This window comes from Arachis stenosperma, chromosome 5 (genome assembly GCF_014773155.1).
Source record: "Arachis stenosperma cultivar V10309 chromosome 5, arast.V10309.gnm1.PFL2, whole genome shotgun sequence".
Lineage (NCBI taxonomy): Eukaryota > Viridiplantae > Streptophyta > Magnoliopsida > Fabales > Fabaceae > Arachis > Arachis stenosperma.
This window is the reverse complement of record NC_080381.1, coordinates 99,367,362-99,439,450: the sequence shown is the minus strand read 5'-3', so window position 1 is coordinate 99,439,450 and position 72,089 is coordinate 99,367,362. Positions and strand designations below refer to the sequence as shown.

General features: G+C 39.4%; 1 protein-coding gene and 3 non-coding genes across 4 annotated transcripts; 2 read left to right on the top strand and 2 right to left on the bottom strand.

The window, feature by feature from the left end:
- The first annotated feature begins 23,645 nt into the window (after positions 1–23,645).
- LOC130984883 (small nucleolar RNA R71) lies at positions 23,646–23,753 on the top strand. Its single transcript, XR_009088788.1, has one exon. It is a non-coding gene; the product is annotated as a small nucleolar RNA R71 (small nucleolar RNA).
- Positions 23,754–33,257: 9,504 nt separating this feature from the next.
- On the bottom strand, positions 33,258–33,361 carry LOC130984461 (small nucleolar RNA R71). Its single transcript, XR_009088397.1, has one exon. It is a non-coding gene; the product is annotated as a small nucleolar RNA R71 (small nucleolar RNA).
- Positions 33,362–56,238: 22,877 nt separating this feature from the next.
- LOC130980999 (uncharacterized) lies at positions 56,239–56,637 on the bottom strand. Its single transcript, XM_057904642.1, has one exon. It carries the CDS (start codon positions 56,635–56,637, stop codon positions 56,239–56,241), a length of 399 nt encoding a protein of 132 aa, XP_057760625.1.
- A 4,437-nt stretch (positions 56,638–61,074) lies between these two features.
- On the top strand, positions 61,075–61,182 carry LOC130983515 (small nucleolar RNA R71). The gene has a single exon (XR_009087500.1). It is a non-coding gene; the product is annotated as a small nucleolar RNA R71 (small nucleolar RNA).
- Positions 61,183–72,089: the final 10,907 nt, after the last annotated feature.

The window sequence follows — 72,089 nt, the reverse complement described above, 5'->3', positions numbered from 1 at the left end:
AAACAGTGATTGAGAATGTTCATGGATTTGGAGATGTTTATTTTTTGGAAAGATTAATCCATATGATTATCTATTTTAATGCATGCAAATATATTTTCACAAAAAATCATATATAATTGAATTCCAGTTCCTTAGTAATTCAATTTCTCTTTAATTAACTAATTGCCAATTCCTAGGTGTCGAGTGAAAATTCAAACTCATGGATACCGGCAAGTGCACCGGATCGTTCGAATAATACCACGATGAATAGATATCGTTCAACGAGGATTAAAGGATTGAACAAGCAAATATCATATTAAAAGCCTAATTAGATTAATAAAACCTTATTGATGAGGAGGGCAAGAGTGAGAGTTGTGAGGATCTTGAATGCTTGAATGCCATGGACAGTGAGTTTGAATGATAATTTGAGAGAAGACCGTGATGGTGAGAGTCAAGGGCTTCGAAGATGTTTATGCTCTTAGGAAAATCAAACCTTGTTTACTTATCTTGAAGTTTGCAAAGATTTTTCACGACAACACCTTTAGTAACTGATTTTCACTTCCTTGGCTCCTTAGTATCTTAAGCATTAATTAGTCGTCAATTAATTAATCAAGAGATTAAGTACAAAAATTGATTTTAGATTCAAATAAGATTGAAAGTAGTCCTTTGGTCGAATTATATATTACGTATTCAAGCTAGTCCTATCTATTTAAATCTAAAAAGAAAACATAATTTTCAAAAGTTGTTCTAATCCGATGTATTCAAAATTAGAGTGATTGAGAACCATGTATATGTCGCACACTAATTGAACTACTATTCCTAGCCAAATTCAAAGAGTCATGTGGAGGAGTTTTCAAACTTTAATTCAAATATCAAAATTTTCAATTATAATAAAAGAATTTGAAAGAGATTAGCATACCTTTCGATAATACTAAACCGAATGAAGAACATATAACTCAATCAGGAAATAGATCAATGCAAAACTTTAAAATAAATAAACATAGATTAATAACCCATAGAAAACATAAAAGAGCTCCTAACCCTTTGACAGAGGATTAGTTATCTATGGAAAAATGAAAGAAAAATAAGAAGAAGTGATTACGGAGGAGCTGGATGTCCCTCCTTGTGAACAAGGTTCATGTATTTATATCCTAATTCTAGAATTCAAATTTCAAACTAAACTAATCTTATCCTTCGGAGAGGAAGATAAGATAGCTATCCTAATCTTATCAAAAGATAAGCTAACTAATTACTGACTTATGAATTCAAATTCAAAATAATAATTCAAATTCTAAAGGAACCAAATCCCTTATGTTTCTAGAAAGAATTAATAACTAATTGATGAGCGGATATTTTATACGCTTTTTGGCATCATTTTCATATAGTTTTTAGTATGTTTGTTTAAGTTTTATTAAGTTTTCATAGGTTCTAGTGCAAAACTCACATTTTTGGATTCTACATTGAGTTTGTGTATTTTTATGCAATTTCAGGTATTTTCTGGCTTAAATTGAGGAGCTGGAGCTAAAGTCTGATTCAGAGGCAGACAAAGCACTGCAGATGCTGTTAGGATCTGACCTCCTTCCACTCAAAAAGAGCTTTTCTGGAGCTTCAGAAGTCCAAATAGAGCGTTCTCAATGAGTATGGAAAACTAACATCTAGTGCTTACCATAAATGTATAATAGTCCATACTTTGCTTCAGAATTGAAGGCCCAAAACTGGCGTTCAACGCCAGCCACCAACCTTATTCTGGCATCCAACGCCCAAGGGAGAAGAGGCCAGCGTCCAAATGCCCAAAAAGGACACCCTAGCCAGTGATCAACACCCTAGAGGCCTCCTAGCACGTGGATCTCAATCAAGCTAAGCCCAAACACTAACCAAGTGGGCCCCAAAAGTGGATCTTAGCACTAAAAGACTGTTTTACCCTTCTTATGTAATCCTTAGTCATTAGTCTAGTATTTATTTGAGAACTTTTATTCTTTTAGGGGATTTGAACATAGACCTTGAAAACTTTACACGTTTACATTGTATTTCTATCAGTTTGAGTTTCTAAACCTCCCAGGTTGAGGGGAGGAGCTCTGCTGAGTTTTATGGATTAATAAAGTATTACTATTTTATCTTCAATTCGTGTTTGATTCTCTATTCTAAGATGTATCTTCACTCTTCATCCTTATGAATGCATTGAACTGGCATAAGGTTATCTCATTCTACATGGGTTCAGAGTGAGTCTTTTATCGGACAATGATGAACCACTAGCTTGATTATACATCTCTTAGACGGCTAATCCACGACTTCATTGGGGATTTCTCGAGACATCAATTCAGACGAGGTATGGGGAGATTAGGGTATTTGTGGTAAAGGCTAGAACCAAAGGCGCAACATTCTCTAATCCAGAAGATTCGACCTTGTCTGTGGCATTTTGAGTAGGATCACTAAGGGTAATGGACTACAGGAGCTTTACCCTCAATCAGACTGGATCCGCACTAACCTTGGGGTTTAGATCTGGAGGAGCATTGGCGACTGATGCCTAGGCATCTTTGGCTAGTTTCACAAGCCATTTTCATTAGTTTTTACTTGGTTTCATGCATTTTCTTAGGCAATAAGCAAGCACTTGGATGAGTAATGTTTGCTTATCTTGATTCAATCAAACATTATTAATTACAAACATTTTTATGAGATTGATGCAAGAATTACTTGATGCAATGAAATGTGCATTATCTTGTGATTATTGCAAAGCTTTGATGCATTTGTTTGGTTGACGATTGGTAAGGAGAAGCAAAGGAGAGGCAGAGAAGAAGCAGAGGCTGTGGCATTAGTGGCCAAAGTTAGCCCACTAATGCCATGGTTAATGTTGGCTCTACAAGGGGAAGCTGGCATTAGTGGCCAAGTTAGCCCACTAATGCCAGTACTAACGTTGCCAAGGAAAAGAACCTGTCGTTAGTGGCCAAGTTAGCCCACAAACACTAGTGTTAATGCCATTCAAGAAGAGAGGCAACGTTAGTGGCCAAAGTTCGCTCACCAACGTGGGTCAAGGAAGAAGGAGGCAATGTTAGTAGCCTAAGTTAGCTCACTAACACTACCACTAATGTTGCTAAGGATGAAAGGTAGCATTGGTGGCCCAAGATAGCTCACCAATTTTACTACACAAGGAGAGGTGCCAACGTTAGTGTGCTAACGTTACCTCAAGTTAGCACACTAACGTCTTCGACAAATTCACAAGTTGGAGCTAGAGAATTTGCTAGTGTGCGTACGCACAAGAGAAAAATTTGCTTGTGTGCGTATGCACGATGCAGTATGCGTACACACAACAAGCAAAATGTTAATGGCCCCATTAGTGTGCTAACGCCAGTGGCAATGCTCTGGTAGACTTTGGAAGCAATGTTAGTGCTACCATTAGTGCACTAAAGGTGGTGTTAACGCCAGTTTGGAAGGAGAGTTATAGCTTTAGAAGGGCTGTTAACACCAATGACAACATCATTTCCAAGGTGCCTCATGCAAGTATGAGAACGTTAGTGAGTTAACACTAGGGCTAACTTCACAAAGAGCCACTTCTAACTTGCTTCAACTAAGGCCAAAGCCCACATCCAAGTACTTGAAGACTGCTTCGAGGAGTGTATATATGGAAGAGTTGTTGAACTCAACAAAGGAAGGCTGGGAAGCAGGGGACCTAATTGGGAAACCCTGAATCATTTTCTTCTTTTCATTCTTAGTTTTACTTTCATGTACTTTTCTGTTCTCTTTGAATTTTCTGAGGAATGATGAACTAAACCCCACATCATTAGGGGGACGAGCTTTATTGTAATTCAAATAAATGAATAAAATTCTTCTTCTTCTCAATCTGCTTATTGTAGCTAAGAGATAACTTCAGTGTTTAATTAATCTATTCACTTCGGAAGGGGATTTAGATCCATTGAATTTCTATGTGAGCCTTGGAAAAGGAATCATAGAAATTAGTTTGAATCTCTTTATCTCACAATTCTCTTGATCAATAAATTTTGGGTTTGAATGGAGATCTTAAGAACTTGTGTGGCTCATGGATAAGAGAATCGCACTTAACCTCTTCTCATGACAATTAGATCAAGAAATTGGCAAATTGATTGTATTAAGAGAAAGGGATAAGTATTGTTTTGGTCCCTCACTTTGAGGGTCAGAATCGAACTCGTCCCTGATCTAATTTTTGATTTAGAATCGTCCTTAACATTTTTTTCGTATTAAAATCATCCTTTTTAATAAAATTTTTAGTTTTATTCCAAAACTACCATTACTTTAATAAAATTTAAAAAATAAAAAAAATAAAACACACGTGGGAGGGGAGAGGGGAGACGGGGCGGGGGTGGGGTTGGGGTGGGGGGAGAGGAGGGGGAGGCGGGAAGGGGAGACCGGGGGTGGGGGTGGGGTTGGTGGTAGGGGGAGGGGGAAAGGGAGACAGGGAGGGGTAGGGGGACGGGGGAAGGGGAGACAGGGGGTGGGGGTGGCGGGAAGGGGAGATGGGGTGGGGATGGGGGTGGCGGGTGGCGGGAAGGGGAGACCAGGGGGTGAGGGAGGGGGGAAGGGGATACCCGGGGTGGGGTGGGGGTGGGGGTGGTGGGAAGTGAGAGGCGGGAAGGGGAGATGGGGAGGGGGAGAGGGGAAGGAGAGGAGGAGGGGGAGGGGGGAAAGGGAGACCGGGGGTGGGGGTGTGGTTAGGGGTGGGGGGGAGGGGAGGGGGAGGCAGGAAGGGGAGACCGGGTGTGGGGGTGGGGGAGGGGAAAGGGGAAAGGGGAAAGGAGGAGGGTATTTTTGTCCAAAAAAAATAAAAAGGACGATTTTAATACGAAAAAAACGTTAAGGACGATTCTAAATCGAAAATTAGATCAGGGACAGGTTCGATTTCGATCCTCAACGGAGAGACCAAAACAATACTTATCCCAAAGAGAAATTGAGTTGCCAAGGAATTGGGACTCAATTAATTACAATCCGCCATAGATCTACTTCATATGATTGAGAACAAAGTTGAGACCCATTTATTCATGATGGATTATGATATCTCCAACCCCTAATGAATCTCTCCCATTGTTATTCTTCACATTAATTGCTTTGAGTTTCTTGCTTTCTTTGATTCCTAGCTCCCAAAACCCATTTACATTTCATGCAATTTACCTTTCATTGTCATTTACATTCTTGCCTTTACTTTCTTGTCATTTAAGTTCAGATCTTTTACTTTTTTGCCATTTAAGTTTCAGTTCTTTTACTTTCTTGCCATTTAAGTTTCTGCCATTTACATTCAACAATTTAATTTCCAATAATTTACACTCTGTTAATTCAATTTCACTCAAATCAACTATTAGCTTGACTAGATAAATCACCTAAATAAAGTTGCTCAATCCATCAATCCTTGTGGGATCGACCTCACTCAAAAGTGAGTTATTAGTTGATGATTTGGTATACTTGCCGAAGGGATTTGTGTTGTGCAAATTCTCACACATCAAGTTTTTGGCGCTGTTGCCGGGGATTGATTCAGATTAACAATGGTTAATTGTGTGATAGTCTAGATTAGGCATTTTTCTTTGTTTTTGATTAAAGCATACTAACTGTTTGACACATTATGTCTACTAACTCTAACATCACTCTAGGGTGTTCTACTTTTCTTTTGGTTTGTCTTTGTGTTGTGTATGCTAGGGGGAAGAAGAGGTGCATCTACTTCCTTTGATTTGGGACCCAAAAGAACCTTCCTGAGACTTAGAAGAGAGGCAAGAGGGAAGGGAGTGATTGGAGAAGAAGAGTTAGGCGAGGATTTGGACCAAGTTAAGGAGAATGAGATACATGAGGAAGGGGTGGATAACAACCATGCCCAACCTGCCAAGAGGGTGCTAACCTCCTATACCAACCCTGATCCTAGGAACTGCGGGAGTAGCATTCTTACTCCCAATGTAAATGTCAACAACTTTGAGCTTAAACCTCAGCTCATTAATCTGGTTCAAAACAACTATCAGTATGGAAGAAGTGCTTCGGAGGACCTAAATCAACACTTATCCGTCTTTCTAAGGATATGTGACATTGTCAAAACTAATGGAGTACACCCTGACATCTACAAGCTACTGCTGTTTCCCTTCTCTCTAAGGGACAAAGCTACTCAATGGTTGGAGACCTTCCCAAAAGAGAGCATTGCAAACTGGGATGACTTGGTTAGCAAATTCTTGGCCAAGTTCTATCCCCCTCAAAGAATAATCAAACTCAAGACTGATGTGCAAACTTTCAGATAATTAAAGAGAGAGTCACTATATGAAGCTTGTGAGAGGTATAAGGAACTAATCAGAAGATGTCCTCCAGATATGTTTAGTGAATGGGTGAAGCTCCAGATCTTCTATGAGGGCCTCTCTATGAAAGCAAGAAAAGCATTGGATTACTCTTCAAGAGGGTCACCTCAAATGATAAAAACTTCACAGGAGGCACATGATCTCATAGATATGGTGGCTAACAATCAGTATTTTTACTCCTCGGAGAAACAAGCAAATCCAAAGAGAGTTGTCTATGAGCATGATGGTGTGAATGTGGTGTGCAAAATTGTGATCACTACTTTTCACAACTCAAATAATCCCTAGTAATGGCCCCAAGAACTTGGTGCTCAATACCATGGCATAAACACAACTTTGCACAACTAACCAGCAAGTGCACTGGGTCGTCCAAGTAATAAACCTTACGCGAGTAAGGGTCGATCCCACGGAGATTGTTGGTATGAAGCAAGCTATGGTCACCTTGTAAATCTTAGTCAGGCAGACTCAAATGGGTATAGTGATATACGAATAAAGCATAAAGATAAAGATAGAGGTACTTATGTAATTCATTGGTAGGAACTTCAGATAAGCGTATGAAGATGCCTTCCCTTCCGTCTCTCTGCTTTCCTACTGTCTTCATCCAATCCTTCTTACTCCTTTCCATGGCAAGCTTATGCAAGGGTTTCACCGTTGTCAGTGGCTACCTCCCATCCTCTCAGTGAAAACGTTCCTATGCTCTGTCACAGCATAGGTTAATCAGCTGTCGGTTCTCGGTCAGGCCGGAATAGAATCCAGTGATTCTTTTGCGTCTGTCACTAACGCCCCGCCTGCTAGGAGTTTGAAGCACGTCACAGTCATTCAATCATTGAATCCTACTCAGAATACCACAGACAAGGTTAGACCTTCTGGATTCTCTTGAATGCCGCCATCAGTTCTAGCCTATACCACGAAGACTCTGATCTCACGGAATGGCTGGCTCGTTTGTCAGGCGAGCACTCGGTTGTCAGGCGATCAACCATGCATCGTGTATCAGGAATCCAAGAGATATTCACCCAATCTAAGGTAGAACGGAGGTGGTTGTCAGTCACACGTTCATAGGTGAGAATGATGATGAGTGTCACGGATCATCACATTCATCAAGTTGAAGAACAAGTGATATCTTGGACAAAGAACAAGCGGAATTGAATAGAAGAACAATAGTAATTGCATTAATACTCGAGGTACAACAGAGCTCCACACCTTAATCTATGGTGTGTAGAAACTCCACCGTTGAAAATACATAAGAACAAGGTCTAGGCATGGCCGAATGGCCAGCCTCCCAATGATCTAAGATAGCATAAAATGAAGATAGCTACCAGATATATCAATACAATAGTAAAAGGTCCTACTTATAGAAAACTAGTAGCCTAGGGTGTACAGAGATGAGTAAATGACATAAAAATCCACTTCCGGGCCCACTTGGTGTGTGCTTGGGCTGAGCAATGAAGCAATTTCGTGTAGAGACTCTTCTTGGAGTTAAACACCAGCTTTTATGCCAGTTTGGGCGTTTAACTCCCATTTTGGTGCCAGTTCCGGCGTTTAACGCTGGAAATCCTGAGGGTGACTTTGAACGCCGGTTTGGGCCATCAAATCTTGGGCAAAGTATGGACTATCATATATTGCTGGAAAGCCCAGAATGTCTACTTTCCAACGCCTTTGAGAACGCGCTAATTGGGTTTCTGTAGCTCCAGAAAATCCACTTCGAGTGCAGGGAGGTCAGAATCCAACAGCATCTGCAGTCCTTTTCAGTCTCTGGATCAGATTTTTGCTCAGGTCCCTCAATTTCAGCCAGAAAATACCTAAAATCACAGAAAAACACACAAACTCATAGTAAAGTCCAGAAAAGTGAATTTTAACTAAAAACTAATAAAAAGTATACTAAAAACTAACTAAAACTACTAAAAACATACTAAAAACAATGCCAAAAAGCGTATAAATTATCCGCTCATCACAACACCAAACTTAAATTGTTGCTTGTCCCCAAGCAACTGAAAATCAAATAAGATAAAAAGAAGAGAATATACTATAGACTCCAAATTATCAATGAAACTTAGCTCCAAATTAGATGAGCGGGACTAGTAGCTTTTTGCCTCCGAACAGTTTTGGCATCTCACTTTATCCTTTGAAATTCAGAATGATTGGCTTCTTTAGGAACTCAGAATCCAGATAGTGTTATTGATTCTCCTAGTTAAGTATGATGATTCTTGAACACAGCTACTTATTGAGTCTTGGCCGTGGCCCAAAGTACTCTGTCTTCCAGTATTACCACCGGATACATACATGCCACAGACACATAATTGGGTGAACCTTTTCAGATTGTGACTCAGCTTTGCTAAAGTCCCCAATTAGAGGTGTCCAGGGTTCTTAAGCACACTCTTTTTGCCTTGGATCACAACTTTATTTCTTTCTTTTTCTTTTCTTTTTCTTTCTCCCGTTTTTTCGTTTTTCTCATTCTTTTTTTTTTGTATTCACTGCTTTTTCTTGCTTCAAGAATCATTTTTATGATTTTTCAGATCCTCAGTAACATGTCTCCTTTTTCATCATTCTTTCAAGAGCCAACATTTATGAACCACAAATTCAAAAGACATATGCACTGTTCAAGCATACATTCAGAAAACAAAAAGTATTGCCACCACATCAAACTAATTAAGCTAGTTTTAAAGATGAATTCGAAATCCTGTACTTCTTGTTCTTTTGTGATTAAAAACAGTTTTCATTTAAGAAAGGTGATGGATTCATAGGACATTCATAACTTTAGGGCATAGATACTAAGACACTAATGATCATAAGACACAAACATGGACAAACATAAGCATGAAAATTCGAAAAACAAGAAAATAAAGAACAAGGAGATTAAAGAACGGGTCCACCTCAGTGATGGCGGCTTGTTCTTCCTTTTGAAGGTCTTATGGAGTGCTTGAGCTCCTCAATGTCTCTTCCTTGTCTTTATTGCTCCTCTCTCATGATTCTTTGATCTTCTCTAATTTCATGGAGGAGAATGGAGTGTTCTTGGTGCTCCACCCTTAGTTGTCCCATGTTGGAACTCAATTCTCCTAGGGAGGTGTTCAGTTGCTCCCAATAGTCTTGTGGAGGAAAGTGCATCCCTTGAGGCATCTCAGGGATCTCATGATGAGAGGGGTCTCTTGTTTACTCCATCCTTTTCTTAGTGATGGGCTTGAGGTCATGCCTTCTCAGTTGAACTGGCTTCCCTCTTGAATCTCTCTTTCATTGAGCGCTCTCTTCATAAATGTCTATGAGGACTTGGTCCAACTTTTGATCAAAGTTGACCCTTCTTCATGGCCACAACTTCATAGAAGTGGTCTTGATGCATCCTTGAGATGAATCTCTCCATCTCCCATGACTCGGAGGAGGAGGCTTTTGCCTTCCCTTTCCTCTTTCTAGAGGTTTCTCCGGCCTTGGATGCCATAAATGGTTATGGAAAAACGAAAAGCAACACTTTTACCACACCAAACTTAAAAGGTTTGCTCGTCCTCGAGCAAAAGAAGAAAGAAGAGAGTAGAAGAAGAAGAAATGAGGAAGAAGGGAATGGCTTTTGTGTTCGGCCAAAGAGGGGGAGAAGTGGTGTTTAGGTTGTGTGAAAATGAAGGGGTGAAGAAGGGTTTATATAGGGGAGGGGGAAGGGTAAGGTTCGGTCAAGTGAGGGTGGGTTTGGGAGGGAAAGTGGTTTGAATTTGAATGGTGAGGTAGGTGGGGTTTTATGAAGGATGGATGTGAGTGGTGAAGAGAAAGAAGGGATTTGATAGGTGAAGGGTTTTTTTGGGGAAGAGGTATGGAGGTGATTGGTGAAGAAGAGAGAGGGTGGTGGGGTTGGTGGGGATCCTGTGGGGTCCACAGATCCTGAGGTGTCAAGGAAAAGTCATCCCTGCACCAAATGGCATGCAAAATCACGTTTTGAGCCAATTCTGGCGTTAAACGCCGGGCTGGTGCCCATTTCTGGCGTTTAACGCCAGGTTCTTGCCCTTTTCTGGCGTTTAACGCCAGTCTGGTGCCCCCTTTCTGGCGTTAAACGCCTAGAATGGTGCCAGACTGGGCGTTAAACGCCCACCTGCTAGCCTTACTGGCGTTTAAACGCCAGTAAGTTCTTCCTCCAGGGTGTGCTGTTTTTCTTCCTGTTTTTTCATTCTGTTTTTGCTTTTTCAATTGATTTTGTGACTTCTCATGATCATCAACCTACAAAATAAAATAAAATAACAAAGGAAAATATGTAAAATATAACATTGGGTTGCCTCCCAACAAGCGCTTTTTTAATGTCAGTAGCTTGACAAATGGCTCTCATGGAGCCTCACATTTTCTCAGAGCAATGTTGGAACCTCCCAACACCAAACTTAGAGTTTGAATGTGGGGGTTCAACACCAAACTTAGAGTTTGGTTGTGGCCTCCCAACACCAAACTTAGAGTTTGACTGTGGGGGCTCTGTTTGACTCTGATTTGAGAGAAGCTCTTCATGCTTCCTCTCCATGGTGACAGAGGGATATCCTTGAGCCTTAAACACAAAGGATTCTTCATTCACTTGAATGATTATTTTGCCTCTATCAACATCAATCACAGCCTTTGCTGTGGCTAGGAAGGGTCTGCCAAGGATGATGGTTTCATCCATGCACTTCCCAGTCTATAGGACTATGAAATCAGCAGGGATGTAATGGTCTTCAATCTTCACCAAAACATCCTCTACAAGTCCATGAGCTTGTTTCCTTGAATTGTCTGCCATCTCTAGTGAGATTCTTGCAGCTTGTACCTCAAAGATCCCTAGCTTCTCCATTACAGAGAGAGGCAAGAGGTTTACACTTGACCCTAAGTCACACAGAGCCTTCTTGAAGGTCATGGTGCCTATGGTACAAGGTATGGAGAACTTCCCAGGGTCCTGCCTCTTTTGAGGTAGTTTCTGCCTAGACAAGTCATCCAATTCTTTGGTGAGTGGTGCACGAAATTGCAATCACACTTTTGCAATCCCGCACAACTAACCAGCAAGTGCACTGGGTCGTCCAAGTAATACCTTGCGTGAGCAAGGGTCGATCCCACGGAGATTGTCGGCTTGAAGCAAGCTATGGTTATCTTGTAAATCTTAGTCAGGATATCAGAAATTATCAGGATTGATTGTAAAAAGCAAAAGAACATGAAATAAGTACTTGTTATGCAGTAATGGAGAATAGGTTGAGGTTTTGGAGATGCTCCATCTTCTGAATCTCTGCTTTCCTACTGTCTTCTTCATCAAACACGCAAGGCTCCTTCCATGGCAAGCTGTATGTAGGGTTTCACCGTTGTCAGTGGCTACCTCCCATCCTCATTGGAAATGTTCAACGCACCCTGTCACGGCACGGCTATCCATCTGTCGGTTCTCAATCAGGCCGGAATAGAATCCAGTGATTCTTTTGCGTCTGTCACTAACGCCCCGCCTTCAGGAGTTTGAAGCACATCACAGTCATTCAGTCATTGAATCCTACTCAGAATACCACAGACAAGGTTTAGACCTTCCGGATTCTCTTGAATGCCGCCATCAGTTCTAGCTTATACCACGAAGATTCTGGGTAAGGAATCCAAGAGATATCTACTCAATCTAAAATAGAACAGAGGTGGTTGTCAGGCACATGTTCATAGTTGAGAATGATGATGAGTGTCACGGATCATCACATTCATCCGGGTTAAGAACAAGTGATATCTTAGAATCGAAGCAAGCATGATTGAATAAGAAACAGTAGTAATTGCATTAATCCATCAAGACACAGCAGAGCTCCTCATCCCCAACCATGGGGTTTAGAGACTCATGCCGTGGAATGTACACAAAGAAACGTGTAAAAATGTCATGAGGTACAGGAACAATGTCAAAAGGTCCTATTAATAGTAAACTAGTATCCTAAGGTTTATAGAAATGAGTAAATGACAGAAAAATCCACTTTCGGGCCCACTTGGTGTGTGCTTGGACTGAGCAATGAAGCATTTTCGTGTAGAGACCTTTTCTGGAGTTAAACGCTAGCTTTCATGCCAGTTTGGGCGTTTAACTCCAAGTTTTATGCCAGTTCCGGCGTTTAACGCTGGAATTTCTGAGGCTGAATTGCTACGCCGATTTGGGCCATCAAATCTTGGGCAAAGTATGGACTATCATATATTGCTGGAAAGCCCAGGATGTCTACTTTCCAACGCCGTTGAGAGCGCGCCAATTGGGCTTCTGTAGCTCCAGCAAATTCACTTCGAGTGCAGGGAGGTCAGAATCCAACAGCATCTGCAGTCCTTTTCAGTCTCTGAATCAGATTTTTGCTCAGAACCTTCAATTTCAGTCAGAAAATACCTGAAATCACAGAAAAACACACAAACTCATAGTAAAGTCCAGAAAAGTGAATTTTAGCTGAAAACTAATAAAAATATACTAAAAACTAACTAAAAGATACTAAAAACATACTAAAAACAATGCCAAAAAGCGTATAAATTATCCGCTCATCACAACACCAAACTTAAATTGTTGCTTGTCCCCAAGCAACTGAAAATCAAAATAGGATAAAAAGAAGAGAATATACTATAGACTCCAAAATATCAAAGAAACATAGTTCCAATTAGATGAGCGGGACTAGTAGCTTTTTGCCTCCGAACAGTTTTGGCATCTCACTCTATCCTTTGGAGTTCAGAATGATTGGCATCTATGAGAACTCAGAACTCAGATAGTGTTATTGATTCTCCTAGTTAAGTATAATGATTCTTGAACATAGCTAGTGTATGAGTCTTGGCTGTGGCCCAAAGCACTCTGTCTTCCAGTATTACCACTGGATACATACATGCCACAGACACATAATTGGGTGAACCTTTTTAGATTGTGACTCAGCTTTGCTAGAGTCCCCAATTAGAGGTGTCCAGGGTTCTTAAGCACACTCTTTTTGCCTTGGTTCACAACCTTATTTCTTTCTTTTTCTTTTTCTCTTCTCTTTTTTTTTCAAACATTTTTTTTCACTGCTTTTTCTTGCTTCAAGAATCAATTTGATGATTTTTCAGATCCTCAATAACAGTTCTCTTTCTCCTCATTCTTTCAAGAGCCAACAATTTTAACATTCTTAAAACAACAAATTCAAGAGACATATGAACTGTTCAAGCATTCATTCAGAAAACAAAAAGTATTGTCACCACATCAGAGATAAATTTCGAAATCCTGTACTTCTTGTTCTTTTGTGATTAAAGCATTTTTCTTTTAAGAGAGGTGATGGATTCATAGGACATTCATAGCTTTTAAGGCATAAACTTTAAATTTTATTAATTATGAATTAAGAACAAGACTCAGGAAATAAATATAAGATGAAACTAAAAATAGAAAAACAAAAAAAAACGAAAAAAATAGGCTCCTAATGATAGAGGTTTTCACAGAGTTAGGACTCAACAACCTTGATTTTGAGAAGTGGATGCTCCCTCAGCTTGAGAGGAGAGCTTTTGGCGTTTCATCTCTTGGATTTCACGCCCCTGCTTCTCTTGTTCCTTCAGCAATTTGCAGAGCATGCAGTTCTGATTCTGCTGTTCTTCCTTCAGTTGCTCCATAGTCTCTTGCAACTTGGTGATAGATGCTTCTAGGCTGGCCCAGTAGCCAATTTCAGGGAATTCAGAGAGGAACTCCTGCGCGCTCCTTTTGATAGAGTTGTCTTGCATTTGTCCTTCCATTGACTTCTTGGTGATTGGGTGTTCAATGGGTATGAACTCATCTACTCCCATCTTCACCCCAGCCTCTTTACAGAGCAAGGAGATCAAGCTTGGGTAAGCCAGTTTGGCTTCAGTGGAATTCTTATTTGCAATTGTGTAGATCTCACAGGCAATCCCATGATGCACCTCCACTTCTTTTCCAAGCATAATGCAATGAATCATCACTGCTCTCTTGATAGTGACCTCAGAACGGTTGCTAGTGGGCAATATGGAACGCCCAATAAAGTCTAGCCAACCTCTTGCAATTGGTTTGAGGTCTCCCCTCTTGAGTTGGTTAGGGACACCCTTAGAATTGGTTATCCACTTAGTTCCAGGGAGGCATATGTCCTCTAGAACTTGATCCAACCCTTTATCTACTCTCACCATCCTCCTATTAAAGGAGTCAGGATCATCTTGCAGTTGAGGCAATTTGAAGATTTCTCTTATTTTGTCCAGATGAAAGTACATTACTTTCCCTCTGACCATGGTTCTGTAGGTATGGTAAGCGGTTCCAGTCATTCTCTGCTTATCTGTCAGCCACAGATTTGAGTAGAATTCCTGAACCATGTTCCTTCCAACCTTTATTTCAGGATTGGTTAGAACTTCCCATCCTCTGTTTCGAATTTGCTCTTGGATCCCCGGATATTCATCTACTTTCAGATCAAATTTAACTTCCGGGATCACTGACCTCAGACCCATTATCTTGTGATAATGGTCTTCATGTTCTTTGGTTAAGAACTTCTCTTGGTTCCAAAGATTCTTTGGATTATTCTCTTTCTTTCCTCTTAAATTGGTTTGTTTTCCCTTAGGAGCCATGATCTTGATGAATCTTGGCTTAGTGATCACGGAAAAGCACACCAAACTTAGAGGTTTGCTTGTCCTCAAGCAAAAGAAAAGAGAGAAGAGAGGGGGAGGAAGAGGAAATTCGAATGGTGTGGTGGAATGAGGGGGAACAAACGTGTATTTATAAGGGTGGGGAGAAGAAATTTCGAAAAATTAAGAATTTGAAAGAAAATTTGAGAAGATATGGAAAGGATTTGAGAAAAGGGTGAGTTTTTGAAGAAGATTTGGGATTAATTTGAAATAGATTTGAAGAATGGTTTTGATTTGTGAAGATTTGAAAGTGAATGATGAATGATTGAAGTGTGATTTTGTAGAAAAGTATGGGTGAGAAAAGGAAAGTTTGAAAAAAGTTGAATTGAAAACAAAATTGTGGTCCCCCCACCTTGCTGGCGTTAAACGCCCAGAATGGCACCCATTCTGGCGTTTAACGCCCATTTGCTGCCCCTTTTGGGCGTTTAACGCCCAGCCAGGTGCCCTGGCTAGCGTTAAATGCCAGAAATCCTTTGTCACTGGGCGTTTTTCCAAAATGCCCAGGATGCTGCACACCTGGCGTTAAACGCCCAGAATGGTGCCCATTCTGGCGTTTAACGCCCAAAATGGCACCATTCCTGGCGTTAAACGCCCAGAATGGTACCCATTCTGGCGTTTAACGCCCAAAATGCCCTTACTGGCGTTTTTTCGCCAGTAAGCTCATTTTCTCTGCTTTTTGAGCTGAATCCTTCTGTAACTCTGTGAATTCCTTCATTTTGATACTTGCCTCTGTAAGAACTAATCATATAACTTCCTAATGACTGGGTTGCCTCCCAGCAAGCGCTTCTTACTGTCTTTAGCTGGACCTTTACTGAGAATCACTCAAGTCTCAGTTTGAGCATTCCTGCTCAAAATTGCTCTCAAGATAATGCTTGATTCTCTGTCCATTAACAATGAACTTTTTGTCAGAATCAACATCTTGAAGCTCAACATATCCATATGGTGACACTCCTGTGATCACATACGGACCCCTCCACCGGGATTTGAGTTTTCCTGGGAACAATTTGAGCCTGGAGTTGAAGAGCAGAACTTTTTGTCCTGGCTCAAAGACTCTGGTTGACAATTTCTTGTCATGCCACTTCTTTGCCTTTTCCTTATAAATTTTTGCATTTTCAAAGGCATTGAGTCTGAACTCCTCTAGCTCATTTAACTGGAGCAATCTTTTTTCACCAGCTAACTGAGCATCCATGTTTAGGAATCTGGTTGCCCAGTAGGCTTTATGTTCCAGTTCCACAGGCAAATGACAGGCCTTCCCATACACCAATTGGTATGGAGAAGTTCCTATAGGAGTCTTGAATGCTGTTCTGTATGCCCACAGAGCATCATCCAAGCTCTTTGCCCAATCCTTTCTTCGGGCTATCACAATCCGTTCTAGGATTCTTTTTAGCTCTCTGTTAGAGACTTCAGCTTGCCCATTTGTCTGTGGATGATACGCAGTTGCCACTTATGGCTAATTCCATATCTAACCATAGCAGAGTATAGCTGTTTGTTGCAGAAATGAGAGCCCCCATCACTGATTAGTACTCTGGGAACACCAAATCTGCTGAAGATGTGTTTCTGGAGAAATTTGAGCACGGTCTTGGTATCATTAGTGGGTGTAGCAATTGCTTCTACCCACTTAGATACATAGTCTACTGCCACCAGAATGTAAGTGTTTGAGTATGATGGTGGGAATGGCCCCATGAAGTCAATCCCCCATACATCAAACAATTCTATCTCTAATATCCTTGTTGAGGCATGGCATATCCGTGAGGCAGGTTACCAGCTCTTTGGCAACTGTCACAGTTACGCACAAACTCTCGGGAATCTTTATAGAGAGTAGGCCAGTAGAAGCCACACTGGAGAACTTTAGTGGCTGTTCGCTCACTTCCAAAATGCCCTCCATACTGTGATCCATGGCAATGCCATAGGATCCTTTGTGCTTCTTCTCTGGGTACACATCTGCGGATCACTCCGTCAGCACATCTCTTAAAGGATATGGTTCATCCAGAGGTAGTACTTGGCATCTGAAATTAATTTCTTTCTTTGCACTCTGCTGTACTCCTTGGGTATGAACCTCACAGCTTTATAGTTTGCAATATCTGCGAACCATGGAGCTTCCTGAATGGCAAAGAGTTGCTCATCTGGGAAAGTCTCAGAGATCTCAGTAGAAGGGAGGGACGCCCCAGCTACTGGTTCTATTCGGGACAGATGATCAGCTACTTGGTTCTCTGTCCCTTTTCTGTCTTTTATTTCTATATCAAACTCTTGCAGAAGCAACACCCATCTTATAAGCCTGGGTTTTGAATCCTGCTTTGTGAGTAAGTATTTAAGAGCAGCATGGTCAGTGTACACAATCACCTTTGATCCCACTAGGTAGGATCTAAACTTGTCAATGGCATAAACCACTGCAAGTAATTCTTTTTCTGTGGTTGTGTAATTCTTCTGTGCATCATTTAGAACACGGCTAGCATAGTAAATGACATGCAGAAGTTTGTTATGCCTCTGTCCCAACACTGCACCAATGGCATGATCGCTGGCATCACACATCAATTCAAATGGTAATTCCCAATCTGGTGCAGAGATGACTGGTGCTGTGACCAGTTTAGCTTTCAGGGTCTCAAATGCCTGCAGACACTGAGTGTCAAACACAAACGGTGTGTCAGCAGCTAGCAGGTTACTTAAAGGTTTTGCAATTTTCGAAAAATCCTTTATGAACCTTCTGTAAAATCCTGCATGCCCCAGAAAGCTTCTGATTGCCTTAACATTGGCAGGTGGTGGTAATTTCTCAATTACCTCTACCTTTGCCTTATCCACCTCTATTCCCCTGCTTGAAATTTTGTGCCCAAGGACAATTCCTTCAGTCACCATAAAGTGACATTTCTCCCAGTTTAAAACCAGGTTAGTCTCTTGGCACCTTTTCAAGACAAGTGCTAGGTGATTAAGACAGGAGCTAAATGAGTCTCCATATACTGAAAAGTCATCCATGAAGACTTCCAGAAATTTCTCTACCATATCTGAGAAGATAGAGAGCATGCACCTCTGAAAGGTTGCAGGTGCATTGCACAGACCAAAAGGCATCCTTCTGTAGGCAAACACGCCAGAAGGGCAAGTGAATGCTGTCTTCTCTTGGTCCTGAGGATCTACTGCAATTTGGTTGTAGCCTGAATAGCCATCCAAAAAGCAGTAGTAATCATGACCAGCTAGTCTTTCTAGCATTTGGTCTATGAATGGTAAAGGAAAATGATCCTTTCTGGTGGCTGTGTTGAGCCTTCTATAGTCAATACACATGCGCCACCCCGTGACTGTCCTTGTAGGAACCAGTTCATTTTTTTCATTATGAACCACTGTCATGCCTCCCTTTTTGGGAACAACTTGGACAGGGCTCACCCAGGGGCTATCAGAAATAGGATAAATAATCCCAGCCTCTAGTAATTTAGTGACCTCTTTCTGCACCACCTCCTTCATGGCAGGATTTAGCCTCCTCTGTGGTTGGACCACTGGTTTGGCATTATCCTCCAATAGGATCTTATGCATGCATCTAGCTGGGCTAATGCCCTTAAGATCACTTATGGACCACCCAGGAGCTGTCTTGTGTGTCCTCAGCACTTGAATCAGTGCTTCCTCTTCCTGTGAATTTAAAGCAGAGCTTATAATCACTGGAAAAGTGTCACCCTCTCCAGAAATACTATTTCAGGGATGGTGGTAGTGGTTTGAGTTCAGGCTTAGGAGGCTTATCCTCTTCCTGAGGAATTTTCGAAAATTCCCTTGCCTCCTCTGATTCTTCTTGATCAGGTTGAGCATCTTTGAAGATGTCTTCAAGCTCTGATTCTAGGCTTTCAGCCATATTGATCTCTTCTACCAGAGAGTCAATAATGTCAGCGCCCATGCAGTCATTTGGTGTGTCTGGATGCTGCATAGCTTTTACAGCATTCAACTTGAACTTATCCTCATTGACTCTCAAAGTTACTTCCCCTTTATGTACATCAATAAGAGTTCGTCCAGTTGCTAGGAAAGGTCTTCCTAGAATGAGAGTTGCACTCTTGTGCTCCTCCATTTCCAGCACTACAAAGTCAGTGGGAAAGGCAAATGGCCCAACCTTGACAATCATGTCCTCAATTATGCCTGATGGGTATTTAATGGAGCCATCAGCAAGTTGGAGGCATATCCGGGTTGGTTTGACTTCTCCAGTCAACCCAAGCTTTCTGATAGTGGATGCAGGTATTAGATTGATGCTTGCTCCAAGATCACATAGGGCTGTCTTGGTGCAAGCACCTTCTAATGTGCATGGTATCATAAAGCTTCCTGGATCTTGAAGCTTTTCTGGTAAGCTCTTTAATATGACTGCACTGCATTCTTCAGTGAGAAACACTTTTTCAGTTTCTCTCCAATCCTTCTTATGACTTAAGATTTCTTTCATGAACTTAGCATAAGAAGGTATTTGCTCAAGTGCCTCTGCAAACGGAATCTTTATTTCAAGAGTCCTTAGATAGTCTGCAAAGCGGGCAAATTGCTATCCTGTTCCGCTTTGCGGAGTTTCTGAGGATAAGGCATCTTGGCTTGATATTCTTCAACCTTAGATGCTGCAGGTTTATTCCTTACAGAAGTGGTTGAAGAAGCCTTTTTAGTGGGATTACTGTCAGCACTCTCAGGTGTCTGATCTTCCCTTGGCGTTTGAACGCCAGGAATGGGTGAAGTTTGGGCGTTAAACGCCAACTTCTCTTCCTTTTCTGGCGTTTGAACGCCAGAACTGGGCAAGGAATGGGCGTTTAACGCCAACTTTCCTTCCCTTTCTGGCGTTTGAACGCCAATGACATTCCTCTCCGGGCTCTTACTGTCCTCAGAGGGATTTTGAACAGTGGTTTGGTTATCCTCTGTCAATTGTTCCCTGTTTGGCTTTTTGCTCTTTGAGCAGTGGTATTCAGTGTCTTCCCACTCCTTAGTTGAACTGCTTGACACTCCTCTGTTATCTGTTTAGATATTTGCTGTTTTGCCTGATTCAACTGTAGTTCTATGCTCTTGTTAGCAACTTTAGTTTCATAGAGCATCTCTTTAAATTCTGCTAACTGTTCTGTCATCAGGAGTAGTTGTGATTAAGCTCATTCATCTGTTCTTGAGGATTAGGATCAGTGATTAATGCCATGACTTCCTCTTTTGGAACGAACTCATTGCTAGAATATAAGTATTGGTTTCTAGCAACAGTGTCTATGAGCTCTTGAGCTTCTTCAATTGTCTTCTCATGTGTATAGATCCACCAGCTGAGTGGTCTAAAGACATCTGAGCTTTTTCTGTGAGCCCATAGTAGAAGATGTCTAACTGTACCCACTCTGAAAACATTTCAGAGGGGCATTTTCTAAGCATACCTCTATACCTCTCCAGGCATTGTAAAGGGATCATTATCCTCTTGTTTAAAGCCTTGGATGTCCAGCCTTAGCTGTGTCATCCTCTTTGGAGGGTAAAAATGATTCAGGAATTTGTCTGACAACTGTTTCCATGTCTTTATGCTTGCTGTAGGTTGGTTATTCAACCACCTTTTAGCTTGATCTTTTACAGCAAATGGAAACAGTAATAGTCTGTAGACATCCTGATCCACCTCTTTATCATGTACTGTGTCAGCAATTTGTAAGAACTGTGCCAGAAACTCAGTAGATTCTTCCTGTGGAAGACCGGAATACTGGCAATTTTGCTGCACTATGATAATGAGTTGAGGATTTAGCTCAAAGCTGCTTGCTTTGATGGGAGGTGTGCAGATGCTACTCCCATATGCAGCTGTAATGGGGTTAGCATATGACCCCAGAGTCCTTTTGGACTGATTAATTCCACTTAAGTCCATAATGGACAAAAGGGAAATGATAATGATTGCAAAGAGATAAATTTTGTTTATTTTCTTCTTCTTTTTTTTTTTTTTGAAATAACCGAAAAAATTAAAATAAAATAAAATAAAACAAAAGGAAAATAAAATAAAAAAAATTCAAAAATCAAAAGGAAAATGAGATCAAAGCAAATTGAGAACTGAATCAATTAGTAAAAAAAAAGATTTTGAAAACAGCAATTAAAAAGATATGATTGAAAAATTTTTATGAATCAAAAAGGGACTAAGAACATGCAAAAACGAAAATAAAGAGAAAAACACAAAAAGACACCAAACTTAAAATATGAAACTAGACTCAACTAAAAGACTCTAAACCAACAAAAATAAACAGTCCTAATCTAAGCAACAAGATAAGCCGTCAGTTGTCCAAACTCGAACAATCCCCGGCAACGGCGCCAAAAACTTGGTGCACGAAATTGCAATCACACTTTTGCAATCCCGCACAACTAACCAGCAAGTGCACTGGGTTGTCCAAGTAATACCTTGCGTGAGCAAGGGTCGATCCCACGGAGATTGTCGGCTTGAAGCAAGCTATGGTTATCTTGTAAATCTTAGTCAGGATATCAGAAATTATCAGGATTGATTGTAAAAAGCAAAAGAACATGAAATAAGTACTTGTTATGCAGTAATGGAGAATAGGTTGAGGTTTTGGAGATGCTCCATCTTCTGAATCTCTGCTTTCCTACTGTCTTCTTCATCAAACACGCAAGGCTCCTTCCATGGCAAGCTGTATGTAGGGTTTCACCGTTGTCAGTGGCTACCTCCCATCCTCTCATTGGAAATGTTCAACGCACCCTGTCACGGCACGGCTATCATCTGTCGGTTCTCAATCAGGCCGGAATAGAATCTAGTGATTCTTTTGCGTCTGTCACTAACGCCCGCCTTCAGGAGTTTGAAGCACGTCCAGTCATTCAGTCATTGAATCCTACTCAGAATACCACAGACAAGGTTTAGACCTTCCGGATTCTCTTGAATGCCGCCATCAGTTCTAGCTTATACCACGAAGATTCTGGGTAAGGAATCCAAGAGATATCTACTCAATCTAAAATAGAACAGAGGTGGTGTCAGGCACATGTTCATAGTTGAGAATGATGATGAGTGTCCGGATCATCACATTCATCCGGGTTAAGAACAAGTGATATCTTAGAATCGAAGCAAGCATGATTGAATAAGAAACAGTAGTAATTGCATTAATCCATCAAGACACAGCAGAGCTCCTCACCCCCAACCATGGGGTTTAGAGACTCATGCCGTGGAATGTACACAAAGAAACGTGTAAAAATGTCATGAGGTATAGGAACAATGTCAAAAGGTCCTATTAATAGTAAACTAGTATCCTAAGGTTTACAGAAATGAGTAAATGACAGAAAAATCCACTTCCGGGCCCACTTGGTGTGTGCTTGGGCTGAGCAATGAAGCATTTTCGTGTAGAGACCTTTTCTGGAGTTAAACGCCAGCTTTTATGCCAGTTTGGGCGTTTAACTCCAAGTTTTATGCCAGTTCCGGCGTTTAACGCTGGAATTTCTGAGGCTGAATTGCTACGCCGATTTGGGCCATCAAATCTTGGGCAAAGTATGGACTATCATATATTGCTGGAAAGCCCAGGATGTCTACTTTCCAACGCCGTTGAGAGCGCGCCAATTGGGTTTCTGTAGCTCCAGAAAATCCACTTCGAGTTCAGGGAGGTCAGAATCCAACAGCATCTGCAGTCCTTTTCAGTCTCTGAATCAGATTTTTGCTCAGAACCTTCAATTTCAGTCAGAAAATACCTGAAATCACAGAAAAACACACAAACTCATAGTAAAGTCCAGAAAAGTGAATTTTAGCTAAAAACTAATAAAAATATACTAAAAACTAACTAAAAGATACTAAAAACATACTAAAAACAATGCCAAAAAGCGTATAAATTATCCGCTCATCAGTGAGCAAAGGGGGTTCATCCTCCCAAGTCTCATTTCCAAATAACTTGTCACTTAGCTTCATGATTGTTCCAAGTTATTTAGCAACTTGCTCTTCAGTGACATACTCATCCTCTTCAGAGGAAGAATACTCATCAGAGCTCATGAAAGGCAGAAGTAAGTCCAATGGAATCTCTATGGTCTCATTTTGAGCCTCAGATTCCCATGGTTCCTCATTGGGAAACTCAGTGGAGGCTTGTGCACGCCCATTGAGGTCTTCCTCAGTGGCGTTCACTTCCTCTCCTTCCTCTCCAAATTCGGCCATGTTGATGGCCTTGCACTCTCCTTTTGGATTTTCTTCTGTATTGCTTGGGAGAGTACTAGGAGGGAGTTCAGTAACTTTCTTGCTCAGCTGTCCCACTTGTGCCTCCAAATTCCTAATGGAGGACCTTGTTTCAGTCATGAAACTTTGAGTGGTTTTGATTAGATCAGAGACCATGGTTGCTAAGTCAGAGGGGTTCTGCTTAGAATTCTCTGTCTGTTGCTGAGGAGATGATGGAAAAGGCTTGCCATTGCTAAACCTGTTTCTTCCACCATTATTGTTGTTGAAACCTTGTTGAGGTCTCTGTTGATCCTTCCATGAGAAATTTGGATGATTTCTCCATGAAGAATTATAGGTGTTTCCATAGGGTTCTCCTAGGTAATTCACCTCTTCCATTGAAGGGTTCTCAGGATCATAGGCTTCTTCTTCAGATGAAGCATCCTTAGTACTGCTTGGTGCATTTTGCATTCCAGACAGACTTTGAGAAATCAAATTGACTTGTTGAGTCAATATCTTGTTCTGAGCCAGAATGGCATTCAGAGTATCAATCTCAAGAACGCCTTTCTTCTGATTTGTCCCATTGTTCACAGGATTCCTTTCAGAAGTGTACATAAATTGGTTATTTGCAACCATTTCAATTAGCTCTTGAGCTTCTGTAGGCGTCTTCTTCAAATGAAGAGATCCTCCAGCAGAGCTATCCATGACATCTTGGATAGTTCAGAGAGACCATCATAGAAAATACCTATGATGCTCCATTCAGAAAGCATGTCAGAAGGACATTTTCTGATCAATTGTTTGTATCTTTCCCAAGCTTCATAGAGGGATTCTCCATCCTTCTGTCTGAAGGTTTGGACTTCCACTCTAAGCTTACTCAATTTTTGAGGTGGAAAGAACTTTGCCAAGAAGGCATTGACTAGCTTTTCCCATGAGTCTAGGCTTTCTTTAGGTTGTGAGTCCAACCATGTCCTAGCTCTGTCTCTTACAGCAAAAGGGAATAGCATAAGTCTGTAGACCTCAGGGTCTACCCCATTAGTCTTGACAGTGTCACAGATTTGCAAGAATTCAGCTAAGAACTGATGAGGATCTTCCAATGGAAGTCCATGAAACTTGCAATTCTGTTGCATTAGAGAAACTAATTGAGGCTTAAGCTCAAAGTTGTTTGCTCCAATGGCAGGGATAGAGATGCTTCTCCCATAGAAGTCGGGAGTAGGTGCAGTAAAGTCACCCAGCACCTTCCTTGCATTGTTTGCATTGTTGTTGTTTTCGGCTGCCATGGGTTCTTCTTCTTTGAAGATTTCTGTTAGCTCCTCTACAGAGAGTTGTGCCTTAGCTTCTCTTAGCTTTCGCTTCAAGGTCCTTTCAGGTTCAGGGTCAGCTTCAACCAGAATGCCTTTGTCTCTGCTCCTGCTCATATGAAAGAGAAGAGAACAAGAAAATGTGGAATCCTCTATGTCACAGTATAGAGATTCCTTGAGGTGTCAGAAGAACAGAAAAATAGAAGAAAGAGGTAGAAGAATTCGAACTAAATCAGAGAGAGTTCGAATTGTGCATTGAGAAGGAGTGGTACTCCATAAATAAAAGGATGTGGGAAGAGGGGAAGAGAATTTTCGAAAATTAATTAAAAAGTTTTTAAAATCATTTTGAAAAATTGATTGATAATTTTCGAAAACTCACAGTGGAAAAGGAATCAAGTGATTTTTGAAAAAGATTTTGAAATTAGAAGTCAAAAAGATTTGATTGAAAACTATTTTGAAAAAGATGAGGTTAAGAAGATATGATTGGTTTAAAAAAAATGTGATTGAGAAGATATGATTTGAAAACAATTTTAAAAAAATTTGATTTTAAAAATTAATAACTTGGCTATCAAGAAAAGATATGATTCAAACATTAAACCTTTCTCAACAGAAAAGGCAACATACTTGAAATGTTGAATCAAATCATTAATTGATAGCAAGTATCTTTGAAAAAGGAAAGAAATTGATTTTGAAAACATTTGATTGAAAGGATATGATTTGAAAAAGATTTGATTTTGAAAAACTTTGAAAACTTGAAAAAAATTGATTTGAAAACAAAATCCTCCCCCTTGTGCCATCCTGGCGTTAAACGCCCAGAATGGTGCACATTCTGGCGTTTAACGCCCAATGCACTACCTTTTTGGGCGTTAAACGCCCAACCAGGCACCCTGGCTGGCGTTTAAACGCCAGTCTGTCCTTCTTCACTGGACGTTTTGAACGCCCAGCTTTTTCTGTGCAATTCCTCTGCTGTATGTTCTGAATCTTCAATTCTCTGTATTATTGACTTGAGAAGACACAAATTAAAAATATTTTTGGATTTTTAATAATCAAAATGCAACTAAAATCAAATAACAATGCATGCAAGACACCAAACTTAGCAGTTTGTATACTATTGACACTAATGAGAATGCATATGAGACACACAAAACACTCAAGTCAAGAGAATTTAAAGATTAGAGTAAGGAATCATCAATAACATCTTGAAGATCATTAAGACACATGAATGAATGCATACAGTTGACACCAAACTTAAAATGAGACTAGTGTCTCAATAAGAAACATAACATATTTTTTTTGGTTTTTATGATTTTGTAATTTTTTTGGATTTTTCGAAAATTAAGTGGAAAAGAAAATAAAGATATCAAAATTCTTAATGAGAATTCCAGGAATCATGCAATGTTAGTCTAAAGCTTCAGTCTAAAGGAATTAGACATGGCCAGCCAAGCTTCAGCAGGACATTGCATTCAAGAGCTAAATTGATGAAAATCAATCAGCTTTGGTGATGATAAGAACATCACCTTGAAACACTAGAATTCATTCTTAAGAACTCTGAAGAAAAATACCTAATCTAAGCAACAAGATGAACCGTCAGTTGTCCATACACAAAACAATCCCCGGCAACGGCGCCAAAAACTTGGTGTGCAAAATTGTGATCACTACTTTTCACAACTCAAATAATCCCTAGTAATGGCCCCAAGAACTTGGTGCTCAATACCATGGCATAAACACAACTTTGCACAACTAACCAGCAAGTGCACTGGGTCGTCCAAGTAATAAACCTTACGCGAGTAAGGGTCGATCCCACGGAGATTGTTGGTATGAAGCAAGCTATGGTCACCTTGTAAATCTTAGTCAGGCAGACTCAAATGGGTATAGTGATATACGAATAAAGCATAAAGATAAAGATAGAGGTACTTATGTAATTCATTGGTAGGAACTTCAGATAAGCGTATGAAGATGCCTTCCCTTCCGTCTCTCTGCTTTCCTACTGTCTTCATCCAATCCTTCTTACTCCTTTCCATGGCAAGCTTATGCAAGGGTTTCACCGTTGTCAGTGGCTACCTCCCATCCTCTCAGTGAAAACGTTCCTATGCTCTGTCACAGCATAGGCTAATCAGCTGTCGGTTCTCGGTCAGGCCGGAATAGAATCCAGTGATTCTTTTGCATTTGTCACTAACACCCCGCCTGCTAGGAGTTTGAAGCACGTCACAGTCATTCAATCATTGAATCCTACTCAGAATACCACAGACAAGGTTAGACCTTCCGGATTCTCTTGAATGCCGCCATCAGTTCTAGCCTATACCACGAAGACTCTGATCTCACGGAATGGCTGGCTCGTTTGTCAGGCGAGCACTCGGTTGTCAGGCGATCAACCATGCATCGTGTATCAGGAATCCAAGAGATATTCACCCAATCTAAGGTAGAACGGAGGTGGTTGTCAGTCACACGTTCATAGGTGAGAATGATGATGAGTGTCACGGATCATCACATTCATCAAGTTGAAGAACAAGTGATATCTTGGACAAAGAACAAGCGAAATTGAATAGAAGAACAATAGTAATTGCATTAATACTCGAGGTACAGCAGAGCTCCACACCTTAATCTATGGTGTGTAGAAACTCCACCGTTGAAAATACATAAGAACAAGGTCTAGGCATGGCCGAATGGCCAGCCTCCCAATGATCTAAGATAGCATAAAATGAAGATAGCTACCAGATATATCAATACAATAGTAAAAGGTCCTACTTATAGAAAACTAGTAGCCTAGGGTGTACAGAGATGAGTAAATGACATAAAAATCCACTTCCGGGCCCACTTGGTGTGTGCTTGGGCTGAGCAATGAAGTAATTTCGTGTAGAGACTCTTCTTGGAGTTAAACGCCAGCTTTTATGCCAGTTTGGGCGTTTAACTCCCATTTTGGTGCCAGTTCCGGCGTTTAACGTTGGAAATCCTGAGGGTGACTTTGAACGCCGGTTTGGGCCATCAAATCTTGGGCAAAGTATGGACTATCATATATTGCTGGAAAGCCCAGGATGTCTACTATCCAACGCCGTTGAGAGCGCGCCAATTGGCTTCTGTAGCTCCAGAAAATCCACTTCGAGTGCAGGGAGGTCAGAATCCAACAGCATCTGCAGTCCTTTTCAGTCTCTGGATCAGATTTTTGATCAGGTCCCTCAATTTCAGCCAGAAAATACCTGAAATCACAGAAAAACACACAAACTCATAGTAAAGTCCAGAAAAGTGAATTTTAACTAAAAACTAATAAAAAGTATACTAAAAACTAACTAAAACTACTAAAAACATACTAAAAACAATGCCAAAAAGCGTATAAATTATCCGCTCATCAGAATGCTATCCTAGCCCAGAACAAGCTAATGCATCAACAACTTTAGCAGCAGATGGAAATAATGTCAAAAAGGATGGATGGATTGCAATTGGCTGCAGTCAACACAACAAGCCAACCTCCAAATGTGTGGGGCCAAAATGAAGAAAGCTATGAGGCATACAACAATGAGTAGCAGCTTGAACAAGTCTAGTATATGCACAACCCAAGTTCTTCTAAAATGACTTTCATGGGGATACATACAACTCCTCATGGAGGAACCATCCCAACTTGAAATGGGGGAAAACCAGAACCAATGGTAGAGGAACTCTAACCCCAATAACTTTTGCAACACAAGCAATCAAAACCACCATCCCACTAATGACAATCCATACAGAAAACTACAAAATAATGTCTCCACATCCGCATTCCACCCACAAAGTAACCCTTTAAACACCCCAACCAACTTCCATCAACCACTAACCTCTCATCCACAACCACAACCACATCAAGTGTCTCAAAGAATCTCTAATTTAGAAATGATGATGGAAAAACTCATGAAGAGCCAAGAGATGGCAAGCAAGAACTATGAAGCATCAATGAAGAACCTTGAAAGACAGATAGGGCAACGGTCTAAGCAGCTTGATGAGAGCCCATTCAATGTTTTTCCAAGTGACAACATTCTAAATCCAAAGGAGGAGTGCAAAGCCATACAACTTAGGAGCCACAAAACATTGGGAAAAGACAGCAAGGAAGAGACAGAGGCTGAGAAAAATGACAAGCAGGATCCCAGGAATGATGATGAACCACAAGCTCCAAGGAAAGGCAAGCAAATCTCAGAGACACAAACACAATAGAAGAAGGAGGAAGTGAAACCATATGTTCTTCCATTACCTTACCCTCAGAGATTGCACAAGGAGATGAAGGATCAACAATTCCCTAAGTTCTTAGAGATTTTCAAGAAATTGGAGATCAACATTCCACTAGCTGAAGGCTTAGAACAAATGACACTCTATACAAAGTTTTTCAAGGACCTCATCAACAAGAAAAGGAGCTGGAAAGAGAAGGAAATGTGATCCTCACCCAGGAATGTAGTGTTGTGATCTAGAAGGGTTTGCCATCCAAACTCAAAGATCTAGGAAGCTTTTTCATACCATGCACCATTGGGAACATACCAATTGACAAAGCATTATGTGACTCGGGAACAAGCATCAATTTGATGCCACTTTCTATAATGAAGAAGCTGTCAATAGAGGAGGTTAATCCCACCAGAATGTCACTATAACTAGCTGACAGATCCCTCATAATACCCGATGGAGTGCTGGAGAACTTTCTAGTTAAGGTTGGAAAATTCATCTTCCCTGCAAATTTTGTGATTCTGGACATAGATGAGGAAGGAAGTGATTCAATTATTCTTGGAAGACCGTTTCTGGCCATAGCAAGGGCAATTATTGATGTTGAAAAGGGTGAAATGATTCTGAGAGCACATGATGAACAGATAACCCTCAATGTTTCTAAAGTAATACAATACCCTGCTGAAAAGAAAAACTGCATGAGGATTGAGGATGAGGACTTAAATCGGAAGGAGAAGCCCAAGGAATATGGTGCACGAAATTGTGATCATCAATAATGGTGCCAATAGACTTGGAGCTCTCAAACGTGAATCACACTTTGTCACAACTTCGCACAACTAACCAGCAAGTGCACTGGGTCGTCCAAGTAATACCTTACGTGAGTAAAGGTCGATTCCACGGAGATTGTTGGTATGAAGCAAGTTGTGGTCATCTTGTAAATCTCAGTTAGGCAGATTCAAATGGTTATAATGGTTTTCGAATATAAAGACAAATAAAGCATAAAATAGAGATAGAGATACTGATGAGCGGATAATTTATACGCTTTTTGGCATTGTTTTTAGGAAGTTTTTAATAAGTTTAAGCTACTTTTAGGGATGTTTTCATTAGTTTTTATGTTAAATTCACATTTCTGGACTTTACTATGAGTTTTGTGTTTTTCTGTGATTTCAGGTAAATTCTGGCTGAAATTGAGGGATTTGAGCAAAACTCTGAAAAAGGCTGACAAAAGGACTGCTGATGCTGTTGGAATCTGACCTCCCTGCACTCAAAATGGATTTTCTGGAGCTACAAAACTCCAATTGGCGCGCTCTTAATGGCGTTGGAAAGTAGACATCTAGGGCTTTCCAGCAATATATAATAATCTATACTTTATTCGGAAATTGACGACGTAACTTGGCATTGAACGCCAAGTACATGCTGCTGTCTGGAGTTAAACGCCAGAAAAAGTCATGATCCGGAGTTGAACGCCCAAAACACGTCATAACTCAGAGTTCAACTCCAAGAGAAGCCTCAGCTCGTGGATAGATCAAGCTCAGCCCAAACATACACCAAGTGGGCCCCGAAAGTGGATTTATGCATCAATTACTTACTCATGTAAACCCTAGGAGCTAGTTTATTATAAATAGAACATTTAACTAATGTATTATCTATCTCTTGACCATTCGGTCTTTTGATCACTTTGGGAGGCTGGCCATTCGGCCATGCCTGAACCTTTTACTTATGTATTTTCAACGGTGGAGTTTCTGCACACCATAGATTAAGGGTGTGGAGCTCTGCTGTACCTCAAGTATTAATGCAATTATATTTTCTTCCATTCAATTCAACTTGTTCTTATTCCAGGATATACGTTGCATTTAACTTTGAAGAATGTGATGATCCATGACACTCATCATTATTCTCACTTATGAACGCGCGTGATTGACAACCACTTCCGTTCTACCTTAGGCCGGGCGCATATCTCTTAGATTCCCCAACAGAATCTTCGTGGTATAAGCTAGATAGATGGCGGCATTCATGAGGATCCGGAAAGTCTAACCTTGTCTGTGGTATTCCGAGTAGGATTCCGGTAATGAGTGACTGTGACGTGCTTCAGACTCGCAAGTGCTGGGCGTTAGTGACAGACGCAAAAGAATCAAGGGATTCTATTCCAGCAGGAGCGGAAACCAACCAGTGATTAGCCGTGCTGTGACAGAGCGCGTGAGCGTAGTTTTCACTGCGAGGATGGGATGTAGCCTTCGGCCAGTGTGATGCCTCCAGACGATTAGCCATGCGAGTGACAGCACAGAGGACCATTTTCCAGAGAGGATACAAAGTAGCCATCGTCGAACGGTGAACCCCTATACACAGCTTGCCATGGAAAGGAGTAAGAAGGATTGAGTTGAAGCAGTAGGAAAGTAGGCGTTCTCGAGCCATACAGTATCTCCATTCGCCTATCTGAAATTCCCACTATTGATTTACATAAGTATTCTATCCCTTTTATTATTTCCTTTTATTATTAATTTTCGAAACCCAAAACTGTTTAATCTGCCTAACTGAGATTTACAAGGTGACCATAGCTTGCTTCATACCAACAATCTCTGTGGGATCGACCCTTACTCGCGTAAGGTTTATTACTTGGACGACCCAGTACACTTGCTGGTTAGTTGAACGGAGTTGTGAATTCAACTGGTGCCATAATAATGATTTCATACAAATACAAAAGAATATGGATCACAATTTCGTCCACCAAGTTTTTGGCGCCGTTGCTGGGGAACAATCAATTTCGAACTACAATTTCACAATTGTTTCCAGACCACAATGGTGCCAAGTTTTAATCCGGCAACAACACCAAGTTTTTGGCGCCGTTGCCGGGGATTGTTCGAGTATGGACAACTGACGGTTCATCTTGTTGCTCAGATTAGGTAATTTTCTTTTCAAAAATCTTTTTCAAAATTTTTGTTTTTATTTTTCGTTTTTCAAAACTATATTTTCGAAAAAAAATAATAATAAAAATACAAAAAAATCATAAAATCATAAAAACCAAAAATATTTTGTGTTCTTGTTTGAGTCTTGAGTCAATTTTTAAGTTTGGTGTCAATTGCATGCTTTAAAAATCTTTTTTTTTGCATTTTTTGAAAATTTCATGCATTCATGGTGTTCTTCATGATCTTCAAGTTGTTCTTGATAAGTCCTCTTGTTTGATCTTGATATTTTCTTGTTTTATGTTGTTTGTTGTTTTTCATATGCATTTTTTGTTTGTTAGAGTCCATGCATTAAAGATTTCTAAGTTTGGTGTCTTGCATGTTTTCTTTGCATTAAAAATTTTTCAAAAATATGTTCTTGATGTTCATCATGATCTTCAAAGTGTTCTTGGTGTTCATCTTGACATTCATAGCATTCTTGCATGGATTCATTGTTTTGATCTAAAAATTTCATGCATTGAGTATTTTTGTTGTTTTTCTCACTCATAATTAAAAATTCAAAAATCAAAAAAATATCTTTTCCTTATTTCCCTCCAAATTTTCGAAATTTTGGGTTGACTTGGTCAAAAATTTTTAAAATTAGTTGTTTCTTACAAGTCAAGTCAAAATTTCAAATTTTAAAAATCTTATCTTTTCAAAATCTTTTTCAAAAAAATCATATCTTTTTCATTTTTTTATATTTTTCGAAAATTTCAAAAATCTTTTTCAAAATATTTTCAAAATCTTTTTCTTATCTTTACATCTAATTTTTTAAAATTAGCTAACAATTAATGTGATTGGTTCAAAAATTTGAAGTTTGTTACTTTCTTGTTAAAAAATGTTCAATCTTTAAGTTCTAGAATCTTATCTTGTAGTTTCTTGTTAGTAAAGTAAATAATTTCAAATTTTTAAAAATTAAATCTTTTTATCTCTTATCTTATTTTTTTAAAAATTTTATCTTTTTCAAAATTTGATTTCAAAATATCTTATCTAACTTCTTATCTTCTTATCTTTTTCAAATTTGATTTTAAAATCTTTTTCAATCAACTAACTAACTTTTTGTTTGTTTCTTATCTTTTTCAAAACCACCTAACTACTTTTCCCTCTTCAAATTTCGAAAATACCTCTCTCTTTCTTAAAAATTCTTTTTAATTAATTAATTGTTTTAAATTTTAATTTCAATTATATTTCATCTTGAATTTTCAAAAATTACTAACCTCTTTTTCAAAATTATTTTCAAAATTTCCCTTCTCTTTTCTTCTTCTATTTAATTATTTAATTACTAACACTTCTCTTCACCTCTCTTCATCCAAAAATCCGAATCTCCTTCCTCATTCTTCTACCCCCTTCTTCTTCTACTAACATAAAGGAATCTCTATACTGTGACATAGAGGATTCCTCTTTCTTTTCTTGTTTTCTTCTCTTTCATATGAGCAGGAACAAGGATAAAGGCACTCTTGTTGAAATTGATCCAGAACCTGAAAGGACTTTGAAGAGGAAATTAAGAGAAGCTAAATTAAATTATTCTAAAGGTAACCTTTCAGAAATTTTCGAACAAGAGAAGGAGATGGCAGCTGAAAATAATAATAATGCAAGGAGAATGCTTGGTGACTTCACAAAGCCAACGTCCAAATTTGATGGAAGAAGCATCTCCATTCCTGCCATTGGAGCCAACAACTTTGAGCTGAAACCTCAGCTAGTTGCTTTAATGCAACAAAACTGCAAGTTTTATGGACTTCCATCTGAAGATCCTTATCAGTTTTTAACTGAGTTCTTGCAGATCTGTGAGACTGTAAAGACGAATGAAGTAGATCCTGAAGTCTACAGACTCATGCTTTTCCCTTTTGCTGTAAGAGACAGAGCTAGAATATGGTTGGATTCCCAACCTAAGGATAGCCTGGACTCCTGGGATAAGCTGGTCACAGCCTTCTTGGATAAATTCTTTCCTCCTCAAAAGCTGAGCAAGCTGAGAGTGGATGTTTAAACCTTCAAACAAAAAGATGGTGAATCCCTCTATGAAGCTTAGGAAAGATACAAGCAGCTGACCAAAAGATGTCCATCTGACATGTTCTCAGAATGGACCATATTAGATATATTCTATTATGGTCTCTCTGAATTTTTGAAAATGTCATTGGACCATTCTGCAGGTGGATCTATTCACCTAAAGAAAACGCCTGAAGAGGCTCAAGAACTCATTGACATGGTTGCAAACAACCAGTTTATGTACACCTCTAAGAGGAATTCCGTGAATAATGGGATACCTCAGAAGAAAGGAGTTCTTGAAATTGATGCTCTGAATGCCATATTGGCTCAGAACAAAGTGTTGACTCAGCAAGTCAACATGATCTCTCAAAATCTGAATGGATGGCAACATGCTTCCAACAGTACTAGAGAGGCAGCTTCTGAAGAAGCTTATGATCCTGAGAACCCTGCCATGGCAGAGGTTAATTACATGGGTGAACCTTATGGAAACACCTATAACTCATCATGGAGAAATCATCCAAATTTCTCATGGAAGGATCAACAAAAACCTCAACAAGGTTTTAACAATGGTGGACGCAATAGGCTGAGCAATAGTAAGCCATATCCATCATCTTCTCAGCAACAGACAGAGAATTCTGAACAAAACACTTCTAATTTAGCCAATATAGTCTCGGATCTGTCAAAGGCCACTTTCAGTTTCATGAATGAAACAAGATCCTCCATTAGAAATCTGGAGGCACAAGTGGGCCAGCTGAGTAAGAAAGTCATTGAAACTCCTCCCAGTATCCTCCCAAGTAATACAGAAGAGAACCCAAAAGGAGAGTGCAAGGCCATTGATGTGATCAATGTGGCCGAATGCACAAGGGAGGAGGAGGACGAAAATCCTAGTGAGAAAGACCTCCTGGGACGTCCCTCAAGCAAGAAGGAGTTTCCTATTAAGGATCCAAAGGAATCTGAGGCTCATATAGAGACCATAGAGATTCCATTAAATCTCCTTCTGCCATTCATGAGCTCTAAAGACTATTCTTCCTCTGAAGAGGATGAAGATGTGACTGAAGAGCAAGTTGATCAATACTTAGGAGCTATCATGAAGCTGAATGCCAAGTTGTTTGGTAATGAAACTTGGGAAAGTGAACCTCCCTTGCTCATTAGTGAACTAGATACTTGGATTCAGAAAACTCTACCTCAAAAGAAATAAGATCCTGGCAAATTCTTAATACCTTGTACCATAGGCACCATGACCTTTGCAAAAGCTCTGTGTGGTCTGGGGTCAGGGATAAATCTTATGCCACTCTCTGTAATGGAGAAGCTGGGGATCATTGAGGTACAACCTGCCTTGTTATCATTGCAATTGGCAGACAAGTCATTGAGACAAGCTTATGGGTTAGTAGAGGACGTGCTAGTAAAGGTTGAAGGCCTTTACATCCCTGCTGATTTCATAATCTTAGACACTAGGAAGGAAAAGGATGATTGCATCATCCTTGGAAGACCTTTCCTAGCCACAACAGGAGCTGTCATAGATGTCAATAGAGGTGAATTAGTCCTTCAATTGAATGGGGACTACCTTGTGTTTAAGGCACATGGTCATCCTTCTGTGACAAAAGAGAGTAAGCATGAAGAGCTTCTTTCAGTTCAGGGTCAAGAAGAGCCCCCACAGTCAAACTCTAAGTTTGGTGTTAAAATCCCATATCCAAACTCTAAGTTTGGTGTGGACAACTATACAACATTGACCTGATCACCTTGTGGCTCCATGAGAGCCACTGTCAAGCTATTGACATTAAAGAAGCGCTTGTTGGGAGGCAACCCAATTTTATCTAATTTTTATTTTATTATATTTTATTGCTATTTTGTGTTTTATTAGGTACATGATCATGAGGAGTCACGAAAAAATCATAAAAATTAAAAACAGAATAAAAAACAGCAGAAGAAAAAAATTTCACCCTGGAGGACGCACAAGCTGGCGTTCAACGCCAGTAAGGTGCATCTGGCCGGCGTTCAACGCCAGAACAGAGCACCATTCTGGCGCTGAACACCAGAAACAAGCAACATCCTGGCGCTGAACGCCAGAAATGTGCCCAGAATGGAAAAACTGGCGCTGAACGCAAGTAACAAGCATAAAACTGGCGTTCAACGCCAGAAACATGCTTTACATGGGCGTTGAACGCCCAGAACGTGCACCAATGGGCGTTTAAACGCCAGAAGGATGTGCCAAGGCATTTTACATGCCTATTTGGTGCAAGGATGGAATTCCTTGACACCTCAGGACCTGTGGACCCCACAGGATCCCCACCTACCATATTCCCACCCTACCTCTTAATCCTAATCACACTCTCCTAATCCCCATGTCACACTTCCCAACACCTTTCACCAATCACCTCAATTCTTCTTCCCAATTACCCCCTTCACCACTCACATCCTTCCACTCTTCCCCATACACCCCACCTACCTTCAAATATTCAAAAACAATTTTCCCACCCATTCCCACCCGAAATGGCCGAACATGACCTCCCCCCTCTCCCTATAAATACCCTTCCATTCTACTTCATTTTCACACAACACAAACCCCTCTTCTCCCACTTAGCCGAACCTACTCCTCTCCCTCTCCTCCATATTTTCTTCTTCTTCTTCTTCTCTTCTTTCTTTTTTGCTCGAGGGCGAGCAATATTTTAAGTTTGGTGTGGTAAAAGCATAAGCTTTTTTATTTTTCCATTACCAATGGCACCTAAGGCCGGAGTATCCTCTAGAAAAGGAAAAGGGAAGACAAAAGCTTCCACCTCCGAGTCATGGGAGATGGAAAGATTCATCTCTAAGAGCCATCAAGACCACTTCTATGATGTTGTGGCAAAGAAGAAGGTGATCCCTGAGGTCCCTTTCAAGCTCAAGAAAAATGAGTATCCGGAGATCCGACATGAAATCCAAAGAAGAGGTTGGGAAGTCCTAACCAACCCCATGCAACAAGTCGGAATCTTAATGGTTCAAGAGTTCTATGCCAATGCATGGATCACTAGAAACCATGATCAAAGTATGAACCCGAGTCCAAAGAATTATCTCACAATGGTTCGGGGGAAATACTTAGATTTTAGTCCGGAAAATGTGAGGTTGGCGTTTCACTTGCCCATGATGCAAGAAGATGAACGCCCCTACACTAGAAGGGTCAACTTTAATCAAAGGTTGGACCAAGTCCTTATGGACATATGTGTGGAAGGAGCTCAATGGAAGAGAGACTCCAAAGGCAAGCCAGTCCAACTAAGAAGACTGGACCTCAAGCCTGTGGCTAGAGGATGGTTGGAGTTCATTCAACGCTCCATCATTCCTACAAGCAACCGATCTGAAGTTACTGTGGATCGGGCCATCATGATTCATGGCATCATGATTGGAGAGAAAGTAGAAGTTCATGAGGTCATCTCCAATGAAATCTACAAAATAGCCAACAAGCCCTCACCTATGGCACGGCTAGCTTTTCCTCACCTTATTTGCCATCTATGTTACTCAGCTGGAGTTATCATAGAAGGAGACATCCTCATTGAAGAGGATAAGCCCATCACCAAGAAGAGGATGGAGCAAGCAAGAGAAACCCCTCACAGTTCTCAAGAGATGCATGAGGAAGCTCATCATCAAGAAATCCCTGAGATGCCTCAAGGGATGCACTTTCCTCCCATCAACTATTGGGAGCAACTCAACACCTCCTTAGAAGATTTAAGCTACAATGTGGAACAATTAAGGGTGGAACATCATGAGCACTCCATCATTCTCCAAGAAATAAGAGAAGATCAAAGAGCAATAAGGGAGGAGCAACAAAGGCAAGGAAGGGACATAGAAGAGCTTAAGAACATCATTGGTCCTTCAAGAAGAAGACGCCACTAAAGGTGGATTCATTCCTTGTTCTTTATTTCTTTCTGTTTTCGGTTTTTAATATTGTGTTTATCTATGTTTTGTGTCTTTATTTCATGATCATTAGTATGTAACCATGCCTTAAAGCTATGAATAAAATCCATTAATCCTTCACCTCTCTTAAATGAAAAATGTTTTAATTCAAAAGAACAAGAAGTACATGAATTTCGAATTTATCCTTGAATTTAATTTAATTATATTGATGTGGTGACAACACTTTTTGTTTTCTGAATGAATGCTTGAACAGTGCATATATCTTTTGATCTTGTTGTTTATGAATGTTAAAATTGTTGGCTCTTGAAAGAATGATGAACAAAGAGAAATGTTATTGATGATCTGAAAAATCATGAAATTGATTCTTGAAGCAAGAAAAAGCAGTGAAAAAGAAAGCTTGCGAAAAAAAAAAAAGAAGGAGCAGTAGAAAAAGCCAATAGCCTTAAAACCAAAAGGCAAGGGTAAAAAGGATCCAAGGCTTTGAGCATCAATGGATAGGAGGGCCCAAGGAAGTAAAATCCAGGCCTAAGCGGCTAAACCAAGCTATCCCTAACCATGTGCTTGTGTCATGAAGGTCCAAGTAAAAAGCTTGAGACTGAGTGGTTAAAGTCGTGATCCAAAGCAAAAGAGTGTGCTTAAGAGCTCTGGACACCACTAACTGGGGACTCTAGCAAAGCTGAGTCACAATCTGAAAAGGTTCACCCAGTTATGTGTCTGTGGCATTTATGTATCCGGTGGTAATACTGGAAAACAAAGTGCTTAGGGCCACGGCCAAGACTCATAAGTAGCTGTGTTCAAGAATCAACATACTTAACTAGGAAAGTCAATAACACTATCCAAAATTCTAAGTTCCTAAAGAAGCCAACCATTCAGAACTTCAAAGGAAAAAGTGAGATGCCAAAACTGTTCAGAAGCAAAAAGCTACAAGTCCCGCTCATCTAATTATAATTAATATTCATTGGTATTCTGAATTTATAGTATATTCTCTTCTTTTTATCCTAATTGATTTTCAGTTGCTTGGGGACAAGCAACAATTTAAGTTTGGAGTTGTGATGAGCGGATAATTTATACGCTTTTCGGCATTATTTTTAGGAAGTTTTTAATAAGTTTAAGCTACTTTTAGGGATGTTTTCATTAGTTTTTATGTTAAATTCACATTTCTGGACATTACTATGAGTTTGTGTGTTTTTCTGTGATTTCAGGTAAATTCTGGCTGAAATTGAGGGATTTGAGCAAAACTCTGAAAAAGGCTGACAAAAGGACTGCTGATGCTGTTGGAATCTGACCTCCCAGCACTCAAAATGGATTTTCTGGAGCTACAGAACTCCAATTGGCGCGCTCTTAATGGCGTTGGAAAGTAGACATCCAGGGCTTTCCAGCAATATATAATAGTCGATACTTTATTCGGAAATTGACGACGTAACTTGGCGTTGAACGCCAAGTATATGCTGCTGTCTGGAGTTAAACGCCAGAAAAACGTCATGATCCGGAGTTGAACGCCCAAAACACGTCATAACTCAGAGTTCAACTCCAAGAGAAGCCTCAGCTCGTGGATAGATCAAGCTCAGCCCAAACATACACCAAGTGGGCCCCGGAAGTGGATTTATGCATCAATTACTTACTCATGTAAACCCTAGGAGCTAGTTTATTATAAATAGAACATTTAACTAATGTATTATCTATCTCTTGACCATTCGGTCTTTTGATCACTTTGGGAGGCTGGCCATTCAGCCATGCCTGAACCTTTTACTTATGTATTTTCAACGGTGGAGTTTCTGCACACCATAGATTAAGGGTGTGGAGCTCTGCTGTACCTCAAGTATTAATGCAATTCTATTTTCTTCCATTCAATTCAACTTGTTCTTATTCTAAGATATACGTTGCACTTAACTTTGAAGAATGTGATGATCCATGACACTCATCATTATTCTCACTTATGAACGCGCGTGATTGACAACCACTTCCGTTCTACCTTAGGCTGGGCGCATATCTCTTAGATTCCCCAACAGAATCTTCGTGGTATAAGCTAGATAGATGGCGGCATTCATGAGGATCCGGAAAGTCTAACCTTGTCTGTGGTATTCCGAGTAGGATCCTGGGAATCCGGAAAGTCTAACCTTGTCTGTGGTATTCTGAGTAGGATTCCGGTAATGAGTGACTGTGACTTGCTTCAGACTCGCAAGTGCTGGGCGTTAGTGACAGACGCAAAAGAATTAAGGGATTCTATTCCAGCAGGAGCGGGAACCAACCAGTGATTAGCCGTGCTGTGACAGAGCGCGTGAGCGTAGTTTTCACTGCGAGGATGGGATGTAGCCTTCGGCCAGTGTGATGCCTCCAGACGATTAGCCATGCGAGTGACAGCGCAGAGGACCATTTTCCAGAGAGGATACAAAGTAGCCATCGTCGAACGGTGAACCCCTATACACAGCTTGCCATGGAAAGGAGTAAGAAGGATTGAGTTGAAGCAGTAGGAAAGCAGGCGTTCTCGAGCCATACAGTATCTCCATTCGCCTATCTGAAATTCCCACTATTGATTTACATAAGTATTCTATCCTTTTTATTATTTCTTTTTATTATTAATTTTCGAAACCCAAAACTGTTTAATCTGCCTAACTGAGATTTACAAGGTGACCATAGCTTGCTTCATACCAACAATCTCTGTGGGATCGACCCTTACTCGCGTAAGGTTTATTACTTGGATGACCCAGTACGCTTGCTGGTTAGTTGAATGGAGTTGTGAATTCAACTGGTGCCATAATAATGATTTCATACAAATACAAAAGAATATGGATCACAATTTCGTCCACCAGATACTTATGTAAATCATTGGTGGGAATTTCAGATAAGTGTATGGAGATGCTTTGTCCCTTCTAAATCTCTGCTTTCCTACTGTCTTCCTCCAATAATTCTTACTCCTTTCTATGGCAAGCTGTATGTTGGGTTTCACCATTGTCAATGGATACCTCCCGTCCTCTCAGTGAAAATGGTCCAAATGCTCTGTCACAGCACGGCTAATCATCTGTCAGTTCTCGATCATGTCAGAATAGAATCCAATGATTCTTTTGCGTCTGTCACTACGCCCAACACTCGCGAGTTTGAAGCTCGTCACATTCATTCAATCCTTGAATCCTACTCGGAATACCACAGACAAGGTTTAGACTTTTCGGATTCTCAAGAATGCTGCCAATGGATTCTAGCTTATACCACGAAGATTCTGATTAAGGAATCCAAGAGATACACACTCTAGCTCTCGCTTGTAGAATGGAAGTGGTTGTCAGGCACGCGTTCATAAGGACGGATGATGATGAGTGTCAAAGATCATCACATCCATCAGGTTGAAGTACGAGTGATATCTTAGAACAAGAATAAGCACGAATTGAATAGAAAACAGTAGTACTTTGCATTAAAACTCGAGGTACAGCAGAGCTCCACACCTTAATCTATGGTGTGTAGAAACTCCACCGTTGAAAATACATAAATGATGGTCCAGGCATGACCGAAAGGCCAGCCTCCCTAAAATGGCATATGAAATCGAAAATAAGGGTAAAGGACTCCTAGTACAATAGTAAAAAGTTCTATTTATACTAAACTAACTACTAGGGTTACAGAGATAAGTAATTCATGCAGAAATCCACTTCTGAGGCCCACTTTGGTGTGTGCTTGGGCTGAACTTGAGCTTTACACGTGCAGAGGCTTCTCTTGGAGTTAAACGCCAAGTTGTAATGTGTTTTTGGCGTTTAACTCTGGTTTGTGACATGTTTCTGGCGTTTTACTCCAGAATGCAGCATGGAACTGGCGTTGAACGCCAGTTTGCGTTGTCTAAACTCGAACAAAGTATGAACTATTATATATTTCTGGAAAGCCCTGGATGTCTACTTTCCAACGCAGTTGAGAGCGCGCCGTTTGGAGTTCTGTAGCTCCAGAAAAGCCATCTCGAGTGCAGGGAGGTCAGAATCCAACAGCATCAGCAGTCCTTTGTCAACCTCCTATCAGATTTTTGCTCAGGTCCCTCAATTTCAGCCAGAAAATACCTGAAATCACAGAAAAACACACAAATTCATAGTAATATCCAGAAATGTGAATTTTGCATAAAAACTAATAAAAGCATCCCTAAAAGTAGCTAGATCCTTCTAAAAACTACCTAAAAATAATGCCAAAAAGCATTAAATTATCCGCTCATCACAACACCAAACTTAAATTTTTGTTTATCCCCAAGAAACTGAAAATCAAATAGGATAAAAAGAAGAGAATATACTATAAATCCCAAAATATCAATGAATATTAGTTCTAATCAGATGAGCGGGACTTGTAGCATTTTGCTTCTGAACAATTTTGGCATCTCACTTTATCCTTAGAAGTTTAGAATGATTGGCATCCATAGGAACTCAGAGTTCAGATAATGTTATTGATTCTCCTAGTTAAGTATATTGATTCTTAAACACAGCTACTTTTATGAGTCTTGGCCGTGGCCCTAAGCACTTTATTTTCCAGTATTACCACTGGATACATAAATGCCACAGACACATGACTGGTGAACCTTTTCAGATTATGACTCGGCTTTGCTAAAGTCCCCAGTTAGTGGTGTCCAGAGCTCTTAAGCACACTCTTTTTGCTTTGGATCACGACTTTAACCACTCAGTCTCAAGCTTTTCACTTGGACCTGCATGCTACAAGCACATGGTTAGGGACAACTTGATTTAGCCGCTTAGGCCTGGATTTTATTTCCTTGGGCCCTCCTATCTGTTGATGCTCAAAGTCTTGGATCCTTTTTACCCTTGTCTTTTGGTTTTAAGGGCTATTGGCTTTTTTTGCTTGCTTTTTCTTTTTCTTTTATATTATTTTTTTTCGCCACTTTTTTTTTCCGCAAGCTTTGTTCTTTACTGCTTTTTCTTGCTTCAAGAATCATTTTTTTTTATTTTTCAAATCATCAATAACATTTCTCTTTTTCATCATTCTTTCAAGAGCCAACAATTTTAACATTCATAAACAACAAGATAAAAAATATGCACTGTTCAAGCATTCATTCAGAAAACAAAAAGTATTGTTACCACATCAATATAATTAAACTAATTTCAAGGATGAATTCGAAACTCATGTACTTCTTGCTCTTTTGTATTAGAAACATTTTTTATTTAAGAAAGGTGAAGGATTCATGGAATTATTCATAGCCTTAAGACATAATTACTAAATACTAATGATCATTTAGTAAAGACTCAAAACATAGACAAACATGAAGCTCAAAAACCGAAAACAGAAAGTAAATAGACAAGGAGATTAAGGAATGAGTCCACCTTAGTGAGGGTGGCGCCTTCTTCTTGAAGGACTAATGGTGTTCTTGAGCTCCTCTATGTCTCTTTCTCGCCATTTTTGCTTCATCCCTAGTGATTTTGGTGCTCCTATCCTTAGTTGCTCCCAATAGTTGTGTGGAGGAAAATGTATCCCTTGAGGCATCTCAGGGATTTCTTGATGAGGGAATTCCTCCTGCTCTTGTTGAGGTCCATGAGTGGGCTCTCTTGATGTGTAGTCAAATGCTCTACTTCTGAGCTATGGACCCTTGAGATGAATCTCTCCATCTCCCATGACTCGGAGTTGGAAGCTTTTGTCTTCCCTTTCCTCTTTCTAGAGGTTTCTCCAGCCTTAGGTGCCATCAATGGTTATGGAAAAACAAAAAAGCTATGCTTTTACCACACCAAACTTAAAATGTTGCTCGCCCTCGAGCAAAAGAAGAAAGAATAGAAGAAGAAGAAGAAGATATTGAGGAAGGGGTTTATATAGTGTAGGGAGAGGGGTTAGGTGTTCGGTCATTTAGGGTGGGTTTGGATGGGAGAGATTTTGAATTTGAAGGTAGGTGGGGTGTATGGGGAAGAGTGGATAGATGTGAGTGGTGAAGGGGTAATCGGGAAGAGAGATTGAGGTAATTGGTGAAGGGTATAGTGTTATTGGATTGTGTGAAGAAGAGAGAAGTGGGGTAGGTGGGGATCCTGTGGGGTCCACAGATCCTGAGGTGATCCTGTGGGGTCCACAGATCCTGAGGTGTCAAGGATTTACCATCCCTGCACCAATTAGGCGTGTAACACACCCTATGTATGCAATCCTGGCGTTTAACGCCAGGCTGAAGCTTGTTTCTGGCGTTAAACGCCCAAATATAGCATGTTTCTGGCGTTTAATGCCAGCCTTATGCTTGTTGCTGGCGTTAAATGCCAGCTTTCCTCAGGGTGCAATCCTGACATTTAAACACCAGATTGCTGCTTGTTTCTGGCGTTCAACACCAGATTCATGCTCTGTTCTGGCGTTAAACGCCAGCCAGATGCTCCTTACTGGCGTTTAAATGCCAGTAAGCTCTTCCTCCAGGGTATGCTTTTTTTTCTGCTGTTTTTTATTTTGTTTTTAATTTTAGCAATTGTTTTGTGACTCCACATAATCATGAACCTAATAAAACATAAAAGAACAATAGAAATATAGATAAATAAAAATTGGGTTGCCTCCCAATAAGCGCTTCTTTAATGTCAATAGCTTGACAGTGAGCTCTCATGGAGCTTCACAGATGTTCAGAGCATTATTGGGACCTCCCAATACCAAACTTAGAATTTGAATGTGGGGGTTCAACACCAAACTTAGAGTTTGGTTGTGGCCTCCCAACACCAAACTTAGAGTTTGACTGTGGGGGCTTTGTTTGACTCTATATTGAGAGAAGCTTATCATGCTTCCTCTCCATGTTTACAGAAGGATAACCTTGAGTTTTAAACATAAGGTAGTCCCCATTCAATTGAAGGACTAGTTCACCTCTGTCAACATCAATCACAGCTTTTGCTGTGGCTAAGAAGGGTCTTCCAAGAATGATGGATTCATTCTCATCCTTCCCAGTGTCTAAGATTATGAAATCAGCAGGGATGTAAAGGCCTTTAACCTTTACCAACACGTCCTCTACCAATCCATAAGCTTGTTTTATTGATTTATTTGCCATCTCTAATGAGATTCTTATAGCTTGTACCTCAAAGATCCCCAGTTTCTCCATTACAGAGAATGGCATAAGATTTATACATGACCCCAGGTCACATAGAGCCTTCTCAAAGGTCATGGTGCCTATGGTACAGGATATTAAGAATTTACCAGGGTCTTGTTTCTTTTGAGGTAGAGTTTGCTGAACCCATGTATCTAGTTCACTAATGAGCAATGGAGGTTCACCTTCCCAAATCTCATTACCAAACAACTTGGCATTCAGCTTCATGATGGCTCCTAGATATTGAGCAACTTGCTCTTCAGTTACATCTTCATCCTCTTTAGAGGAAGAAAAGTTCTCAGAGCTCATGAATTGTAAAAGGATGTTCAATGGAATTTTTTTGTTCAGAGGACGTCCCAGGAGGTCTTCCTCACTGGGGTTCACGTCCTCCCCTTCCTCTTTGGATTCGGCCATATTGATAATATCAATGGCCTTGCACTCTCTTTTTGGATTCTCTTCTGTATTGCTTGGGAGAGTACTAGGAGGAATTTCAGTGATTTCTTACTCAGCTGGCCCACTTGTGCCTCCAAATTTCTAATGGAGGACCTTGTTTCACTCATGAAACATACAGTGGCCTTAGACAGATCAGAGACTATGTTTGCTAAGCTAGAGGGGCTCTGCTCAGAATTCTCTATCTGTTGCTGAGAAGATGATAGAAAAGGCTTGCTATTGCTAAGCCTGTTTCTTCCACCATTATTAAAGCCTTGTTGAGGCTTTTGCTGATCCTTCCATGAGAAATTTGGATGATTTCTCCATGAGGAATTATAGGTGTTCCCATAGGGTTCACCCAGGTAATTCACCTCTACCATTACAGGGTTCTCAGGATCATAAGCTTCTCCTTCAGAAGATGCCTCTTTAGTACTGTTGGATGCATTTTGCCATCCATTCAGATTCTGAGAAATCATGTTGACTTGCTGAATCAACCTTTTGTTCTGAGCCAATATGGCATTCAGAGCATCAATTTCAAGAACTCCCTTCCTCTGAGGCATCCCATTATTTACTGGATTCCTTTCAGAAGTTTACATGAACTAGTTATTTGCAACAATGTCAATGAGTTCTTGAGCTTCTATAGGCGTTTTCTTTAGGTGAATGGATCTACCTGCAAAATGGTCCAGTGACGTCTTAGAGAACTCAGATATACCATAATATAATATATCCAAAATGGTCCACTCTGAAAGCATGTCAGAAGTGCACTTTTTGGTCATCTGCTTGTATCTTTCCCAAGCTTCATAGAGGGATTCACCATCTTTTTGCTTGAAGGTCTGAACATCCACTCTAAGCTTGCTTAGCTTTTGAGGAGGAAAGAACTTGGCCAAGAAGGCCGTGACCAGCTTATCCCAAGAATCCAGGCTATCTTTAGGTTGTGAGTCCAACGATGTTCTTGCTCTGTCTCTTACAGCAAAAGGGAAAAGCATGAGCCTGTAGACTTCAGGATCTACTCCATTAGTCTTAACAGTATCACAGATCTACAAGAATTCAGATAAAAACTAATAGGGATCTTCTGATGGAAGTCCATGAAACTTGCAGTTCTATTGCATTAGAGTAACTAGTTGAGGCTTCAGCTCAAAATTGCTTGCTCCAATGGCAGGGATTGAGATACTTCTTCCATAAAAGTTGGAAGTAGGTGTAGTATAATCACCAAGCATCCTCCTTGCGCCTCCACCATTGTTATTGGGTTCGGCCATGTCTTCTTCTTTTTCGAGATTCTTTGTAAGGTTTTCTCTGAATTGTTGTGCTTTAGCTTCTCTTAGCTTCTTCTTCAAAGTCCTTTCAGGTTCAGGATTTGCTTCAACAAGAATGTCCTTGTCCTTGCTCTTGCTCATATGAAAAATAAGAGAACAGAAAAGAAAGAGGAATCATCTATGTCACAGTATAGAGATTCCTTTATGTGAGTAGAAGAAAAGAAGAATTAGAATGAAGAAGAGAGAAATTCGAATACAGAAGAGAAGAGAGGGTTCAAATTTTAAGATGAAGAGAAGTGTTAGTAAATAAATAAATAAATAGAAGAATAAAATGGTTAGTGATTTTCAAAAATTAAGAGGAAAAATAAAATTAAAAATAAAATTTGAATCAATTAGTTAAGTAAAAGAATTTTGAAAAAGAGTAAGGTGATTTTCGAAAATTAGAAAGAGAAAAGTAGTTAGGTGATTTTGAAAAAGATAAGAAACAAACAAAAACTCAATTAGTTAGTTGAAAAAGATTTGAAAATTGATTTTGAAAAAGATATGATTTGAGAAAGATATTTTGAAAAGATATGATTGAAAAAGATATTTTGGAAAAGATTTGATTTTTAAAATTAAAATTGATTACTTGACTAACAAGAAACTAAAAGATATGATTCTAGGATTTAAAGATTAAACCTTTCTTAACAAGAAAGTAACAAACTTCAAATTTTTGAATTAATCACATTAATTGTTAGTAAGTTTTCAAAAATCATGAAGTAAAGATAAGAAAAAGATTTTGATAATCAATTTTAAAATATTTTCGAAAATATAAAAAATGAAAAAGATTTGATTTTTGAAAAAGTTTTGAAAAGATAAGATTTTTAAAATTGAAATCTTGACTTGACTAACAAGAAACAACTTATTTAAAAAATTTTTGACTAAGTCAACCCAAAGATTTCAAAATTTATGAGTAAAATAAAGGAAAGATATTTTTTTGATTTTTGAATTTTTAATGATGAGAGAGAAAAACACAAAAATGACTCACAACATGAAAATTATGAATCAAAACACATGATGCATGCAAGAACATTATGAATGTCAAGATGAACACCAAGAACACTTTGAAGATCAAGATGAACATCAAGACTTATTTTTGCAAATTTTCAATAAAAGAAAAACATGCAAGACACCAAACTTAGAAATTTTTAATGCTTAGACACTATGAATTAAAAAATGCATATGAAAAACAACAAAAAACACAAAACAAGAAAAATTAAAGATCAAACAAGAAGACTTGTCAAGAACAACTTGAAGATCATGAAGAACACATGCATGAATTTTCGAAAAATGCAAAAGTTTTTAAAACATGAAATTGACACCAAACTTAAAAATTGACACTAGACTCAAACAAGAAACAAAAAATATTTTTGGTTTTTTTATGATTTTATTATTTTTTTTGGTTTTTTTGAAAATTATTTTTTTTGAAAAACAAAAACAAATAAAAAAAATTTTTTTGAAAGATTTTTGAAAAGAAAATTACCTAATCTGAGCAACAAGATGAACCGTCAGTTGTCCAAACTCAAACAATCCCCGGCAACGGCGCCAAAAACTTGGTGCACGAAATTGTGATCATCAACAATGGCGCCAATAGACTTAGAGGTCTCAAACGTGAATCACACTTTGTCACAACTTCGCACAACTAACCAGCAAGTGCAATGGGTCGTCCAAGTAATACCTTACGTGAGTAAGGGTCGATCCCACAGAGATTGTTGGTATGAAGCAAGCTATGGTCATCTTGTAAATCTCAGTTAGGCGGATTCAAATGGTTATAATGGTTTTCGAACATAAAGATAAATAAAGCATAAAATAGAGATAGAGATACTTATGTAAATCATTGATGGGAATTTCAGATAAGTGTATGGAGATGCTTTGTCCCTTCTGAATCTCTACTTTCCTACTGTCTTCCTCCAGTCATTCTTACTCCTTTCTATGGCAAGCTGTATGTTGGGTTTCACCGTTGTCAATGGCTACCTCCTGTCCTCTTAGTGAAAATGGTCCAAATGCTCTATCAAAGCACGGCTAATCATCTGTTGGTTCTCGATCATGTCAGAATAGAATCTAATGATTTTTTTGCGTCTGTCACTACGCCCAACACTCGCGAGTTTGAAGCTCGTCACAGTCATTCAATCCTTGAATCCTACTCGGAATACCACAGACAAGGTTTAGACTTTCCAGATTCTCAAGAATGCCGCCAATGGATTCTAGCTTATACCACGAAGATTCTGATTAAGGAATCCAAGAGATACACACTCTAGCTCTCGATTGTAGAACGGAAGTGGTTGTCAGGCACGCGTTCATAAGGACGGATGATGATGAGTGTCACAGATCATCACGTCCATCAGGTTGAAGTACGAGTGATATCATAGAACAAGTATAAGCACGAATTGAATAGAAAACAGTAGTACTTTGCATTAAAACTCGAGGTACAACAGAGCTCCACACCTTAATCTATGGTGTGTAGAAACTCTACCGTTGAAAATACATAAATGATGGTCCAGGCATGGCCGAAAGGCCAGCCTCCCTAAAATGGCATATGAAATCGAAAATAAGGGAAAAGGACCCCTAGTACAATAGTAAAAAGTTCTATTTATACTAAACTAGCTACTAGGGTTACAAAGATAAGTAATTGATGCAGAAATCCACTTCTGGGGCCCACCTTGGTGTGTGCTTGGGCTGAGTTTGAGATTTACACGTGCAGAGGCTTCTCTTGGGGTTAAACATCAAGTTGTAACGTGTTTTTGGCGTTTAACTCTGGTTTGTGATGTGTTTCTGGCGTTTTACTCCAGAATGCAGCATAGAACTGGCGTTGAATGCCAGTTTGCATCATCTAAACTCGAACAAAGTATGGACTATTATATATTGCTGGATAGCCCTAGATGTCTACTTTCTAACGCAGTTGAGAGCACGCCATTTGGAGTTTTGTAGCTCCAAAAAATTCATCTCGAGTGCAGGGAGGTCAGAATCCAACAGCATCAGCAGTCCTTTGTCAACCTCCTATCAGATTTTTGCTCAGGTCCCTCAATTTCTGCCAGAAAATACCTAAAATAAAAAAAAAACACACAAACTCATAGTAAAGTCCAGAAATGTGAATTTTGCATAAAAACTAATAAAAACATCCCTAAAAGTAGCTAGATCCTACTAAAAACTACGTAAAAACAATGCCAAAAAGCGTATAAATTATCCACTCATCAGAATCATCTCTAGGATTTATAAACTCACCCTTGGGGGAGAAGGATGAAACTGAAAAGAAGTAGAAGGTTCAAGAGGACAGAAAAGCTGAAGAAGAGCTAAAAGAAAAGACACCAGAGGTGACAACTAAGAAGAAAGCTCCGGACATTGAACTCACGAAGAAGGAGGAGTCATCAAAAAAGGGAAGAAAAGCAAGAAAAGAGTGCCTAAGGGATGGAGGTACAAGAAGATTCCAACTGAAGTATTCTCACCAGGAGACAAAGTGAAGCTAATTTATCAAAAGTTGGAATCACCTCCACACCCTTCTGGATACTACACTGTTAGCAAGATCCTTTCACTAGAGCAGATGGAAATCATCAAACAAGACACTGGAAGGAAGCTCACAGTGAGAGGAGACAAATTGAGGCACTATGATCATCAACCTCCCTAACAGAGAACAACCATCAAGCTAATGACGATAAAAGAGCGCTTCCTGGGAGGCAATCCATGTTTAGTATTCCTTAATTTCTGCTCTAGTGACAATAAATAATGGTTTTCCATCATGAATTCAAACTTTCATAAACAATTTGATAGCTGTATTAAGCATTTTCATGAAGCATATGATCAACTTCTAAGTTTGGTGTGCCTAGAGGCACCCTAAGATGATTTCATGCATAATGAACATATAGACATCATAGGATATTTACTTAAGCATTTTCTTGAAGTATATAGCCAAACACTAAGTTTGGTGTTCCACATATGCTACAAGTATGCTTGATGAGAATCAAATTGTTTTAAAGTTTTGATTTTCATGGGAGGTAACCATCCTCTGCATCTTTTTGAGTGTATGCTTTGATAGTGGATAATAAAGTAACCCTCATGATGATCAAATCAAAAGTGATAAGGATTTAATTGTACTCCAGCATGAAACATATAGTGGACAACAAGTTTAGTGTACAAGGCACCTAGGATGATACATAAGGCTCATAATATGTACAGCCTAGGAATTTAATCAATTTCTTTGTACCACATGACCAAACACTAAGTTTGGTGTTCACAAATGTCACATGTACACTTACAAGGAGTCACGTTGGTTTTTCATTCATGAGGAACACTTAGTTTTGGTCAATTTATGAAAATTCAAAAGTTTGTTTTTACATGTCATTTTTGCCGCCATCAATTTGATTCAATTTTTTGTTTTGTTGTTTTGAATAGGAATATGGAGGAGGAGATTGATGGACATGACAATTCAAGGAGGGGTTCGGCTACTCTATAGAGTCATATGTCCTTGAAAATTGCTCATTGGAAAGCACAACCTTGCACACATTGTTTAGTTAGGTGTCTCATAAGAACACCTTAATGACCGAACCTACCAACCTCATAAAGAAGCAATCCATGTCTCCATTCAATCTTGCATGCGCACCCTGATGGTGAGCAGAAGCTGGTGAATTAAAAATTTATTAAAATGGTTGCGTTGCAAGTATAGTTCTTAACTCACCGAAAATCTGCCTATCAATTTAGAAATATGTCACTTAAAAGTTCAAATTAAAATTACTGGGAGTTTTAAGTCCCAAGTCGTCTCCCAATGAGTTGCAGAAAAGTGTGCTGTTTTATTAATCAGATATTCCAAAAAAAAGTTGAGCTAAGTAAATTGGGAATTAAATTGAGGAATTTTAATTAATAAAAAATAAAAGGCCTTGACTGGAAATTGATTGGTTGGAATCTCTATAATTGATGGTGTGATTGTAAAATTAATTTATAATTAATAGTTGTTCCGTTTGGTTATCCCTTACTAGGTAAGAGAAAGTCAAATAAGTGGAAATGCTAGATCTGTTCACAAGTTGCAACTCACTTAGTTCAAAGGGATTGGCGTCTGTGACAGGATAGCAATCCAACATTCAACCCAATTACAAATTTTTCTTCCAATCCTTCCAACTCAAGAGTTCCTTTTAATCAACTTCCCATCAAGTAATGAAACTACTCACTCATTGTAAATAAAAAATCCATGGCATATAAAAGGGAATTAAAAGAAGACATGATTATTGGAATGGAAATTAAATTAAAAAGAAATAATCCTTGCATTAATTAATCATAAAAATATCTGACTGACAAAATTGAACATAACAATGAACATGGAAGAATAAAACCAAGTTAAGAGAACAAACTAGAATGATGAAATCTTGATGAGAAAATGACTCTTCTCAATGTTCCAATGCTAAGACCAATTGAAAATTAAAATTCTAAAAACTAGAGAGAAAAACCTAAGAGAGTGAAAAAAAACTAGATCTAAAACTACTCAATGAATGTGTCTCCTATTTCTGCATATTCTCTGACTCTAGTCTGCTGTTCCGGGCCGAAAACTGGGCCGAAATAGGGTCCAAAGTCGCTGGTTTCAGATTCTGCAGTTTATGCAGATCGCGCATGTCACGCGATCGTGTCGTCCATGCGGACGCGTCGCTGGCGCTTTTCCTCTTCACGCGTTCGCGTCGTCCATGCTACCGCGTCGCTTATGGTTTTCAGTCCGCGTGGCCGCGCAAGCCATGCGGCCGCGTCACTGCGATTTATGGTCCCTCGCACGGTCGCGTGAGCCATGCGACCGCGTCACTTTTCGCTGGTTATCTCCTTCAATTCTTGTGTTCTTTCCATTTTTTTGCTAGCTTCCTCTCCAATCTCCGTCTCATTCATGCCCTATAAAGCCTGAGACACTTGACACACAGATTACGGCATCAGATGGAATAAAGGAGAATCAAAATTAAATAATTAAAGTCTCTAGGAAGCAATTTTCAAACATGTGATAAATTCAGGAAGGAAATCTAAATACATGCTAAATTGATGAATAAGTGGGTAAGAATCATGACAAAACCACACAATTAAACACAATATAAACTATAAAATAGTGGTTTATCAACCTCCCCACACTTAAACATTAGCATGTGCTCATGCTAAATTGAAGGAAACAAGGAAATATGTGTGAACATGCAGAAACTCATGAAATGCAATGCAATCCTACATATATAAATAAATGCAACTATATAATTATTGTTCACTTGATCAAAAGTAAATAAGCTCTTCAAAACAATTACAAATCAAATTCCACTAATTCTATCATCATATAATAAAACCGATAAAAATGCAAGAATATAGCTTATGAAGGCCGGAAACATGAAGATTCAAGCATTGAACCCTCACTGATAAAGTATGTATGCTCTAATCTCTGGTGTATAGGGTGATCACTCTATTCTTCTCTAATCATGCTTTCTAACTTTTGTTTTTCTCCTAACCAATCAACAACAGTTAATATACCAATGCAAACATCATGAGGTCTTTCCAGGGTTGTAATGGGGCCAAGGTGCAGGTAAGGATATACATATGGCTAAGTGAGCTTTATAACTTGAATCTTTAATTAACCTAAGCTCTCATCTAATATACATATATTCTATATACTTTTAAATTCATGCCTGGCTACCCATAATTCCCTTTTTCAACCCATACTCATGTTTCAACCTTGTATTTTAATTCTATCATATGTGCATTGATCTTCGGATCCTGAATTTAACATTGGGGTAATTTTGTCCCCTTATTTTTTGATTGATTATATATATATATATATATATATATATATATATATATATATATATATATATATATATATATATATATATATATGAATAAATAAAGCTTATCAATGCACATAGATTTTTCATTCTTATATTTTCACATGAGTGGGTATCCAAATTTCCTTTAAATTTTCATGACACATTCCCTTAACAACTCTTGTTCCCACAATTTCCCATACTTAACTAGCACACACAATTCTATCTTAAGCTAACTAAAGATTCAATTTGGGATATGCAATTGTTTTTCAGCTTAAGGTTAGTAATGTGGTAAAATATAGAACAAATGGGGTTTTAAAGGCTCAAAGTGGTTAACAAGGGTAATTGAGAATGGTAGGCTTGATTTGGATAAGTGATTTTAAACAAATAATGGCCTCAATCATGTGCAAGCATGTAGATATAATAAATATTGGATATATAAGATAAAACAAAATATAGATTACAATCATAGAGAAGTAAACACACAAGAATAACATAATTATGGTTAAGTAATGTAACCATGCATAAAGGCTCAAATCTTTCACAGGTTGTGTGTTCTTTAGCTCAAACATCATGTTCCAAATACAATTCAAGCAGATTTATCATAAAAATTTTGAAAAATTAGTGAAATTTTATTCCAAAGATAAGTTTTTGAAAGAAACTTATTGTCTTTTCAATCAAGTAGAATATGCATGCAACTATCCTAACCTATGCAATTTATTCTATTCTATAAAAGAAAGAAAAATCTAACTAAAATATCCTAATTATTGGTGTCAGAGAAGAGAATTTACATCCGGAAGTCAGGTACTGACCGACCTCCCCACACTTAAGGCTTTGCACCGTCCTCGGTGCCATCTATCAGGAACAGGGGTGGGCTGGTGGCAGTATCTCCACAGTCGGGATCATCATGGCTCCCGGTGCTGGAAAAAGAAGTGGAGTCCGGGGTGTCTGAGTCGCTGAAGTGTCCCTTGAGTAGCTCCTTGAGGCGTTTGAATCAGCGCTCGTTACGGCGCTGTCTCATCTTTGCTTTCTGTTCATGCCGATCCAACTTTTCAAGTATCTGCTGGAGCAATTTCTCAGTGGTAGATGCTTGTGGTGTTGAAGAAGGAATATCTTCAACCGGCTCAGGAGGCTGGCTTGTAGTGGCTGCTGAAAGTCTGAGGTATTTTTCGTTAGGGACATATTGATCATCCCGTGGAAGCATGGCTTTGGTATCCCCAGCTCTGCAGGAGACTCCGGCTGCTGAGATAAGATTTGAGACCAAGGCGGGGAAAGGTAAGTTGCCCGTGATTTGTACATGCTCCATAGCATGCCGGATGTGTCTTGAGAGATTCAAAGGTTGGTCTGTAAGGATGCACCATAGTAGAACAGCCATGTCCGCAGTGAGGGAGGACTCATGAGTGCTCGGAAAGACGTAATGGGACATGATTTGTGCCCATACACGAGCCTCCAATGTAAGTGCTGAAGCCAAGATTCCCTTAGGGCGGTTGCGGTGGTATCCGTAGATCCAACGGCTGCCAGGTAAAGAAATGACTCTGAGAACAGAGTCCCAGTCAAATTGGTATCGCTGGCGCTGAAGGGTGGCTTCTTGAAAAGCGTCCATTCCTGCTGGAATAGGGGGAAGACTCAGAACTTGCTGAATGGCCTCTTCTGTAATGGGGACTTGCTTCTGCCGGACATAAACAGACTGCAGGGTCGGTATGTAGAAGTTGGAGTAGAACTCAACTACCCAAGAAAGATTGACCTGCCTTGGCTGTCTCCGTAGGAAACCCATTGTCTTCGCTCAATTTGTGGCTCAACAAAGGTGGCAATATTGGGTGGGAGGATGAGAAGGTATTCATTGTTATAGTTCCTTTCTGCTAGGATAGGGAACATCTGCTCACAGTAGCGATTAGGAAATCGCGCAGTGTCCTTTGCTGGAAAGGCTTTCTCTTTGTCGTCAACCTTTATTATCCTCTTAACTCTCTTTGTTGAGGGCTTGACTGCGGTTGAAGAAGGCTCTGCTACTAATGCTCTTTTAGTTCCTCTTCTTGCTGGTAGTTTGGAAGTAGCTTTCTCTTTTCCTTTCTTGGTGGCCATCCTAAAAGAAGGGAGGAGAAAGAAAATTAAATTCAAATAGAGAGAGCAAGGAAGAGGGTAGTGTAAGTGATAGTCAATGCACAATAAAGATAAATGGCATTAACACATGGTCCGGATTACATGTGGAAAGCTCATTAATGGAAATATAGCAAGTGCATGTAGGACAATAGAATGCAAGAGGTTTATTGGCATGCAGGCAAAGGCATGAGTAGCATGTATCAAACATTCAATGTCCAAGTTAGGTTACCATTCGTAACAAACTAACAATCGCATTTGTATTGACAATGAAATTTAATTAATAAAATATGAAAGGGAATTTGTGAAAAGCAAGCATTGCAGAGTAGGGTAAAGTAATGTAGAAAAGTGCATAGTGCTACATGGGCTTTTTCACAAACACATGGCATGCATGGTAAACAAGATATAAAAAGTGTGAAATTGATCATGCAAACAATCCCTTAAATAGGAGAAAAATAATTGTCAAACAATTTGCAATAATCCACAAGCATATAATGGGGAATGATGACTCAAAAGGTTTCTAACACCATGTAAAAGAAGAAGAAGGAAAAATAAAGATTTGAAAAGAAGAGAAAAGAAAAAGAAAATAATAATATATATACATAATATAATAAGAATGATTGAAAAGAGAAGAAGGAAGAAGAAGGTAAAACCTTGTTAATGGTGGTGAGAGAAAGAGAGTAAAAGGTGAGGTAGAAGGGGAAGGGAAAGGGAAGAAAGAAGGGGGGAAAAGAAAAAGTAGGGTTTGGAGGAGAGAAAGATAAGATAATTTGCTTATTGGGTTGAGCTGTGCGGCGCATGCGACGCGGCCGCGGAAGGCACGCGTTCGCGTGGGTGCACGTTAGGTAGGACGAGGCGATCGCGTCAGTCACACGGTCGCGTGACCCGTGTGGCGCTGCTGGCGCGAGTGCAGCCTCGCTCCAGCACAACTCTCTGTTCAATATAATTCAATTGCCAAATCAAAGGGACGCGATCGCGTGGGTCATGCAATCGCGTGAGTGTGCATCAGAAATTAATTGACGCGGTCGTGTGACAAGGATTGTACTTCCAGCACCAATCCAGCACCACTCTCGCACAATATAGCATTGTGCACCCTTTTACGTCGAAAATGCAGGGCACGCGGCCGCGTGGGGCACGCGGTCGCATGGGAGCCATGAATTCCATGCAACGTGGTCGCGTCGGCGACGCGGTCGCGTGAAGTAAATTGTGCCTTGGGCACGGCTCTAGCGCTGCTCCTGCGTAACTTGCTGTTCAGTTTTATTTTTCTGTACTCCTCCTGCCACGCAGACGCGTCGCTTGTGCGATCGCGTCACGCGGTGAAAATTTTTTTTTTTAAAAATAAAGACATGTAATTTAAAGAGCACGAAAGCACTGATAAAGAGAAGATTTATTGAAAGAAGAAAAACTAAAAGTGAAGAAAAGAACGATCATACCGCGGTGGGTTGTCTCCCACCAAGCACTTTGCTTTAACGTCCGTAAGTTGGACGCTCCACTAGCTCAGTCTGTTGTTACGTGGGGATCTTCCAGGCGGAAGATCTCAAGCTCCTTGCTTTTCTGCACCTTTTCACCATAGTATAGCTTCAGGCGGTGTCCGTTAACTTTAATAAGTTCAGAACTTGAAGGATGGCTTAGGTGATAAACTTCGTACGGTTCAGCCTTCTCTATTCTGTATGTACCTTCCCATTTGGATCTCAACTTACCGGGCATGAGCCTCAGTCGAGATTTGTAAAGGAGAACAAAATCTCCAGGTTGGAACTCTCTCTTCTTGATGTTTTGATTATGCACAGCTTTCATCTTTTCCTTGTATATTCTGGAGTTCTCATAAGCTTCTAAGCGAAGGTTCTCCAGTTCCTGCAGTTGTAGCTTTCTTTCAGCTCCAGCATCCTCAATTCCCATGTTGCACTCTTTAACTGCCCAGAAGGCTCTGTGTTCGATTTCAACTGGGAGACGACAAGCTTTTCCATAAACTAAGCGGAAGGGGCTCATCCCAATGGGCGTCTTGTATGCTGTTCTATATGCCCACAATGCATCTTGTAGTCTGGTGCTCCAGTCTTTTCTGTGAGGCTTTACTATCTTTTGCAAGATACGTTTAATTTCTCTATTTGACACCTCGGCTTGCCCATTAGTTTGGGGATGGTAAGTTGTGGCAACTTTATGGATTATCCCATGCTTCTTCATCAATCCTGTTAGTCTCCTATTACAAAAATGGGTGCCTTGATCGCTCACGATCGCTCGTGGTGATCCAAAGCGGCATATAATATGGTTCCTCACAAAGGAAACAACAGTGTTAGCATCATCAGTGCGGGTAGGAATTGCTTCCACCCATTTGGAAACATAATCTACAGCTAACAATATATAAAAATATCCACTAGAATTTGGAAATGGACCCATGAAGTCAATGCCCCAAACATAAAAAATTTCACAAAAAAGCATATATTGTTGAGGCATCTCATCCCTCTTGGATATGTTACCAAATTTCTGGCATGGGTGACAAGATTTACAAAATTCAGCAGCATCTCTAAAAAGAGTAGGCCACCAGAATCCACAGTCTAAGATTTTTCTAGCTGTTCGTTGGGGACCAAAATGTCCTCCACTCTCAGATGAGTGGCAGGCCTCTAAAATAGACTGGAATTCTGATTGAGGTACACAACGTCTAATTATCTAGTCAGCGCCACATCTCCATAAATATGGGTCATCCCATATATAATATTTAGACTCGCTTTTCAGCTTGTCTCTTTAATGTTTAGAAAAATGTGGAGGAAATGTGCGGCTAACTAAATAATTAGCAACAGGTGCGTACCAAGGGACTCCCTCAGATACTGCTTGTAAGTTGTCAAAAGGAAAATTATCATCTATGGGAGTAGAATCATCCTTAATATGTTCAAGGCGACTCAAGTGGTCTGCTACTAAATTTTGATTACCACTCCTATCCTTGATTTCTAAATCAAATTCTTGTAACAGCAGTATCCAACATATAAGTCTTGGTTTGGATTCCTTTTTAGCCAATAGATACTTTAGAGCTGCATGGTCCGAATACACTACTATTCTAGTACCAAGTAAATAAGCCCGAAATTTATCCAGAGCAAAAACAATAGCAAGTAGCTCTTTCTCAGTAGTAGTATAATTGGACTGGGCAGTGTCTAAAGTCTTAGACGCATAGGCAATAACAAAAGGATCCTTACCTTCACGCTGAGCCAACACTGCTCCTACTGCATGGTTGGAAGCATCGCACATGATTTCAAATGGCTGGCTCCAATCGGGTCCTCTCACAATTGGAGCTTGAGTTAGAGCAGTCTTTAGCTTATCAAATGCTTGTTTGCAGTCCTCACTGAACTCGAACTCAATATCCTTTTGTAGTAATCTGGATAAGGGAAGTGCCACCTTACTAAAGTCCTTAATAAATCTCCTGTAGAAACCTGCATGGCCAAGGAACGAACGGACTTCCCTCACAGAAGAGGGATAAGGTAAAATAGAAATAACATTCACCTTTGCTGGGTCTACAGAAATGCCATTATTAGATATCACATGTCCCAATACAATCCCTTGCTTTACCATAAAATGACATTTTTCGAAATTCAATACAAGGTTTGTATTAATACATCTATCTAATACTCTAGATAATCCATCTAAGCAAAGGTTAAAAGAATCACCATAAACGCTAAAATCGTCCATAAAAACTTCCATACAGTCCTCAATAAGATCAGAGAAAAGACTCATCATACACCTTTGAAAAGTTGCTGGTGCATTGCACAAGCCAAAGGGCATTCTTTTATAAGCATAGGTCCCAAAAGGACATGTAAAAGTAGTCTTTTCCTGATCCTCAGGAGCTATATGAATTTGGAAATAACCTATGTAACCATCTAAAAAGCAATAATGCGATTTACCTGACAGGCGATCCAGCATTTGATCAATAAATGGAAGTGGATAGTGTTCCTTACGAGTAGCTTGGTTGAGACGCCTGTAATCAATGCAGACTCTCCAAGCATTCTGAACTCTAGTTGCTATGAGCTCTCCATGCTCATTTTTCACGGTAGTGACTCCGGACTTCTTGGGCACCACTTGTACTGGGCTTACCCATTCACTGTCTGAAATGGGATATATGATACCGGCCTCCAATAGTCTGGTGACTTCCTTTTTTACAACTTCCAAGATGGTAGGATTCAATCTTCTTTGTGGTTGACGGACAGGTCTTGCTCCCTCTTCTAAAAATATTCTGTGCTCCCATACTTGAGGGTTGATTCCCATTATGTCTGCCAAACTCCACCCAATTGCCTTCTTATGCTTCCTCAACACATCAAGTAGATGTTCTTCTTGTTGAGAAGTCAGTTCTCTTGCAATAATAACCGGAAACTTCTCTTCATCCTCAAGGTAAGCATATTTGAGATGTGGAGGGAGAGGTTTCAATCCTAACTTTTGATCATGGGTAGGCTCTGGGTTATCTGGGGCTTGTGAAAATGGCGAAGTGTCCTCATTGTCAGTTAAGAGGGTTCTCACACTTGGACCTTGTCTCGTATGCCTCTCTTCAAACTCTTCCTTTTGAACTTCATCCACGCTTTCGTCTATGACATCACACTGGAAAATGGAATGATCTTCTGGGGGGTTGTCAATGATTCCATTCAGATTGAAGATTACTATGCGGCCATCTATTTCAAAGGAGTATGTTCCTGAAAAAGCATCCAATTTGAATTTTGATGTCTTCAGGAATGGTCTTCCAAGTAGGATTGATGATGGCTTATCAGAATCATTATGGGGCATTTCCAGGATATAAAAATCAGTGGGAAATGTGAGCCCTTTGATATTCACCAAAACATCTTCAGCAACTCCAGCCACTATAATAATGCTTTTATCTGCTAACACAAAACGAGCTGCCGACCTTTTTAAAGGAGGTAGCCTTAAAACATCATATATAGACAAAGGCATTATACTAACACATGCTCCTAAATCACACATGCAATCATAAATTACTACACCACCAATAGTACAGCTAACTATGCAAGGACCTGGGTCACTACATTTTTCAGGTAATCCTCCCATTAAAGCAGATATAGAACTACCTAAAGAAATAGTTTCTAATTCATTAATTTTATCTTTATGGATACATAAGTCTTTTAGAAACTTTGCATATTTTGGTACTTGCTGAATAACATCAAAAAGGGGAACAGTTACCTCAACCTTTTTGAATATTTCTACCATTTTAGGATCAGGTTCCAGCTGCTTCCTAGGCTTCCTTGCAAGTTGTGGAAATGGAATGGGAGTAATGTTTTCTGTGGTGCCTGTACCTCTTTGTGCTTCTTCCTGTGGTTGAGCTATTTCTTCTTCAATTGTGTCCTGTATATCCTCTTCCTCTTCAACATCTTCGATTTCTACCACCTCTTCAGCTGAGGCGTACTCTGGTGAGCTTGGTTCCTCTTGATTCCTCTCCTGCAGTGTAGTTCCAGACCTCAGGGTGATGGCATTAATGCCTCCCTTTGGATTGGGTAATGGTTGAGAGGGGATTCCAGTGGTGCTTGAAGGTTGGTTACTGGAATTTTGTGTTGAACCAAGTTGTGTCATAAAAGCTTGCAGAGTAGAGGTGAAACCATTCAGACTCGCGTTAATACTGTTCACGATGGTATTTTCCATGGCCAATTGTCTTTTCTCAAAAGCTTGTAACAATTCTTCATTAGAAGATACAGAAGAATGAGTAATTTGAGAGGGTTGCTGCTGATTGTTCGGTGGTTCTTGGTTTTGCCTCAGGTGAGGTGCTCGGTAAGGTTGATTTTGCTGCCTGTTGTTGTAATTATTCCACCTCTGATTTCCCTGATTATCTCTGCCTCCCCTATTATTGTTGTCCCTCCAATTTTGGTTTGAATTGTCCTGCCATCCATGGTTATTATTTCCACTTTGATTGTACCCTTGGTTGGGGCGATCATAGAAGTTGTGAGTGGATGCCACCATGTTGTCTTCTTGTTGGAGCTGCGGGCATTCATCAGTGTAATGGCTGTAATCAGCACAAATTCCACAAATTCTTTGTGGGACTAGTTGTTGGTTTTGCTGCGGTTGAGTTTGCTGAGCTTGTTGATTTAACTGCATTTGCTTCAGCAGGTTGGTCATTTCACAGATGCTTCGATTTAGAGCAGCAGTCTCTATGCCAGAAGATACTTCTGCAACGGCCCTTGAACGGCCTTGCTTCTGTCTGTGGTTCCGAGTAGATTCAGCTAAATCACTGATCAATTGCCAAGCTTCATCAGTGGTCTTGTACTTCTTCATAGACCCATTGCTGGCACTTTCCAATGTGGTCTTATCTTGGGGCCTCATACCTTGTGTGACATAGCTGAGTAGCATGATCTTGTCAATCATGTGGTGGGGGCATGCTTCCAGAAGATTATTGAAGCGCTCTCAGTATTCAAAGAGAGTCTCACTGTCATCCTGAACAATTGTAGAGATATCCTTCCTTAGTTTATCAGTAACTTCAGATGGGAAGAATTTCTCCAGGAACTCTTTTCTGAGTGTATCCCAGTTGGATACGTTTGCTAAAGGTTGAGTGTAGTACCACTCTCTTGCTTTTCCCTCAAGAGAGAACGGAAAAGCTTTCAGCAGAATTGAAGTTTCATCAGCGCCATCATGCCTGACAGTAGAACAGGCTGCCTGAAAATCTCTCAAGTGCTTGATAGGCTCTTGAGCAGGTAGGCCATGAAACTTCGGCATCAAATTTAGCAGTGCGGTCTTTATTTCAAAATCCGTAGCTACCGCTGGATGATGCGCTTGAAACGGTTGTAGTGTAAAATCAGGAGCTCCTTCCTCCTGAATGGTAATTCTTCTAGCTGCCATATTTTCTGCACGTAAAACAACCGAATCAGTAGAACGGGGGCTGGTTTCTTCCTCAGATTCACTTTCAGATCTGCCCTCAGAGCGGACTAACCTACGCTGTTCTCGCCTTATTCGTGAAATTGTTCTTTCAATTTCAGGATCGAATACTAGCAAGCGCGGATCAGGAAGTGAACGTCTCATTTGACGGAAGAAACACGCAGCTCATAGTAGCAAAATTAAATAAAATGCAAATAAATAAATTCTAATTAATAAAATAAGCACTCTATTGCAACTCCCGGCAACGGCGCCAAAAATTGATGGTGAGTAGAAGCTGGTGAATTAAAAATTTATTAAAATGGTTGCGTTGCAAGTATAGTTCTTAACTCACCGAAAATCTGCCTATCAATTTAGAAATATGTCACTTAAAAGTTCAAATTAAAATTACTGGGAGTTTTATGTCCCAGGTCGTCTCCCAACGAGTTGCAGAAAAGTGTGCTGTTTTATTAATCAGATATTCCAAAAAAAAGTTGAGCTAAGTAAATTGGGAATTAAATTGAGGAATTTTAATTAATAAAAAATAAAAGGCCTTGACTGGGAATTGATTGGTTGGAATCTCTATCATTGATGGTGCGATTGTAAAATTAATTTATAATTAATAGTTGTTCCGTTTGGTTATCCCTTACTAGGTAAGAGAAAGTCAAACAAGTGGAAATGCTAGATTTGTTCACAAGTTGCAACTCACTTAGTTCAAAGGGATTGGCGTCTGTGACAGGATAGCAATCCAACATTTAACCCAATTACAAATTTTTCTTCCAATCCTTCCAACTCAAGAGTTCCTTTTAATCAACTCCCCATCAAGTAATGAAACTACTCACTCATTGTAAATAAAAAATCCATAGCATATAAAAGGGAATTAAAAGAAGACATGATTATTGGAATGGAAATTAAATTAAAAAGAAATAATCCTTGCATTAATTAATCATAAAAATATCTGACTGACAAAATTGAACATAACAATGAAAATGGAAGAATAAAACCAAGTTAAGAGAACAAACTAGAATGATAAAGTCTTGATGAGGAAATGACTCTTCTCAATGTTCCAATGCTAAGACCAATTGAAAATTAAAATTCTAAAAACTAGAGAGAAAAACCTAAGAGAGTGAAAAAAACTAGATCTAAAACTACTCAATGAATGTGTCTCCTGTTTCTGCATATTCTCTGACTCTAGTCTGTTGTTCCGGGCCGAAAACTGGGCCGAAATAGGGTCCAAAGTCGCTGGTTTCAGATTCTGCAGTTTATGCAGATCGCGCATGTCACGCGATCACGTCGTCCATGTGGACGCGTCGCTGGCGCTTTTTCTTTTCACGCGTTCGCGTCGTCCACGCTACCGCGTCGCTTATGCTTTTCAGTCCGCGTGGCCGCGCAAGCCATGCGGCCGCGTCACTGCGATTTATGTTCCATCGCGCGGTCGCGTGAGCCATGCGACCGCGTCACTTTTCGCTGGTTATCTCCTTCAATTCTTGTGTTCTTTCCATTTTTTTGCTAGCTTCCTCTCCAATCTCCGTCTCATTCATGTCCTATAAAGCCTGAGACACTTGACACACAGATTACGGCATCGAATGGAATAAAGGAGAATTAAAATTAAATAATTAAAGTCTCTAGGAAGCAATTTTCAAACATGTGATAAATTCAGGAAGGAAATCTAAATACATGCTAAATTGATGAATAAGTGGGTAAGAATCATGACAAAACCACACAATTAAACACAATATAAACTATAAAATAGTGGTTTATCACACCCTTCATTTCCACCATATTAAATGAATCCTCACCATCCATTTCTTCACCACCTTTCATTATAAATAACCTCCATTTGGTTTGAGCCTCACTCAAAGATATACTTCCTTGCATCCACATTTCACCTCTTGTGTTCCTTTGACTCCAAGTCTCACCTTTACACTTCTTCATTCAACCATTTCTTGTTTTACTTAATCAATCACTTATCTTCACTCTCAAGCTACACTCAAAACCGATAGATTGAAAAGCGCAACACTCCTAACGTAAACGAACAGTTAGAGAGTAAGATAAAGCGAAGAGATATACAAAAGAGTGCCAAAAATACATATATCAAGATCCAGGACTCGGTTTGCAAAGATAACCGGTCCAAGCATACAGTATACATAGATATATAGTAAGGAAATCCCAAAAGAATCCAACAGACGAAATACAAAACCTGTTTCTCCAAAATAACCTCTAAGAGGAGTAAATACAAAATATACATATACAGTGGAGAATATAAGTATCTAAACAAGTATATAATAATCAAAATAATATCCCCAAAGCTAAGGATCTTCGCCAAAAAGGAAATCTCCAGCATGCCTAAGCTATCTCTAATTTTCTTAACTTGCTCGGTAGTCTCAGCTATCAATTCCGGCCCTAACAAACTTTTCTCACCAACCTCATACCAGCATAGCAGAGACTGGCATTTCCTCCTATACAGAGCCTCATACGGAGCCATTCCGATGCTCGCATGGTAGCTATTATTGTACGCAAACTCCACTAGCGGCATATACCGATCCCAGCTCGCTGGTTGATCCAGAACACAATCCCTCAACATATCTTCTAGGGTTTGGATTGTCCTCTCAGATTGACCATGTAACATCCCTTCCAGCAAAATACCTTGCTTAAGTCAGGGTATTTCTATTAGAAAGAACGTTACGTGACCTTTTCTAATATTAACTACTTAATTACTGAGCCTTTGTATCGATTTCGCGTTTCAGTTTTAAGAAAATGCCAGAAAATTGTTTTTGTTCATTAAAGACATGTATCAAGGATAAACATTGCAAATAATAATAACAATCACAGAAGTATTATTATTATTAATTCTTATACATAGGAAGTCATATAAACCCAAATACAATACCTACCCCTCTGATAAAATAAAACTTCAAAGGAGAAGAGCGAGGGGACTCTATGAAAGCAATTAAAACCATAAAGAAAGCCTACTAATCGCTCGCAGCTTCAAATTGCGTCTTCAAACCTGTGTCACTGAAAGGGTGGAAAATTTGGGGGTGAGAACCAAACCACATGTTCTCAGTAGAGGTTGAGAATGCCGTAAAAGTAAAGAATAAAGCGCAAATAGTTAATTGCATTCATAGACATCTAAAAGGAAACTAACTTTCTTTAAAAGCATTAGTTAATTACTCAACATCCTAAATCCATATTTTTCTTGTAAAACTTTTAAAAGTTTCCTAGACTGTATGAATGACCAACCTGTTCCAAGCATAGGTTCATTAAGTCTATGCTGAACCAGTTTGATACTTTATACAGAACTAGACCTCAAACGTACCAATCACGGCCTCAGGCCCAAACAACTCAATCAATATCCAATCACCACAATCCAAACAATCAGTTATAAACACAGGTAATGAGGTTCAAACACAATCAAGAGCAGTTACATCAAGTATAGCAATTAGCAGTTAAACAGAATTATTCACTTAGGCAAACCAATTACAATATACACACCCAAACAATGTCACATAGATGCATATGATGAATGTCTAGTCCTAGTGCAGGCCATGAGCTCATGTGTCGGTTAGCACCTGCATTCCCGACATTTATCTGGTCACGAATCCACGATTTTCCGGATATGATTTTCCATTCAAATAAATGCGCATATAATTATTAGCAGCTCTATTGAGACAGCCTCTGCTTTCAACTCGCAGGAAATATACTCTTGGGAACGGAGAATTGCTGTAGGTATCTTAGTTTCCCTACAGAAGCTCTCGTGAATGGAAAATTTGCTGTAGGTATCCTAGTTTCCCTACAGAAGCTCTTGGGTTGCTTTAAGCAACAGATAAATAAACATTATCTCTTGGGTTGCATTAAGCGACAAATAAGCAAACAATATCTCTTGGGTTGCCTCAAGCAACAAACAAACATCTCTTGGGTTGCCTCAAGCAACAGATAATCATACAATAAGTACTTTACTCTTTTCTTTTTCTTTCATAATTGCAAATACGCAAGCGGGACTAGACCCACGCCCTTGCCAACAATCTCATAAACCAAATATTCTTTTCTTAAAAGAATCATTGAAGTTATTGTTATTAAATAAGCCTTGAATATTTATTTTGATTAAGTCCTTATATTTTTTATAAAAATTTGGACATAATCTCCTTTAAAAATAGGACTTATCCACCCTTACGGGTTCCTTCTTTCTCAATAATTCATCAGCCTCTTTCAGCATTTGCCACAGCAATATATTCTCAAAAATATTTGATAATAGAAGATCTATTTCTTAAAATCCATAACCAAAATAATTACCAACACAACTTGGCAGCCTGATTTCCATTTTATTTTTAAAATATCAAATGAATTCGGAATTACGCAAACTTTAAATCCATGCGACCGTCTCGGATTAAACTTTCTATTAAATCAAAAATCATGATTTTTCGTTGTCTCTAGCTTCGGGAATATAAGCAAAACCGTGACTGTTCTGCAGTGTTTTAAATCCAGAAGACAGCAGCAGCATACAACATTCGAAATTTCATATAAAATCCAAATTAAATCCAACCACCTTCAAAATTAATGTGGTTAAACATAACTTATCCAGATTTCTTTCTCAATTGGTTCCAGGGTCATACCATTTTTAATGAAGGAGTTACGTAGCTTGGAGGTTAGGTAATTTTCTGCAGAATTCTAGTTTACAAATCATTGAACATAACCTCTTCCAAGTCCCATAACTCACTTATTAAAACATGGAAAATCCTAAAATTTGAATCGTATATACTAAACATATTCAACTTTCACCTCCAATTGGTTTCATCTCAATATCATTCAAGAATTAAAAATTATAAAGTCTCAAAGTTACTGACTTAGAAAACAAAACCTGACTTTTACTGCATAATACATCTTACTTTAAAAATCCAAATCTTTAAAACCACAACTCTAACAATTCTAAATTTTTATGAAATTAAAGTGTTAAAACCATAGTTTCATTTAAAATTGGTTCCATTTCAAAATGCAAACCGGAGAATTTCTAATAGAGGAAACAATTTGCTCCTGTATTAAACGCTCAGCAGAAAAACCAGATTTGACATCCATAATTCAAAAATTCACCATAAATCATAAATTTAATGAAAGTCTCAAATTTACCAGTTTAGTTCCTTATATTCCCAAGTTTAACCCAGATTTGGTTCCACGCAATTCCGATAATCACAGAATTAGTTATAGCTTTTCAAAGTTGCTGACTCAGTTTAGAAGTTATGCAGAAAATCAGATTTTAGAATTCAACTTTGGAAAATCATAACTAATTCTCTAGTTGATACGAAACCTTAAAAATTGAGTTTTCACAATTATACTTAATATAATTTACTTAACACTTAAATTCTTATCATTTCAGTCACTATAGAGTCACTGATTCACTTTCAAAGTTGCCGTTTATTTTCAAGAAAACCTGATTTTCAGCAAACCATTTAGTATTCAAAATCCAACCCTTCAATACCCCTCAAGACCAATTCCAAATCAACCACCAACCAAGCTCATTAACATTACAATATACCAAATAATAGCTCAACAGCAACAAATCCAACGTAACTCATTAAAATTCAGTAATTCTCAACAATAAGTCATCAAACTATTCCCAATCCACATAATCAATCAATATCACCAATCAACAATTCCAAATCACAATCTCAACCATTCCAATCACAATTTCAGCCACAATTCAATATTCACATAATCAATCAATTACTCACAGCTATTAAATCTATTTGGAGTTATTCAATAAACCTTGTAGGCATTCTTAAATTAAAAATCGTTTTAAATCCCCTACCTCGATGTCGCAATTGCAGAATTTAACGCAATAGTTCCTTTTATTCCTAATTTGTGGCAGCAACCGCAACAGTGACGCCGATGACCCTCTGCAGCAGCGATGTCATCAACAATCGCGATAACAGTGGCTAGATGGAAACAAAAACATTTTTGGGGATTTTTCCTATAACAATGAAGCGACAAGCAGAGATAACAATAATCAAAATAGGTTGTGAGTGATACAGATTCAGATACAAGGATGAAGGAGGCTATGGTAACCAAGCAATACCAGGGCAGGGCTGAAATAGTTCATAGCAGCAACGATTCTTTCGGAAAATCGATCGTCACAGTCCACAGCTGCAGCAGCTTAATCAGTAATTAAAGAAAACAAGGAAACGAAGCCATAGCAGTAGAATTACGGTGATTACAACAACAGGGAAGATAGCTTCCTCCTCTACCTCAGCTCGTGATTCTGGCGGCGGAGCATCCTTCAACGACGCTGGCTAAGAGAACACCCACCACCACACGTTCTTCTCCTCCTCCAGTTGTTCACGATTCTCCCCCTCCTTAACCTAATCGACGGCGCAGCTTCGGAGATGATAGTGGCGGTCTCCATGGTGACGGTTGCTGCGAGCTCGACGGCAGCTGAACCAGCAGCAGAGGCAACGCATGGCAGCGACAACGATGAGTGAGTGAACGTCTCCTTCGATCTCTCTCTCTCTTCGCGGTTTTGCTTCTCTTCTTCTCTGGCTCTGACGACAGCAACGGCAACCGGCACAAGGAGCGGCACAGCGCGGCGATCCTCCTTCCTCTCTTCTTACTCTGTTCCGTCACTCTCTCTCCCTGTTCTCCGTTTCCCCCCTCGAGCTCCCCCTGTTCCCTTTCTTTCCATTCTGTGTTTGTGTTTATTTGTGAAATTAGGGTATCAATTAGGAATTTAGTGAAATTAGGATTTTATAAAGAAATAAAGATAGATATGAATAAATATTTTGATAAAATTGAAGAGTAGAGTAATTTTAAAATTAAATATACTCTATTAAAAATATATAAGAACATTATTTATTAATATATTGCTAAGTTCAATCAATTATTTCTAATTTTACATTATAAAATAAGCATATTAATCACATTTTTATAAAATATAGTTTAAACTCAATACTAATTATTCAAATTAAATAATATAACCTTTTATTATTTTTCTATCACCAAAACTTTAATTTCAATTTACAAAATATCTAATTATAATAAAATTACTTAAACTTTAAGTATTTATAAAAATCCATTTAATCATTCCTAATAAATAAATCTCCTAGAGCTCAAAGTAATAAAATAAACCATAATTTATTCATAATAGAAATTACTTAAATTAAATTATATAATACTTCCATCACTAAATTTTATTTCCAAAGCATATGAAATAACCAATTATAAAAATTACATAAGAATATTAATTAACTTAAACTCCAAATATTAATAAAACTAATTTAATTATTCTTAATTGACTAATTTATAAAATAAGATATCAAATTAATAAAATAAATCGTAACCCTTTCAGAATAAAAGTTACTTGAATTAAATTATACAATCCTTTCTAATTTTTCAATTACTAAAATTATACAAAATATTCCATTATAGAAAATTACTTAAGAATCTTATTTGATTTAAAACGAAATTATCTCCGAATCTATTTAATTATTTCTAATTAAATAATTTCTAAAATTATAAAGTTTAAACTCAATAAGGTAAAATCACAATTTATTTATATTTAGATTTTTCAAAAATGAGGGATGTTACAGACCATCTGTTTGAGGATGGTAAGCTGTACTTAAGCTTAAACGTGTTCCAAAAGCTCTCTGAAATGCACCCCAGAAACTCGAAGTGAAACGGGGATCTCTGTCAGAAATTATAGTCGTAGGCACACCATGAAGTCTCACAATCTCCTTGATATACAGGCATGCTAACTCCTCAAGAGTATAGTTCATCCGAATGGGTAGGAAGTGAGCCGATTTTGTCAGCCGGTCCACAATCACCTAGACAGCGTCAAAACCGGTTGTAGTCTTCGGCAATCCTGACACAAAATCCATCGCAATGCTCTCTCACTTCCATTGTGGAATCTCTAAGGGTTGCAACGTCCCAGACGATTTCTGATATTCAATCTTCACCTTTTGACAAGTTAAGCACTTTGAGACATATTCTGCCACATCATTCTTCATACCAGGCCACCAGAACATAGCCTTCAGATCGTGGTACATCTTAGTACTCCCAAGGTGAATAGAAAATCCACTCTTGTGTGCCTCCTTCAGGATATCTTGTTGCAAAGTCCCAACATCGGGCACAATGATTCTACCCTTGAACCTCCATAGCCCATCTTGATCCTCTGACACTCTCCAATGCTTCCCTTGTTCAATAGCTGGCAACACCTTCGGTAACACGTTATTGTTTTGATAAGCTTTAGGAGTTCGGATTTAAAATCACTTGGGATCTGTAATTGGCTCAAACACAGAGTTCTAGACACTCCCTGAACACCGATCTTCAAACTCTCGAATGCCTTGAATAACTCTTCTTCTCGAAGCATCATCCAAGAAGCATACAGCGATTTCTGACTTAGCGCATCTTCCACAACGTTCGCTTTTCCCGGAAGGTAGTACAACTCAAAGTCGTAGTCCTTCAGTAACTCCATCCACCTCCTCTGAAACATATTAAGCTCTTTCTGATCAAAGAGATATTTCAAGCTCTTGTGATCAGAGAAAACTCGGAACTTAACTCCATAGAGATAATGCCTCCACACCTTTAGCACAAACACAACTGCAGTGAGTTCCAGGTCGTGTGTTGGGTAATTTACTTCGTGAGGTCTTAACTGCCATGAGGCATATGCCACTACATTTCGGTGCTGCATCAGCACGTACCCCAGACCCTTTAGTGAGGCATCACAATACACCTCATATGGTTCATTTGGTTTGGGTAATATCAACACAGGCGCGGTAGTCAACTTTTGCTTCAATGCTTGGAAGCTCTCTTCACACTCAGAAGTCCGAACAAACGGAGTGTCCTTGCGGGTTAACTTGGTCAATGGAAAAGGTATCTACGAGAAGCCCTTGATGAGCCTCCTATAGTAGCCAGCTAAGCCCAAAAAACTCCTTATCTCAGTAACTGAGGTTGGTCGCTTCCACTCCATCACTGCTTCCACCTTGGCAGGATCTACTGCTATCCCCTATTTACTCACTACGTGACCCAAAAACTTCACCTTACATTTCCAGAACTCGCATTTAGATAAATTATCATACAATTTCCTCTCCTTTAGGATTTGTAACACGGTTTGCAAGTGCTCGGCATGTTCTTCTTCGGTCTTAGAATAAATTAGTATGTCATCAATGAAGACGACAACAAACTTATCCAAGAATGGGCAGAAGATTCTGTTCATATAATCCATAAACACTGCAGGAGCGTTTGTCAACCCAAAAGACATTACAGTGTACTCGTAATTACCATAACGAGTCCTAAAAGCGGTCTTAAGAATTTCCTCCTCTGTCCTCCTTATCTGGTGATAATCGGATCGCAAATCAATCTTGGAGAAAACTCCAGCTCATTGTAACTGATCCATGAGATCGTCAATCCTCGGCAATGGGTACTTATTCTTTATTGTGACCTTGTTCAGTTGTTTGTAGTCCACACAAAGCCGCATACTCCCGTCTTTCTTCTTTACCAACAACACCGGTGCTCCCCACGGAGAAACACTAGGGCGAATAAAGCGCTTGCTCATTAGGTCTTTGGTGTGCGAAATTGTGATCACTACTTTTCACAACTCAAATAATCCCTAGTAATGGCCCCAAAAACTTGGTGCTCAATACCATGGCATAAACACAACTTTGCACAACTAACCAGCAAGTGCACTGGATCGTCCAAGTAATAAACCTTACGCGAGTAAGGGTCGATCCCACGGAGATTGTTGGTATGAAGCAAGCTATGGTCACCTTGTAAATCTTAGTCAGGCAGACTCAAATGGGTATAGATGATGAATAAAGCATAAAGATAAAGATAGGGATACTTATGCAATTCATTGGTGAGAACTTCAGATAAGCGAATGGAGATGCTTTGTCCCTTCCGTCTCTCTGCTTTCCTACTGTCTTCATCCAATCCTTCTTACTCCTTTCCATGGCATGCTTATGCAAGGGTTTCACCGTTGTCAGTGGCTACCTCCCATCCTCTCAGTGGAAATGTTCAACGCACCCTGTCACGGCACGGCTATCCAGCTGTCGGTTCTCGATCATGTCGGAATAGAATCCAGTGATTCTTTTGCGTCTGTCACTAACGCCCCACAATCGCGAGTTTGAAGCACGTCACAGTCATTCAATCATTGAATCCTACTCAGAATACCACAGACAAGGTTAGACCTTCCGGATTCTCTTGAATGCCGCCATCAGTTCTAGCCTATACCACGAAGACTCTGATCTCATGGAATGGCTGGCTCGGTTGTCAGGTGAGCGCTCGGTTGTCAGGCGATCAACCATGCATCGTGTATCAGGAATCCAAGAGATATTCACCTAATCTAAGGTAGAACGGAGGTGGTTGTCAGTCACACGTTCATAGGTGAGAATGATGATGAGTGTCACGGATCATCACATTCATCAAGTTGAAGAACAAGTGATATCTTGGAACAAGAACAAGCGGAATTGAATAGAAGAACAATAGTAATTGCATTAATACTCGAGGTACAGCAGAGCTCCACACCTTAATCTATGGTGTGTAGA

What these genes read in the sequence shown, in the direction of transcription:
- LOC130980999 (XM_057904642.1), bottom strand. Translation starts at nt 56,637, where the DNA reads ATGGGAATTGAGGATGCTGGAGCTGAAAGAAAGCTACAACTGCAGGAA.